Source organism: Peromyscus leucopus, chromosome 6 (genome assembly GCF_004664715.2).
Source record: "Peromyscus leucopus breed LL Stock chromosome 6, UCI_PerLeu_2.1, whole genome shotgun sequence".
Taxonomy (NCBI): Eukaryota; Metazoa; Chordata; class Mammalia; order Rodentia; family Cricetidae; genus Peromyscus; species Peromyscus leucopus.
In genome coordinates, this window is record NC_051068.1 from 67,852,668 (window position 1) to 67,921,161 (window position 68,494).

The 68,494-nt window shown below is 46.0% G+C and overlaps 5 protein-coding genes, 1 long non-coding RNA gene and 1 other non-coding gene across 42 annotated transcripts in view; 1 reads left to right on the forward strand and 6 right to left on the reverse strand.

Annotated features, from left to right (window-relative positions):
- Nucleotides 1-17,522, reverse strand: part of Atp8b2 (ATPase phospholipid transporting 8B2) — a 24,407-nt gene extending 6,885 nt beyond the window's left edge. Inside the window, exons 1-18 of one of the 2 annotated variants that reach the window (XM_028890778.2) lie at nt 17,345-17,522; nt 15,271-15,338; nt 13,107-13,165; nt 12,643-12,756; nt 12,403-12,501; nt 12,062-12,123; nt 11,890-11,962; nt 11,201-11,271; nt 10,687-10,766; nt 8,252-8,410; nt 8,024-8,112; nt 6,399-6,595; nt 3,404-3,612; nt 2,547-2,590; nt 1,931-2,096; nt 1,623-1,811; nt 1,364-1,479; nt 10-174 (exon numbers count right to left, since the gene is read on the reverse strand). In XM_028890778.2, coding sequence (XP_028746611.1) covers nt 10-174; nt 1,364-1,479; nt 1,623-1,811; nt 1,931-2,096; nt 2,547-2,590; nt 3,404-3,612; nt 6,399-6,595; nt 8,024-8,112; nt 8,252-8,410; nt 10,687-10,766; nt 11,201-11,271; nt 11,890-11,962; nt 12,062-12,123; nt 12,403-12,501; nt 12,643-12,756; nt 13,107-13,165; nt 15,271-15,301 — 1,923 coding nt within the window. In that variant the 5' untranslated portion in view covers nt 15,302-15,338; nt 17,345-17,522. Of the gene's footprint in view, nt 1-9; nt 175-1,363; nt 1,480-1,622; nt 1,812-1,930; nt 2,097-2,546; nt 2,591-3,403; nt 3,613-6,398; nt 6,596-8,023; nt 8,113-8,251; nt 8,411-10,686; nt 10,767-11,200; nt 11,272-11,889; nt 11,963-12,061; nt 12,124-12,402; nt 12,502-12,642; nt 12,757-13,106; nt 13,166-14,433; nt 14,729-15,270; nt 15,339-17,344 lie in introns of those variants that run through there. The other variant, XM_028890777.2, reaches the window with a different exon arrangement.
- Nucleotides 17,523-18,535: 1,013 nt separating this feature from the next.
- Nucleotides 18,536-31,523, reverse strand: Aqp10 (aquaporin 10). Its single transcript, XM_028890837.1, is given in 12 exon segments — nt 18,536-18,942; nt 18,944-19,061; nt 19,581-19,662; nt 19,665-19,730; nt 19,733-19,796; nt 20,031-20,437; nt 21,854-21,916; nt 21,919-21,979; nt 29,017-29,090; nt 30,681-30,872; nt 30,971-31,126; nt 31,460-31,523. Coding segments are annotated over 12 exon segments (1,419 nt in total). The 3' UTR covers nt 18,536-18,870.
- LOC114707961 lies at nt 28,416-28,577 on the reverse strand. Its single transcript, XR_003736726.1, has one exon. It is a non-coding gene; the product is annotated as a U1 spliceosomal RNA (small nuclear RNA).
- Nucleotides 31,524-45,135: 13,612 nt separating the features above from the next.
- LOC114707943 (casein kinase II subunit alpha-like) lies at nt 45,136-46,152 on the reverse strand. Its single transcript, XM_037206805.1, has one exon. The coding sequence runs from the start codon at nt 46,060-46,062 to the stop codon at nt 45,208-45,210; it is 855 nt and encodes a 284-aa protein (XP_037062700.1). The 5' UTR covers nt 46,063-46,152; the 3' UTR covers nt 45,136-45,207.
- Nucleotides 46,153-60,087: 13,935 nt separating this feature from the next.
- On the reverse strand, nt 60,088-64,120 carry Hax1 (HCLS1 associated protein X-1). Of its 3 annotated transcripts, XM_037206834.1 has the most exons (8): nt 63,661-63,752; nt 63,410-63,512; nt 62,872-63,128; nt 62,525-62,712; nt 60,897-60,948; nt 60,672-60,778; nt 60,459-60,549; nt 60,088-60,353 (listed from the first exon to the last, which is right to left on the reverse strand). In XM_037206834.1, exons 2-8 carry the CDS (start codon nt 63,439-63,441, stop codon nt 60,268-60,270), a joined length of 813 nt encoding a protein of 270 aa, XP_037062729.1. In that variant the 5' UTR covers nt 63,442-63,512; nt 63,661-63,752; the 3' UTR covers nt 60,088-60,267. The 3 variants fall into 3 exon arrangements, with proteins under 3 accessions (XP_037062729.1, XP_028746724.1, XP_037062728.1); XM_028890891.2 differs by lacking the exon at nt 63,410-63,512 and having other exon boundaries at nt 63,661-64,120; XM_037206833.1 differs by lacking the exons at nt 63,410-63,512; nt 63,661-63,752 and adding an exon at nt 63,925-64,110.
- Nucleotides 64,121-64,224: 104 nt separating this feature from the next.
- LOC119088187 overlaps nt 64,225-68,494 on the forward strand; it is a 7,529-nt gene continuing 3,259 nt past the window's right edge. The window contains exons 1-3 of one of the 3 annotated variants that reach the window (XR_005091788.1): nt 64,225-64,717; nt 65,335-65,447; nt 66,231-66,364. This is a non-coding gene — a long non-coding RNA (uncharacterized LOC119088187). Of the gene's footprint in view, nt 64,718-65,334; nt 65,448-65,980; nt 66,047-66,230; nt 66,365-68,494 lie in introns of those variants that run through there. The other 2 variants (XR_005091787.1, XR_005091786.1) reach the window with 2 other exon arrangements.
- Ubap2l (ubiquitin associated protein 2 like) overlaps nt 65,303-68,494 on the reverse strand; it is a 52,400-nt gene continuing 49,208 nt past the window's right edge. For 4 of the 31 annotated variants that reach the window (XM_037206824.1, XM_037206813.1, XM_037206810.1 and 1 more), the window contains 3 exons: nt 67,386-67,583; nt 66,921-66,971; nt 65,303-65,415 (listed from right to left, as the gene is read on the reverse strand). In XM_037206824.1, the coding sequence (XP_037062719.1) occupies nt 65,377-65,415; nt 66,921-66,971; nt 67,386-67,583 (288 nt within the window). In that variant the 3' untranslated portion in view covers nt 65,303-65,376. Of the gene's footprint in view, nt 65,416-65,574; nt 66,116-66,920; nt 66,972-67,385; nt 67,584-68,494 lie in introns of those variants that run through there. The other 27 variants (XM_028890870.2, XM_037206807.1, XM_028890869.2 and 24 more) reach the window with 11 other exon arrangements.

The following is a 68,494-nucleotide window of genomic DNA, read 5'->3' on the forward strand; positions in this document are numbered from 1 at the left end:
CTCTCATACCATCATGTCACTCTCAACCTCTTCATAGATGCTGGCCAGCCGGTCCTCTCGGCTGTCTTGGGCCAGGCTGGCCTGTAGACGCCTCCTGGCCCATTCCTCATAGTAGTCTTCCTCCAGGTCTTTGTAGGCCAGCACCAGGGTCCTCAGTCCGTCCCCTGCATATTCCTGGAGGAAGAGGTGGGAAAGTCAAATGAAAGGACTTCCAGAAAACACAATGAAAGGACTGCAGCTCAGACCTCACCAGATGGCTTAGGTCATCTTCAGTTGGATTTTTAAAATGTTTATCGTTGTTTTGTTATTTGTGATTGTATGGGTGTATGCACATACATATGTAGAGGTCGAAGGAAGTTGGCCATCTCTCCCACCACACAGGTTCTGGGGTCAAACTCAAGTCATTAGGATTGGCCTCAAGTGCCTTTGCCTGATGAGCCATTTATATGGTCTTCCCAGTTTGTTTGTTGAGACAAAGTCTCATGTAAGCCAGGCTAGCCTCAAACTCCTCATCCTCCTGATTCTATGTGCCAAACACTGCGATCATAGGCAGAATGCAGTATCAGGCCTTGGCTGATTTACGTATTCTCACCACAGAAAAAAAGAAACTAGAGACCTTAAATGTATTTAATGGCTACTAAGATCTTAAATATAAAACAACAACAAAAAAGAAAAAAAAAGAAAAGAAGGACATTGTGGGGCCAGGAGTGGTGGCCTCCTGCACTTGGGAAACAGAGGCAGGCAGATCTCTCTGAGTTCGAGACCAGTCTGGTCTACAAAGAGAGTTCCAGGACAGCCAGGGCTGTTATAAAGAGAAACCCTGTCTCAAACAAACAAACAAAACAAAAACAAAAAGAAAAACAAAAAAAGAAGAAAAAGAAGTATATCGTGGGCTGCTAAGATGGCTCAGAAAATAAAGGTGCTTGCTGTCCAGCTTGAAGATATGAGCTTAATCCCCAGGGCCCACATGGTAGAAAGACAGAGCCAATTCCTTCAAGTTGTTCTTTGTCATGTATCAACTACAGAATATATACACACATATGTACACATAAACACGTGTGTGTGTGTGTGTGTGTGTTGTGTGTGTGTGTGTGTGTCTGTATGTATATATTTATTTTTAAAAGGACAACATGGGGCTGGAGAGACAGTTTAGCAGTTAAGAGCACTGGCCGCTCTTTCAGAGGACCTGGGTTCAATTCTTAGCACCCAATGGCGGCTCACCACTGTCTGTAACTCCAGTTCTGGGGTCTCCGACACCCTCACACAGGTAGAAATACACGCAAATCCATAAATCATTTTAAGTAAATGAATAAAAAGGACAATGCTGAGGCCCGGAGAGGCCCCAGGCCGTCATCACACCTACATTCAGGTGGTCAGTGGTGCTGATGAGCAGCTCCTGCGTGGAAGGGTGGAGTCTCTCTAGCAGGATGGTGTCCGCCCCTTTGCAGTAGAGTCGGATCTTCCCCTCTGGATTCCGCACTGTGAACGGCACAAGGGAGGAGAGCCAGAACATTCAGACAGAATCCAAACTCAACGTATCAAGAGCAAGTCTCCCGCACACCTTCCCTACCCAGGCCTCTCTGCTGCCCCAAGTCTCCTCAGCTCCCTAGTACGGGCCTCACCTATGACCGACATCCGCTTGCGAATGTTGTTGAAGTCCAGGATGGCCAGCAGCTGGTAGGTGATGGCTGTGCCGAGCTCATGGACAGTGATTGTTTTAGGGGTACGAGAACGGAACACAAAACCAAAGTTCCTGGCTGCGGTGACCAGAGCCCCCTCATCCGGAGACTGAGCTTTGTAGTACAGCTCTCCTGGTGAGGAAAGGAGCATGTGCAGAAAACTGGCCACCATCCCAGCCGCCCGCCCCAGCACGGCAGCATGGCAGAGCAGCGGCGCCCAGGAGCGTGCACTGGGCAACTCCTCAGCTCACCTTCGTTCTTCTCTTCTGACATGACAGTGTGGCACAGGGAGAGGAGACGGAAGAACTCATGTGTATGTGGGTCCCCCATTTTGACAGCCTCCAAGAGGCTTGGATCCCAAAACAAGAATTTCTTGTCAGCCAGAGGATTAAAGGAGAAGTCAACAGGCGCTGGTCTCTGGAACAGGCAAGAAGACTCTGGAGCTGCCAGGCTATACCCCAGAAAACCGACTGTCCCACCCTCCCACCTCTTAGTACCAGAGGCCAAGATCCTGGCCACCTTGGGACTCCAAAGTCTAGCTGGGCTTTCTTTATTTTGATTTTTCCCCTTTTCTTTGAAACAGGGTCTTATTGTGGAGCCTGGGAGAATGGCCTGGAATTCTCTGCATAAGCCAGGCTTGCTTCAAAGCTGTGATCCTCCTACTTCTGCCTCCCCAGTGCTGAGCTGATTACAGGTGTGCCTCAATCGGCAACTCCCTCCCTCCTCCAGTTCTCTTTTAAAATCCTTCTCTGGGTCCTCCATTTCCTGCCCAGATAACACACTGTTCCCAACTATGCCAGCTACTGCTAGCCGGATGCCTAGACTCTATCTAACTGGCATAAAGAACAGTCGGAGACTGGCTCTTACCTCTCCCAGTTCAGCTTTGTGTCCCAAGACATCAAACACGTCACCTACACACACCCAACAGAAGGAAAGGCACATCATCACTGGGCCTCTCCAGAGCAGCATGGGAGAACCTCTAGTGTAGACCCTGTGGGACCCTCAGGCCAACTCACCCTGAAGAAGCCACCACACTCATCCCGCAGGTCCCCAGGACCCCAGAGTCCAGGAACCTGGCCACAAGGCTCCAGTGCCCACTGCTCGCCATGCCCACCCCAGCCACCTCCAGTAGCTCTCCCGCAAGGGCAGCTCCAACTCTCAACCTGCGCCTCCCAGCACTCCGGGTCTGCTGGGGTGCCAGCACCTTCCAGGCCCAGAAAGCAGATCAAGCTTTACACCCTGGCAGTGAGGTCTATGTTAATGCAAAAAAACAGCTACTGCAGGATCTCACACCTCCACACACACCCTGCCCCATACCATCCCAGCAGCTCAGCCTCAAAGCCGCTATGACAGGCCCACACTAGGAAGACTGGAGTTACATTCCAGAGATTCACAAGGGCCCTTGGCAGCAACAGGGGAGGCGTCTCTATTCCACTGGGCAGCCAAGGTAGGTCCACCCTGGCCAGATGCCCAGAGGCCAGTGTCTTGGGGCTCATGTCAAATAACTTGGTGCAAGACCTAAGATCAGTGAGAGGGCTCCAAAGGAAGGGCATGGAAAGGATTCTCAGTACAATTCCTGGCACAGGATACGGAGCACACCCTTTCAAGGCCCCTCCTACTGAACAGGAAAGAAGGAAAACCCAGTGTCAGGACAACTGAGGGGCCCCAGTCCCATCGTCCTTCCAGGCCAGTCGTAAGCCCAGCCCTGAGGAGTGCCACTTTACCATAGCTGTGGCCGTTGATGGAGCACTTGTTGAACACCATGATGTTCTGGGTGAGGGTGCCCGTCTTATCAGAGAAGATGTACTCCACCTGGCCCAGCTCTTCGTTCAGAGTGGTGGTACGGGCCTCTGCGGGCGTCCGCTTCTTCATGCAGAACATCTTCTTGTCCCAGTTGATGAAGTAGCTGTGGCCCAGACGGATGACTTCCACACTGCACAGAGGACAGGAGGAAAGGCCTGGGAAGCAGGCAGGGAAGGGAGCATCCCACCCGCACAGGCCTCGGCTGCAGGCGCTGGGCCTGGGGAGGAACAGGAATGGAGAAGACACCTGGGCAGGGAACCTGGACGGCAAGGGGCAGGGAAGCCTGCAGGTGGAGCTCCCCCACCCGACCCTCCTGATGCTCTCCACACAAAGGTGCAAAGGCTCTGGGCAGGCAGGATGGACGGACGGACGGACGGACGGCACAGGCAGAGAAGGAAGAGGACTGCACACAAGGCGCCGGGCCAGTTCTTACCTCAGAACTAAATACAGAAACCATGCAGAGAAAAAGAAGAGAAAACGCGGAGGGGAGGAAGGGAGAGAGAAGAGAGATAAAATGAGGGTGCGGTGCACGCTGCACCCAGCTCCAAGAGGTCCCGCTGGGGAGAAGCCCGCCAGGCTCCCAGCCCCACCACTCTCACGGCCCGGCGCAGGTGGGCGGGCTTCACTTCCTCACTGGAAAGCGGAGGCCTGGAGAATGTGGGGACCTTCCCCTCATCATGACTTTTAGGATCCGGGATGTTAACATTCCCAGCCAAGAGCCCTACGTTTGGGTCCAGGCTGGCCAAGCAGTGGGCCACACATCCGGAACCCTGTTTCCGAGTGACTGAGGCTCCTATCAGGATCTTGTTACTGGCTCAAGAAGGAGATACCTAGGAATGTTGTCACGGCCTTTCCCCGGGCAGCTAATCAGCCCTCCTCCCACCCTCCCCCAGACGTGAATGCCGATGCAACTCAGGGAAAAAAAAAAAAACTTCCTTAGGCAGCTACCAAGAGCTCCAGGTGAGCTCGGATAGAAAGCAGGCACAGCAAAGCACACAAGTGGGGAGACAGAATCAGGTCATAAGCAAAACACTCAAATAACGGCGGAGGAGCAAAGAGCTCAAGGCAGGGTTAGGTACGGCGCCCAGTACTTGCAAAGGGATTTGCTGATGCTGTTGTGGTTGGTTTTTGTCTTTGCCTTTTTTTTTTTTTTGGGGGTGGTGGTGGTGGTGGGAGGAACAGGGTCCTGTTTTGGAGCCAAGGCCGACCTCAAATTTGCGGCAACCCTCCTGCCTCAGCCTTCCCATGTGCCGTGAATGCAGGCATGAGGCACCAGGCCAGACTGACACGGGAACTTAACTTTGTATATGTATTTTCCAATTCAGTGTCTATCAAAACGCCTTTTCTTATGAAGAGAAGGACACAGGTTTCACGTGGGAAGAAGGGAAAAGAGACAGCATGTGAGGCCCGAAGTGACTGTGCGAGCCTGAGGTCACATGGCTAACAGTAGGTAGCAGTCAACCCTGACCCTCTGACGCCCTCCCACCTGCTCTAGAAAGGCCCACACCGGATACTCAGAAGCCCTTCATTTTTTCAGTCAGCATCACAAGGATTTGGCTGGTGAGGAGAGCTGAGCAGTTTGGGGCATTTTGTTAACTAAAATGAAAGCTAGGAAGAGTTCTGAGCAACTCTCTAAACTGCCGTCCTTAAAACTGCCACAGGTGACGGGCGGTGGTGGCGCAAGCCTGTAATCCCAGCACTCGGGAGGCAGAGCCAAGTGGAGCTCTGTGAGTTCGAGGCCAGCCTGGGCTACAGAGCGAGATTCAGGACAGGCACCAGAACTACACGGAGAAACCCTGTCTCGAAAAACAAAACAAAAAACTTGCCACAGGCTGAGCCTGGTATGACAATACAGACCTGCAAACCCAGCAATAGAGAGGCTGAGGCAGGAGGATCACCAGCTCTAAAATGGCATGGGATACATAGTAACGGATTCAACAACAAAAAGTCACAGGCTCCCTTATCGCCAATGCAGGCACTGTGTAGGAAAGACTCCTCTGGATTCTTTTTTCCTCCTCCTCCTCCTCCCCCTCCTTCCTTCGTCCTCACTGGCCTCTGCGTCACATTCTCCTTACTTTCCATGTCCCACACATGCTACACACCACAGCCAGCCAACGACTGCTCAAGCACTCCTCAAGACTCTTAGATCATAGCCTTCAGGTTTTCAAAAACCATTCCTGAAGGTCCACGGACAAAGATCGAAGACCCTTAACGATCTAGAGGAAGCTTGTGTCCAGACCTCTCCCCCAGAGCTCCTTGCTCATGGCTGAAGCTCCTAACTGCTCCTACACCACCCCAGCTTCTCATCTGCCTGTCCCTGTTCCCGGCCTCTTCCCCTCCTCCCCAGCCCTCCCCCAACATCGCCCAAGCTGCCTTCTCTGCCTCTGAGACGGATGCCTAACTGCTCGGAGCAACGGTCTTCCTGCCCTCAAGAAGAGTGTTCTTGGCGCCTATCACATGCTACCTCAGGGGCTGGCACTGGTTCTAGTCCCGGGTCAGCCAGTCTGCCACTCGGAGGGCAGGGATGACCTACAGAGCCCAGCAGCCCCAGCTTTCCACAGAAGACACTCACGGTAGACCAGCTTCTGTTCTGTGACATGATCAGGGTTTTCTTCTTCTATCAGACTTAAGCTTCACAGGGGAAGGAGATCAATTTTTTGTTTATCTCTGTCCTTCTTTCCCAGAATAGGCATGCAGTAGCATGTGGTGCTGAATAAATTAATAGTTTCTACCCCACTATAATCCAAATGTCAGGAAGCTCTGATCACAAATAAACAGGTAACATGAAATGGTCACAGTGTAGGGAGGACTCCATAGTCCTTGTCAAGGTTTCATGTTCCTGGAGAAGTCACCAAGAACCAGCGGGGCCCCCTGGAGAGCGAGCGAGTGAGCGCCAAGGGCAGAGAAAGCACATACCTGACATAGAGTGAAATGGGCACAACGGTGTTGAGAATGATGATATAGGACCAGAAGGAGAGGAAGCCAGAGAAGAAGGCACTGTCCACCGCCTCGTCCCAGGGCAGGTACACCTGGAAGCGCGTCCCAACCTCGTGTTCCCAGATGGCATTGCCAATGGCCAGGATCACTCCCATACAGACCAGGAATCCGAAAATCTAAGCAATGAAAAGCACAGAAGAGGCCAGGACTTAGCGAGCTCGCAAAGCCATGTGTGCCCTGAAGAGGCTCTTCTGACATGTGGGGCCCTTCAAAGCTCAAGCAACCTTCATGCTTTTCTACTGTAAGGGGCCATGATGGGTGCTCATCCGCCACGACAGGACACAGTCCTCTCTCTTCCGTATGACAGGGAAGCTGAAACGTTAAGTAGCTCCCAATCTGGAACTCCCAGGAGTTCTCAGAGGGTGAAGCTAGGGTAGCTACTTTTGATACAATTAAAAACCTATCTGCCTGTGCTAGCCCACACATAATGTGTTTATTGTATAGAATGCCTTTTTTTCCTTCTTGGGAATTGAACGCAGCTTTGTGCACACTAGGCAATCTACTACTGAGTTACATCCTAAGGTCTTTTCTCACTTTTTTTTGCTTTAAGACAAGTCTGGCTTCAAGCCTGGGACTTCAAGTCCTGCCTCAGCCCCCCAAATTCAGAGATTACAGGTGTAAGCCCCCAGGCCCGGTTTAGGAGGACCCTGAGTTCGAGACCAGTCTGAACTACAGATCAAGACTTTATCTGAGCGAGACAAAGGACAGGGAGGGGACAATGGCGATCACTGTCGTTTCCAACAACTGCTTCCAAAACTGTGCCTATGTTGTGGCTCCAAAAAGGTGTCGTCCTACTGAGTGGCCACCAGGGGGCAGGAAGATCCTTTGTCTGAGGAACTAACCCCACTTCAGCCTGGGTTTCTGTAAACCCTTTAGAGCCAAGGGAAACTCAACCCTGGCTGCCCTCAGGCTTCCCAAGCTGGCATATTGGGAGCAGGCAACCGACGGAAATCCAGTTCCAGACAAACAGAAGGACTCAGGAATTGTCAAAACAAGCACAGAAAACTTTTCCCTTAGAAGTTGGGGAAGGACCCTGCTAACCATCTTCCCCATGGAAATTTTTCTTTTAACTCCGACTGCATCCCCATGGAGACCTCCTTGTCCCTGGCAAAAGCTAACAGGTCACATGCACGTTCAGATGCCATCACGACCAAGCCCACAGAAGGGGTGGGTTATTCTAACTTTAAGTTGTTGATTCATGCACGGTCCTAAGGCTTTGAAAAATAACATCTTCCGGCCGGGCGGTGGTGGCGCACGCCTTTAATCCCAGCACTGGGGAGGCACAGGCAGGTGGATCTCTGTGAGTTCGAGGCCAGCCTGGTCTCCAAAGCCAGATCCAGGAAAGGCGCAAAGCTACACAGAGAAACCCTGTCTTGAAAAACCAAAAATAAATAAATAAATAAAAAAAAATAAAAATAACATCTTCCAAGTCTGAAAGGAATCTGAAATGAACGCTGCCCCTGAGCAGCCAAACCTGACTTCTGCCCAGAGAAGACCCGAGGAGGCCGAGGCCCCGTCCGGAGAACATCTGGAAGGCTGCTTACCCAGAGGACCAGTGTGTTCATCAGACGGTCAATACTCGTTCTCTTGAACTTCGTCCTGCCACTGTTCTGCATCAGCTTGGTGTCAGGACCTTGACAATAACGGGAAGCCAAATCAACAAACTGAGTGCCACTGGAACAGAAGCACGAGGCGGGGAAGAGGCTGTCGCCCGCATGGAGGACCAGCCCCATCGTTCCGTCCCACACCCCGAGGGACGCCGGGAGGCTCACCTGCAAAGATGACCAGCCCGAAGCACCACTCGGTGTTTCTCAGCACACAGCCGCGCAGCAGCATGTTCTGGTTGCTCAGGGGGAATTTGTTTTCCTTCCAGTACAGTGTTCCACTGAATTTGTCCAGCTTGTTGTTGGGAGGTTCACAGATTACTTCACCTGGATGAGAGGCAGAGGCGCCACTGCTCAGAGCTCAATCACATGACGCAGTTACAGGTCTGGGAGAGGTTCAGTGGTTAAGAGCACTTCCTGCTCTTCCAGAGACCAGAGTTTATTTCCCAGCATCCTTGGGTAGCTCAGAACCACCTACAACTGCAGATCCAGGGGATCTTCTGGCCTCTTCAGGCATCTGTACATGTGGTGTGTGCGCGTGCACAGACACAGACAGACACACACACACACACACACACAACACACACAAATCTTAACATAATACGACTTTTAAAAAATTTAAATATCCAGACTTAGTGGTGCACACACCTTTAATCCCAGCATGGGGAGGCAGAGGCAGGTGGATCTCTGTGAGTTTGAGGATAACCTGATCTACATAGAGTTCTAGGCCACAGAGCCCATACTAAGACCTTCTTGAGGGGGAAAAAAGTTTTTAGTAGAAAAAGTAGCTGTGTGTGTTGTGTGTGTGTGTGTGTGTGTGTGTGTGTGTGTGTCGGGGAAGGAGGGTGCTGTAAAGACACAAGCTATTGGCATCCTGCTGGCAGGACTTAAGGAAAAAGAACAGGGCACTGAAGCCCCAGATTCAATACCTAACACCACATAAACTGGGTATGGCAATGCCTGCCTGTAATCCAGAACTCTAGAGGTTGGGGAGAGGATGGTTAGGAGTTCAAGGTCATCCTCCACTACACAGGGAAACAAAGAAGGATGGCATGAACTAACAAAAGTACACACATTCATGTCAGGGATGAAGCTCAGCGGCAGAGCACTTGCCTAGGTCTATCCATCCCCAGCAGCACACAAAAAATGTACATACACTCAGACCCCAAAATACCGTGTGTGTGTGTGTGTGTGTGTGTGTGTGTGTGTGTGTGTGTGTGTGTAATATATGCATGTGCCTACCCACATGCACGTGGGGGCCAAAGTCAACAAGAGGTCTCTTCCGCTATCGCTCCCACTTTTTTCTATTACACTTATTTGTGTGTGCGCGTGCCTGTGCAAGCACAAGTATGTGTGGGCGCACACGTACCATGGTGCACATGTGGAGGACACTTGCAGGATCCAGTGCTTTCTTCCCAGAACTCACTCAAGCATTAGGTTTGGTGCAAATGCCCTTACCCACTGAGCCACCTCCCCAGCCTCTACCTTATGTTTTGGGACGTGTCTCTCTCTTACTGAACCTGGAGCTCACCGATTGGCCAGCCTAGATGTCCCTGAGAAGCCTCCTGTGTCTGATGATTGGGACTGCAGGGGTACTGCCACACCCGGCTTTTAATGCGGTGGTGGACATCTGAGCTGTACAGTAAGGACTTCGACATCTGATCATTTCCTCAGCTCCCCCAAAAATCACAAACTTGAGACTTACATACAGACCAGGCCGTGACACCTTTTATTCAAGCATCACTAGAACAAAAGACTACATGGCCAAGAGGCTGAGCAGAGCTGATCTCTGGAACACTCGGTCACCACAGAGGACAAGGCAAACTCCTTATGTGGTGCTAAGATACTTACGATGGCCAGGCGTGGTGGCGTACACCTGCAGTTCCAGCGCTCAGAGGGCAGAGGCAGGCAGATCTCTGTGAGTTCGAGGCCAGACCGAGCTACACCAGGAGGTTCAGACCAGCCAGGTCTTGACAAGACTAGTATATAACCAACACACGTATTTAACAGGCCAGAGGGCACGTTGTAGAGGTTTTACTAAGATCAGTTACTTGGGGTTACACATGTGTAAGTGAGCTGTCAGCTAATATGGCTATATAACAAGGACAGAACTGGGGCTAGAGAGATGGCTCAGAGGTTAAGAGCACTGACTGCTCTTCCAGAGGTCCTGAGTTCAATTCCCAGCACCCATATGGTGGCTCATAAGCATCTGTAATGAGATCTGGCACCCTCTTATGTGTACATAATAAATAAATAAATCTTTAAAAAAAAAAAAAAAAAAAAAAACAAGGACAGAACTGGAGAAGAGAGAAGACGGACTTCTCACACACATCTACACAGGTCGACTTGTTATAAGGAAGGTAACCACTGTTCTTAGCCGGTGAGCAAAAGGAAATTTCTCTCAGTACACCACCAGCCACGAAGCTCACTTGAAATAACCGTCAGTTCAAAAGCTAACAGCACCACCAAGCATTCCAGACCTGCCCCTCCTGAAAATGTCCAGAGACCTGCACAATCACAACCAGAAGCCAAAAGAAAAGATACAACATGGACTCAAATCACAGCCCACCTCCTGCACCCAAGGCTGCTCCAGGACTACTCACCATCAAACTTGGCCAGCTTACTGATGTCCCCCAGCTCAGAGGTGACTGGAATCGCCTGGCGTACTTTCATATTGGTCTCTCTGGAAGAACAATAAATACCCTTGAGTCCTGGCCTCTCCCAGCAGCTGGAATCAATCCTTGGGCACCTGACCCTCAACGGCTGGCTTAGCCTAGAAAAGTTTGACATATCCAGAGCCTTTCTTTTTCTTTTTTCTTTTTTTTTTTTTTTTTTTTTTTTTGGTTTTTCAAGACAGTTTCTCTGTGTAGCTTTGGAACCTGTCCTGAAACTCACTCTGTAGACCAGGCTGGCCTCAAACTCACAGAGATCCGCCTGCCTCTGCCTCCCAAGTGCTGGGATTAAAAAGGTGTGCGCCACCACTGCCCAGCCCCCAGAGCCTTTCTTACTCCCCAGTTTTCTAAAAAGAGCAGAACCCAGGCCTGGGATCCTCCTTCAAACCATCTTTTACCCCTAAGGGCACGAGGAGAAGGACCCTGATACAAGCATGCCACTCACCCATCCAGTTCCGCGGTCTCTATGTAGCACAGCCCATGGGGCTCGCTGCTGGAGAGGAGGAGGAGGTCCGCCTGCGCAGAGAGCCTGATGAGAACTCAGACCCAGCCTCTGCCCTCCGCGGGCTCAGTGGCAATCATCCTCCAGGAAGCAGAGGGGCTTGGTTTGGTTTTGGGCTGTTCTGAGATAGTGTCTCTCATTGTATAGAGCCCTGTCTGTAGGCCAGCCTGGTCTACAGAAATTCATTCTGTAGCCAGGCTGGCCTTATCTCTGCCTTTGCCTCTGTTCTGCATTAAAAGCCAAGCCATTGTGGCCGGCATAGAGATGTATTCTTTTTTTTTTGTTTTTTTTTTTTTTTTTTTTTTTTTTTTCCCCGAGACAGGGTTTCTCTGTGTAGCTTTGCGCCTTTCCTAGAACTCACTTTGGAGACCAGGCTGGCCTCGAACTCACAGAGATCCACCTGGCTCTGCCTCCCAAGTGCTGGGATTAAAGGCGTGCAGCACCACAGCCCGGCGAGATGTATTCTTTTTGTTTTAAATTCAAAAAGCATGTTAACATGACCCAGAAGCCCGCTGTCTGGGAAAACCTCTTTCCACAAGTGTTAAGAGGCAACAGAAAACCAGGAAGGAACTGTGCCCTTCTAACAAAGAGGACGATAACCCCGCAGACTGAAAAGGCACCTTGCCACTTACCGCCACAAACTGGTTGTTTTCTAGCTTGATAATATCGCCGACACAGACATTCATCCATTGCTCTTGTTGGAGGCTGTGGCAAAGAGAAGACAGCAGAGGCCATGAGTAACTATGACGGTTCCCATGGAAACCTCCCTCCTCCCCAGAGCCCTGGTCTCCAACAGTCACTCACACTCCATTGATCAGCACCTGAGAATGACGGTTATTCACCTGGTTATCACTCTTGTGGCGGAACTGAAAGAGAACCAGGGCAAGTGAGACTCCTCCTCTCTCTCCCTGCGCCCGGGACTAGATCAGTGCGACTCAGAGCATCCTGGTGTTCCAAACAGCGGTCCACAGGCCGGCTCTCTCCCTAAAGCCCCTGCCTAGCCCTCAGCCTAGGTACTGCAGATCTAGCTGCACCATAAGGGACACCAAGGTCACCAAGGAACTGTACCGAATAAAAGTGGGGGGGGGAGGGGAGGGAAGGATGAAGGGGAGGTGACGAGGAACAGCAGAAGGTCAACAACTCACATAGTCATCAGTGGCATCTTTAACAGCTGTGATGGTGAGGACAAGAACCAAAGGCACAATGGTGGTGAACCAGGACAGGGAGGAGATCTGGGGGATCAGCTGCAAAGAGCAGAGAGGCACGCAGCTGCAGAGAGGCATGCTGCCAAAGCCCCCTTCCAGGGGGTTCTCGCCCCGGCCCCTCCTCTTCTTTGCCTTTATTCAGCTTTGTGAGTTAGAGAAGATATAAGAGAGGTCACTTACCTGTAGGATGAGAAGGAATAGGAAGTAGGTGTTGGCAACTTCCTGGAACTGCTCGAAGAGGTTGACAGGCAGGAAGGTGAGAATATTGTACTTGGAGGTCTTGATGCAGTTACTCTATAGCAAGAGGAGGGAGATGCTGAGAGAGGCCCCCCCCCTTCACCCCAACCTAGAGCCAGGCTGGGGCTGCCTCTTCCTCCTTCCCGAACCTCCCGCACACACTGCCTCGCCAGCAACCCAGGTGTGGGACAGGGGGAGGAGGAGGGGGGAAGAAAGTCTCTCCAGGCCCATGTATTTTGCTTCAGTGATAGAAAGCCTGAAAAGTCAGCCCTGCAGCAGATGGAAATTGGGCCAAAGATGATGCTTCCCTGCCCCCCGCCCCCAAGCACCCTTCCCTCAGCCACCAGCCTCGGCCTCAGATCTTCCCATACTCTTCCTCCCCAGCTCTGGGAAGAGGGAACACTTACCGCATACTGGAATTTCTCATTGTATTCGCGGTCATTGGCCCGCGCCCTCCGCTCTTCTTCTGCAATAGAATGAGGCTGTAGTCAGAAGGAGCGAACTGCGTCCGGCCTACCCAGCCTTTGTGAGGGTTCCACAGGACTGCTGCTTTCCACAGAACACAGCTTCGGGGATGCTTTGCTCTAGCCCACAGTTTGCCAACGGCAAACACGGCCCTGTGTGCTACTGCCCCGCTTCCCCTTTGGAGACGAAGTCTCCCTGTGTGATGCAGGCCGGCCTCCGGCCTCCTCAGCCGTCCAAGTGCTGCGCCTCCACTCCTCAGGACAGTTCTCTGCTCCTAACTATCCACCGTCAAGACCCTCCACCCACCCGGGGCACTCAGTCCCTCCCCCTCCGCCCGCCTGCATCGCCCGCCGGCATCCCCAGGTCCCTTCGCTCGCTCCGTTAATAACACATCCCTCACTGCGATCAAGGGAGAGGGCTGCCCGCACAAAGCCCCCTTCCTCGTGGAGACCACTGCAAAGCTACTCAAGGCACTGTTCTCACCCTGATCTGCGGAGGGGCACGGTGGGTGGTGCCGAGGCAGAGAGGGTCACAGTGCCCTGGAACTGCTCTGCCGCAGCATCCCGGGCCCACGTGCAGTGTCTCTAAAGGAGCCTCTTGTCACATGTCACCATCAGCAGTTTCTGACTGGTGGACAATGACATCATCCTATTGCAAAGCTCATCTTCGAGTGTGGGGGTGTGTGTGCGTGTGTGTGTCAGAGATGTGGGTCATGCAGACGGAGCGGCAATGGAGAGAAGATGAGATACACTGCGATCTTTCTTCTACCACACACAGATATTTTCCTTAAACGGAAATGTCACTGTTAACGACCCTTATTTAAGCTGCACCTCACCTAAACCCTCGAGACCCCCAGGCTGCAAGTGCCAATTCCAGGGCCAAGAATAAGAGATGTCCTACGAAGGGGTCCCTCCTCGGACTTAAAAAGGAGCAGTAAATTAGTTATGCAGTAAGCCTGCCACCTTATATTTGACCAAGAATCCCAGGGGATAGTCTAGACCTCTTCCCCCAACAAGCACAATGCAGTAACAAACTCCACGCCACAGAGTCACCAGACAAATGAGCCATTTGACAACCAGAAACTTCCCTCAGAGGGTCCCCTTTCCTACTGAGACCCTAATCTCCAAGGACCATGCAAAAGGAGGAGGAGGATCCCAAAGGGCCTGCAAAGAGCGTGGGGAGGGAGACCGAGGACAGGGGAATGCTGCGGAGGTCAGAGGAGGCAAATCACAGAAGGGAGAGAGCTGCCAGACACTGCCTGCCCGTTACCTGTCCCCCAAGAGGGCTTCTTCTGGCTCCAAGATGGAGGCGCCCCGGCCCGGGCCCACTTCTCGGGCATCTCCTTGGGGACCGTCATGATCCCGTTTTAAGAAGGCGCACTGTGTCCTTGGCCTCAGCGGCGCCTATGGGGCGGCCCCCCGGGGAGGCGCAAGGGCTGCGGCCACGCAGAGGGGAGCCCCGGCCGCCGGGCGCGCGCGCCACCCGCAGCCCAAACCATCCTCGCGGCCACCTGCGCCTGGGACCACCAGCTCTGCAGGAGCTCCACTCCCGAATCCCACGACAGAGGCGGGGTGGGGGGTGGGGGGGTGGGGCTTTGAGTGTCCGGAACGCGGTGCCCACGCCCCACGCTCCGCCCCACCTGCTCCCACTGCAGAGCTCAAGTCTGCCAGTGCCGCGTAGGCGAAAGCCAGCGCGCGGCCCCGCCCCCTCCCCCAGCCAATGCCGGAGAGCCGCCCGCCCGCGTTGTCCTGGGCAACGGCTTTCATCCCACACCCCCCTCCTTCCGCGGGAAACCGAGGAGGACTCCGGTGGGTAGGCAAAACGAGGCCAGAGCCCAAAAGCCCAGGCCCAAGAGTAGGAGCTGCAGGTGCTTTGAGAAGGGGGCTGGTGATTAGTAGTCCCAGCTGAACATCAGCCCAAGGATGAAATGAGCAATTCGGTTTCTCAGGCTACCCCTTCACCCCCGCCGCCCCAAGACGCCTAGAGGGCTTAACCCCCCCCCTTTTCTCGGAACCATACTAGTTGTCCCTCTCCCCGTGGCTCGCTAAGTCATAATCACAGCCACTTTCATCACGGCCCCGGGGACCCGCTCCTTGCTGCTCTTACCTGGGGGGCGCTTTTTTGCACACAGTGCCATCTCACCCAACAAGGTTCCAGCAATCCCATGGGAGACCCTGCAAGAAAGCAACGGACGCACGTGGTCGGGAACTCTTTATTCCCCACATGATCTGAAGATCATCCCAGCTATGCCCCTGCCGAACCCCACAGCCTCCAACTCCATGCACACTCTCATCTTCCTGCTCTGATATGGATACCTGAGTGAAAGAGGAGGTCTTCCCTCTGTCCTGGATAACATGAGGGGACTGAGAATTTACAGAAGCCAAACCCTATAGAGAAGGGCCTAGAAGAGACCAGATACTGACAAGTGAGATGCTCTCAAGGCAGCTCCCTCAGGAACTAATGGATGTCCCTTGTGCCCTCCTGGTAGCAATGAATGCAGCCTGTACTAGAAAGCAGAATTTCCCCCTCACAGGTTGGGTGGAGATATCATGAGCCAGGAAACACCTGGCAGAGCATCAGGAAACCGGGTGGGCGCGTCCCACCCTTCTAGAAAGCTCATAATGTCCCCACCCCCACTTTCATTACTGGGACTTCCATTATCACCTTCTTCTCCCCGGAGGGGTTCTCATCAGAGACACGGCCACCACTTCCTGCAGACAGTCCCCAAACCACTTCCTCGCAGTCGGGGCCAAGCCCTCTCTGGGGCCATCGGAGAGGTCTCCGCAACCCTGCTGAAGTCACCTTTCTTTCCCACCCCCGGGGCTAGTCCAGTCAGTGCGACACTAGATACAGGCTCAGAGATCCTCTGCTTCCTCCCACCCTTCCGTGTTCTTTCTCCTAAAAAGGTGCAGTCCTGGCCAAGGGAAACTCTTCCTTTAGACGGAACCAACCCCTCCTCGGTTCCCCTGCTTCCAGCCTGTCAGCCCCAAGAGCTACTAATTGCCTGTCTGCCCAATCTCTATAATTACTGACTCTGGTCCCAGCCCAGTCACCCACACCAATTCTCCCTTCGCTAACACACGCTCCCTCCCTGACCTCAGAGCAGACAATCCTAAGGGGCATAAGTTCCTTTCACTCCTGACTCTCCGCAAGTGTGGCAAGCAACGGTGCTGCCCCCTTGGCTCAGGAAGAAAACCTCATGCACATTTTGGCGATGCCAAGCCCTCTTCCAGAGCCCCAGCCAGGGTCTCCACCCAATCTAGAGCATGAGTCATGGGAGGGTGGGGTGCGAAACCAGAGGTTAAAGGAGAGGATGCAGGGTGGGCATTATTGGCTCCTACCTAGCCCCACCCTGGTGGGAGGCTCTCAAGCATCGGTAGCCCTAAGATCTGCGTCTTCCTCCTTTGAGAGTTAACAGTGGACCTAGCTGACCACCAAGAGCCAAGTCTGGGCACGGATCAGGAAAGTTCTTTTACCTCTAAGACCCTGGGGAGACTCCACACAAGTTTGCCCCAATCCTCGAAGGGGGCACAGTAATAGAAATCACTGGCAACAGGGTCCCCCTCTCAGGATATCCTGCGTTTTCTAAACCGGTTAGGCCCATCAGCCACGTCGCCTTGCCCCGTCACCCTACCCCAGCCCCCTCTGCAGCCACATCTGGGATAAAAATAGCCAGCCCTGGGAAGGAGGCAACGCTCCACGGAGGAAAAGGACTCCTCCTCTGGGTCTGGCCTCCACTCCTTTCCAACCAAGAGTCTCCAGAGGAAGCGAGCAGGTCGGGGGAGGCAGGAGAAAACAATAACGCCAGGGGCCACCTTCCTTTCCGGGGCAAGGACACTATCCAGGACCCAGTGCACAGCTCCGAGCTCCCAAAGCTAACCCCCCTGGCACCCTCGGTTTTCCTGGGGCGCGGAGACCTCCACCTTCGCGGGACAAATCCTATCATCCCCAAACTCCCTCTCCGGGCACCTAAAGGCTGGGACCAGGGTAACTCCTCGCACCCCAACTCTCCGTGCGCCCCATCTTCCCAGCCTGCGCACAGCGACCGGTCGGCTCTCTCCATCCCGGGGAACCCTTCTCTCCAGTCTCCCACAGCCGCTCCCCACGGCCCCCGCAGCCCGGGCCTCCCGGAGCCGGTCCTCCCGGTCCACACCCCCGACCCGCCGCGGCGGCGCCTCACCTCAGCGCGCGGCGCCCGGCGCTCCGCCTGGCGGCCCCGTCCAGCCCATGCCGGGGGCTGGGGCGGGGGCGCTCGGCTCCGCTGCCCGCAGGCTCCCGCCCCCCAGCGGCAGCCCGGCTCTCCCCCACCCGGGCCCCGGCCCGCTACTTTGTGTCAGTTTCGGCCGCGGGGCGGAAGTGACGGCGGCGGCCGCGGGCGGGGGGCGGGAGGGGCTTTGGGGAGGTCAGGGGCGCGGCGTGCGCCATTTTGGTGCGGAGGGGAGGGTCCCACGCTCCAGCCCCGGACACGCAGGCGCTCGGCGAGGCTGGAGCACGCTGGGATGCTGTTTCTTTATTTTGGAAGCCCGAGACCGAGGGAAGGCTGCCTCCTCAGCCAGAGAACATCTGCCGGGAGGAGCCTGATGAGGGAGAGGCGGTGAAGAAGCTCCTTAGCGCGCTTCTCTCCAGCCCGGGTCTGCTCTGCATCCCTCCTCGCCCTGGCTCATCTCCTGGCCTTTCAACCTCCTTAAGTGGCACAGCCCAGCATTGCCTGGGTGTTGGTTTGTGCCTCAGTTTCTCTGCCTGGTTGTCAGAGGCTGCGAAGATGGCTCTGTCCCTTATCAAGCCCTTTGGATGGTACACGCGCGCGCGCGCGGACACACACACACACACACACACACACACACACACCCCTTTCGAAGAACCATCTGGGCGTCTCTGGAGTATAAGGGAGGCGCCCCTGTCAGGCCAAAGGTAGGAAGCGCTGAGATTGCGGGAGCTGGCAGCCAGAAAACAGAGATACCTCCCAGGCAGAGCACTTGCCCAGGCTCTGAATTCATTTCCTAGTACCGCAGATTTTAAGTGGTTTTGGTGTGTTTTGTGTTGTTGTTTTGTTACTTTGAGACGGGTACCACTATATATCTCTGACAGGCCTGGAAGTCTCAGAGATCCGAGTGCTAGGATTAAAGGCTTGCTCCACCACTCCGGACTCCAGCTTAAATTGGTCTTTTTGAGTTCGTTTGCTTGTTTGTTTGCTTTTTTAAAAGAATCATTCTTGTTGGGCGTTGTTGGGTCACACCCCGTACTCCCAGCAGTGGAGTCTGAAGTCAAGGCCAGTATGATCTACATAAAAAGTACCAGTCTTAAGGGGAAAAGGACAAGGGCGCGGAGGGCGGGGGGCGGGGGGGGGGGGGAGGCTGGGAGTCAGAGCAATGGAAACCAAGCTTCTCTCCAGAAGCCCCTGGTCCCTACCCCTCAAAGGATGGTAGTACCTCGCCACCCAACAGATTCTAGAAACCTTCCCAAAGCCAGCGGCCAGTGCGCACACCCCCTAGCGGCCACTTTAAGGAACTGTGTGCCTAAAGGCCCTCAGGGTGAAAAGACCAGTTTGGAAGAAGAGCCTGATCATGTCCTCTGGTTCTCCCCAGTTTAAGCAGGAGAGAGTAAACAGAAGCGTCCCGGGGTCTGGCATATTAACACAGAGAATATCTGTCTTGCAAGCTTGACAGGTCATGGTGCTTTTGCAGAGTGAGAGAAGGTTGGCAATCATCACAGCTTACACTCCAGCTGAGCTGGAGTTCCCACGTCTGAAGCCTCAAGCTGAGCTGCTACCCACCTTTGGAACTGGCTCTGGGTCCTCAGGGAGGTGCAGAGCCACCAGGAGCTGGGATGTGACTGTGCCGAGGGTGGACCCCAGCATAGGAGCCACCACAGGCACCCACCACCAGCCATTCCCTGTAATGGAAGGCAAAAGAGAGATGTCGGAGGTGATTCTCTCAGACACACCGCACCTGAAGAACTGAGAATAGAAAGGCAGGTCCCAAGCTAGTTCCTGTCGTGACAGATCCCTCAGTGAGCATGGGGTCACCTTCATTAATGGGAAGGTCCCCAGCACAGCTTAGTCCAGCCTCTAGTCTTGGGGAATTAGCTGACAGGGTCACTAAAGCCAAAGAAGCAATATGGCATGCCCAAGGACTCCTCTGAATCTACTATTTCCATGAAAGGGGTGGGGAACAGGAGAGCTATGAAGGAGGGGAGACTTTGCCAGTTGAAGAAGGAACACTAGTTCCAGAGAACTACTTAAATGAAGAGAACTTGGACTGGGCACGGTGGCACACACCTTAATCCCAGCACTTGCCAACCTGGTATGCAGTGAGCCCCTGTTTCCAATAAAAAAAAGGGGGGTGGGGGTAGAGAAGCAGGGACAAAGTTATTAATAGAGGAGACTGGAGGACTGTACCAAGGGAAACTGTCTCCTACTGAAGACCTCAGAGCCCCAGCCAGCAAAGTAGGTGAAGAGCCGTGGGCTCAGGTCCCGGACAGGGTGGAGCGGAAAACCACGTTAGCATCCATGGCTAGTCCGATGGCAAGCATCAGCAGTCCCACCACCACAGGCTCGAGCCCTGCAGCACTCCTTTCTTCCGTCTGTCTGGGATCACTGACAGCCCCACAATCAGCGTCCAGGTGCCCAGAACCTTGGGGTTGATGGTGCTAGAAGGAAACCCATCATCTGCCAGGTGGGTGCTTCATCCGTCCTCCCTCCCTCGAACACTTCCTGCCCCACCTCTGTGCCACCTGACCAGCAGAAAGCTAGGAATGCCGAGGTAGAACTGACTATATTCCACCCAAAATCTGCACAACGGGCTGAGGTCCTCTGTAAACAAGTCAAAGGTGGGACTCAATTTCCCATGCCTTCCCTTCACACTTACCTGATCCAAGAAGCCATTGATCAGGGACAGACAGGGGGAAGGGCAGGCGGCAAAAATGGAGGCCGTCTCTTTGGGACCAGTCACTGTCAGGTTCCCGCCTGTGTAGTGCTGGAGGGCATCTTCAGGAGAGAGACACTCAAGAGTTTCTTTGTTTATCCCAAACCCCTGCAAGGCACCCCTGCCCACAACAGCTGCCCCCAGTCCTGTCCCCTCTGCTACCACGGGATGCAGGGAGCTCCTGAGGCACAGAAGCACACAACAGTTACACAAAGCAGCAAATGGGGGGACCGTGGCCCAGGGGAGGGGGCGTGGCTCAGGGAGGGGGCGTGGCCCAGGGGAGGGGGCGTGGCCTAGGGAGGCGCCCCCCAAGCACATGGCCAGAGAGAAGGCTGGGTTTAGGTGGGCTCCTTCACAATGGGGGAAAGACAGTATTAGATACCACTGCCAAACACTATCACAACTCCGTGGCTCCTCCTACAATGCTTATTTCCATCACATCGTTTAAACAATTAAGCCGCAAAAAGATAATGATGTGGCGACTGGAGAGATGGCTCAGTGATTGAGAGCCCTGGCTGCTTTTGGAGAGGATCTTGGGCAGCTCAAAATAATCTGTCACTCCAGTCCCAGGAGATCCGATGCCCTCTTCAGGCACCCCATGCGCTTGCATAGACGTACATGCAGGCAAAACATTCAAACACATGGATTTTTCTAAGTGATTTATTTTTCAAAGTCACACGTGAAGCCAGGTTCTGAACCTGAGTAGATCTCCTGGTGTCCCTGCAGCACGCTGTGTCTCGAGGCTGAGGCCGGGCATGCTGACACAGCACGTATTGAGAGACAAGCTGATGAGGGCTTCAGGTATGAGGCAGCTTTTTGTAATAATGGTAATTACCCTCAATGCTCTGCTATAGATTTCTGCCTGAGTGAGCCAGGCGTCTGGTGTGAAGAATGGTGTCTTAGTCAGAGTTTCTATTGTTGCAACAAAACACCATGACCAAAGCAGCTTGGAGAGGAAAGGGTTCATTTGGCTCACACTTCCATATGGCTGTTCACTACCAAAGGCAGTCAGAACAGGAGCTCAAGCAGGGCAGGAACCTGGAGGCAGGAGCTGATGCAGAGGCCATGGAGGGGTGTTGCTTACTGGCTTGTTCCCCATGGCTTGCTCAGCCTGCTTTCTTTTTTCTTTTCTTTTCTTTTTTCTTTTTCTTTTTTTTTTTTTTTTTTTTTTTTTTTTGGTTTTCCAAGACAGGGTTTCTCTGTGTAGCTTTGCGCCTTTCCTGGAACTCACTTGGTAGCCCAGGCTGGCCACGAACTCACAGAGATCCGCCTGGCTCTGCCTAACGAGTGCTGGGATTAAAGGCGTGCGCCACCACCGCCTGGCTCAGCCTGCTTTCTTACAGAACCAGGACCACCAGCCCAGGGGTGGCCCCACCCACAATGGACTGGGCCCTCCTCCATCAATCACTAATTAAGAAAATGCCAGGGTTGGGGATTTAGCTCAGTGGTAGAGCGCTTGCCTAACAAGCACAAGGCCCTGGGTTTGGTCCTCAGCTCTGGGGAAAAAAAAATAATAAAGAAAATGCCTACAGCTGGGTCTTATGGAGGCATTTTCTCAATTGAGGTTCCCTCCTTTCAGATAACTCTAGGTGGGAACAGTTAACTAGAGGAAGGAGAGGGGCTGGATGAGGTCAAAGGCATAACTCAGTCGAGGGCACTGGTCGAGCTCAAGGAGGTAATGCCCGTGAGTCACCAAAAGGATCTGCCCTCCCCCATCACTCACATGCACACTGTATGGTCCCACTTTCAGACCCCACCCTACCCACCTGAGACATTGCCTGCCATGTAGATAGCTACTGTAACAGCCAGAGAGGTGGCCAGAAACATTGGAAGAAGTCACCTTTGTTTCCTTCTCTGGTGACAGCGTGGGCCACAGAACGCTGTATGGCGAGCTGGTGGGTAGAGAGGTGATGAGAGATGGAGAGCCCAGGAGACCAATGGGAGAGAGAGAGAACAGCTGTGGGGAACCACCAGGAAAAGTGAACAAATTTGAGAAACTCAAAAAGAAGGAAAACAAAGAGAAAGGAAATAGAAGTAGAGGCCAAGAAAGAAGAAAGGTGAGAGATGAGGAAAGGAAGAGATCTAAAGGGAAAAGTAGGAGCCAGGGGTTGTAGCTGAAGTTTTCCTGGTCCTGCCTGGCCCACAGTCAGGACAAATCTCTCTCACCCGCCAGTCCCACAGCCAAGTAAACACACAGAGACTTATATCACTTATAATCTGTATGGCCATGGCGGGCTTCTTGCTATCTAGTTCTTATATCTTAAATTAACCCATTTCTATAAATCTATACCCTGCCACATGGCTTGTGGCTTACCAGTATTTTACATCTGCTTTTCATCAAGGCAGTGGCTGGCATCGTCTTCCGCCTCCCATTATTCAAATGGCACCCAATGTGGGGCAAGAATTTCCACCTAAAACCTGAGAAAGAAGATTCTAAAATGGAGCTAAAAACAGCTTCCTAATTGTCTCTCTCAAGTTAGGCACAGCCTGCATGCATGAGCTACTATATGGTGGGTTCCTGGTGTGAGAACTTGACCTGCAGTATGGCAGGAATGAGATGTCTGCAAGATGCACATTATGGTGTATGGTGGATTTAGTTTTTGCTAGTACAGACTGAAAAAAAAAGAGGCTTCTGGGTAACACACTGCTTTGATAGAACTGCTTCTGATAGTTGATGGTGCACATGGCTCCAGACCCAGAGTGGTGGTAAATATACCATCAACATGTTGGGAAGCTGAGGTGGGCAGAGCCAGCAGCCAGAACTGCGTTTCAGTCTTAGAAATGCTGTAGTTTAAAGCAATAGGTTCACAATAAGACAGATTCAGATGGAACAAGACTTTAAATGGTTTACAATGTCTGTAAAATTGTACGTGGCTTACAAGAAAAAAAAGGAATATAGACAGTCATATTAAACAAATAGAAAGTTTTAAAAAATAAAGTCTTTAAAGACAAAGTAAGAGTACTATAAAAATATGCCATGTAAATATGGATATAACACAGAGAATCTGGATTGTGTTGTCTTTGGAGTTTTTAACTGCAGAGAGATATTTGATTGTAAAGGCAGATGAGTTAAACCAATATGTATATTTTAAAGGTACCTTGACTTCAAAATTTGGATCTCAAGATCTAAAAATATGTTGCTTTGGAAAGGAGGCTCTGCTTTTGTTTCTAAGGAAACAAGAGGCTATGGATTTGTTCCAGATTAAGATACATCAGGTTTGACCAGCCAAGACCCCCTGAAAGGTCTCCGATGACACCATGGCCCAGATGATCCAACATCCAGAATGGTTTAAGACAATACAGCCTCACGGACTACCCCATGAGCCTAAAATTTTCTTTGTGTCCCCATAAGATACAGCGCCCTCATCCAGCAGGAAGTAGTATGAGAAGCTACGCCCAAATTTCCAAATATACCAAGCTGGCTTTGGAGATGGAATTGGCTCACTCCTTCTCTAAAGCCAAGCATATTGCTAAAAAAAAAAAAAAACTGATTTTTCTGTCCCATATCAGAAGAGCTCTCTGGTGTGAGACAGAGTAAAACTAATATTTTTACTTAAAACAGGTTGATTATAAATACAATCTCTTTTTAAAAAAGAAAGCAGGAGCCGGGCGTTGGTGGCGCACGCCTTTAATCCCAGCACTCGGGAGGCAGAGCCAGGCGGATCTCTGTGAGTTCGAGGCCAGCCTGGGCTACCAAGTGAGCTCCAGGAAAGGCGCAAAGCTACACAGAGAAACCCTGTCTCGAAAAACCAAAAAAAAAAAAAAAAAAAAAAAAGAAAGCAGGATATGATATGGAAATATAGGATATAGATAAGAGAGAATAAAAAGGTGGATTATTGAACCTACTTTTACTTTTTTTTCATTTATTTATTTATTTATTTATTTATTTATTTATTTATTTTTCTATTATCAGCTTGATACAGTATAAATTCTTATCCTAATAGTGAAATGTTTCACTGAGGCTTGCCCAGTGATTGGGCAAAGCCAAAACTTATTATAAGCCACAGTCATTCTAGGGTCCCCCCTGCTATATAGCTTCTCTGGTTCTGTGGGTTGCAGGCTGATTGTTCTTTACTTTATATCTAGAATCCACTTATGAGTGAGTACATACCATGCTTGTCTTTCTGGGTTTGGGTTACCTCACTCAGGATGATTTTTTTCTAGTTCCGTCCATTTGCCTGCAAATTTCATGCTGTCATTGTTTTTCTCTGCTGAGTAGTACTCCATTGTGTATATGTACCACATTTTCTTAATCCATTCTTCAGTTGATGGGCATCTAGGTTGTTTCCAGGTTCTGGCTACTATGAATAGTGCTGCTATGAACATAGTTGAGCATGTATCTTTATGGTATGAATCAGCATTCCTTGGGTATATGCCCAAGAGTGGTATGGCTGGGTCTTGAGGTAGTTTGATTCCTATTTTTCTGAGAAACTGCATACTGATTTTCACAGTGTTTGTACAAGCTCGAATTCCCACCAACAGTGGAGGAGTGTTCCCTTTGCTCCACATCCTCTCCAACATTGACTATCGTTAGTGTTTTTTTTTTTTAAAGATTTATTTATTTATTATGTGTACAGTGTTCTGCCTGCATGCCAAAAGAGGGCACCAGATCCCATTACAGATGGTTGTGAGCCACCATGTGGTTGCTGGGAGTTGAACTCAGGACCTCTGGCAGAGCAGCCAGTGCTTTTAACCTCTGAGCCATCTCTCCAGCCCCTAGTGTTTTTGATCATAGCCATTCTGACAAGTGTAAGGTGGTATTTCAGAGTTGTTTTGATTTGCATTTCTCTGATTAAGGATATTGAGCATTTCTTTAAATGTCTTTCAGCCATTTGTAATTCTTCTTTTGAGAATTCTCTGTTTAGCTCTTTAGCCCATTTTTCAATTGGATTGTTCAGTATTTTGATGTCTAGTTTCTTGAGTTCTTTGTATACTTTGGAGATCAGTCCTCTGTCAGATGTGGGGTTGGTGAAGGTCTTTTCCCATTCTGTAGGCTGTCTTTTGTCTTATTGACCATGTCTTTTGCCCTACAAAGCTTCTCTCTTTCAAGAGGTCCCATTTATTAATTGTTGTGCTCAGTGTCTGTGCTGCTGGTGTTATATTTAGGAAATCATCTCCTGTGCCAGTGCGTTCAAGAGTACTTCCTACTTTCTCTTCTATTAAGTTTAGTGTAACTGGATTTATGTTGAGGTCTTTGATCCACTTGGACTTGAGTTTTGTGCATGATGATAGATATGGATCTATTTGTAATCTTTTACATATTGACATCCAGTTATGCCAGCACCATTTGTTGAAGATACTTTCTTTTTTCCATTGTATAGTTTTGGCTTCTTTGTCAAAAATCAGGTGTTCATATAATCATGGATTAATGTCAGGGTCTTCAATTCAATTCTATTGGTCTGTATGTTGGTTTTTATGCCAGTACCAAGCTGTTTTTATTACTATACCTCTATAGTAGATCTTGAGGTCAGGGATGGTGATGCCTCCAGAGGTTGCTTTATTATACAGGATTCCTTTAGCTATCCTGGGTCTTCTGTTTTTTCATATGAAGTTGAGTATTGTTCTTTCCAAGTCTGTGAAGAATTGTGTTGGGATTTTGATGGGGATTGCATTGAATCTGTAGTTTGCTTTGGTAAGATTGTCATTTTTACTATGTTAATCCTACCTATCCATGAGCATGGGAGATTCTTCCATTTTCTGATAACTTCTTCAATTTCTTTCTTTAGAGATTTAAAGTTCTTATCAAACAGGTCCTTTACTTGTTTAGTTAGTGTTATCCCAAGGTATTTTATATTATTTGTGGCTATTGTAAAGGGTGATGTTTCTCTGACTTCTTTCTCAGCCCTTTTATCATTTGTATATAAGATGGCTACTGACTTTTTTTTTTTTTTTTTTTTTTCGAGACAGGGTTTCTCTGTGTAGCTTTGCGCCTTTCCTGGAACTCGCTTTGGAGACCAGGCTGGCCTCGAACTCACAGAGATCCACCTGCCTCTGCCTCCCGAGTGCTGGGATTAAAGGCGTGCGCCACCACCGCCCGGCTCTGATTTTTTTTTAGTTGACCTTGTATCCTGCCACTTTACTGAAGGAGTTTATCAGCTGTAGAAGTTCCCTGGTAGAATTTTTGGGGTCATTTACGTATACTATCATATCATCTGCAAATAGTGAAAGGTTGACTTCTTCCTTTCTAATTTATATCCCTTTGATCTCCTTTTATTGTCTTATTGCTCTAGCTAGAACTTCAAGTACTATATTGAATAAATATGGGAAAAGTGGACAGCCTTGTCTTGTTCCTGATTTTAGTGGAACCGCTTTGAGTTTCTCTCCATTGAATTTGATGTTTGCTGTTGGCTTGCTATAAATTGCTTTTATTATGTAAATGTTCCTTGTATTCCTGATCTTTCTAAGACCTTTATCATGAAGGGGTGTTGGATTTTGTCAAAGGCTTTTTCAGCATCTAATGAGATGATCATGTGGTTTTTTTTTCTTTCAGTTTGTTTATATGGTGTATTACATTGACAGATTTTTGTATGTTGAACCATCCTTGCATCCCTGGGATGAAACCTACTTGGTAATGGTGGATAATTTTTTTTGATGTGTTCTTGGATTCGGTTTGCCAATATTTTGTTGAGTATTTTTGCATCAATGTTCATGAGGGAGATTGGTCTGTAGTTCTCTTTTCTTTGTTGCATCTTTGTGTGGTTTGGGTATCAGGGTAATTGTAGCCTCATAAAAAGAGTTTGGTAGGGTTCCTTCTGTTTCTATTGTGTGGAATAATTTGAAGAGTATTGGAATTATTTCTTCTTTGAAAATCTGGTAGAATTCTGCACTGAAACCATCTGGTCCTGGGCTTTTTTTTGGTTGTGAGACTTTTAACGACAGTTTCTATTTATTTAGGGGTTATTGGTCTATTTAAATAGTTTATCTGGTCTTAATTTAACTTTGGTATGTGGTGTCTATCTAGAAAATTGTCCATTTCTTCCAGATTTTCCAATTTTGTGGAATACAGGTTTTTGAAGTATGACCTGATGATTCTCTGGCTTTCCTCGTTGTCTGTTGTTATGGCTCCCTTTTCATTTCTGATTTTCTTAATTTGGGTGCTTTCTTTTTACCTTTTGGTTAATTTGGATAGGAGGTTGTCTATCTTGTTGATTTTTTCAAAGAACCAACTCTTTGTTTCATTGATTCTTTGTATTGTTCTCTTGGTTTCTATTTCATTGATTTCAGTCCTCAATTTGATTTATCTTCTTCTTGGGAAAAATAGCCATTTGGGCAAGAAACTGTTCTTGCATGGACTGCTTGATCAACTGGACATACAGGATGCATAAGAAGGTGACCACTGAACTTTGCTTGACAAAATGGTCCTTCACAGAGGAAACTGCCAGACATTCTTCAGGACACAGAGAGAAATGACTGAGAGACTCTAGGCCTGTGGGCTGAAGACAGATGCTCCAACTTTACAGAGGAACTTTGGATGACTGTCCAGGCTGCCAGCTGTCTCTGTCTACTCTCACAAGACTTCCAAAAGTTGCTTGCATCCTTCTCCTGTTTCTCAGGTAATATTATATCCTTCTGAGGTCTTTGATGTGGTTAAAGACTAGATAGTTATAATTTCCTTAGTCATGATAAAAGATAAGTTAGATTTGAAACGTTAGACTCACAAATATAGGATAGATAGAATATCTTCTTTAATTTTGACAAATACAAATAGACTAGATATTATAAATAGACTAGATATTGTAACTGTAATTCTTGCTTGATAATTGTTCTGTTATATGTAATTTTACTATGTTAAAGTTAAAACCTTCCCTTTTGAAAAAAGAAGAGGGGAAGTGCTGGGGATGCTGTGAATGTGTTGCTCTGATTGATTGATAAATAAAACACTGATTGGCCAGAAGCCAGGCAGGAAGTATAGAGTAGGCGGGATAAGGAGAGAGGAGAATTCTGGGAGGTGGAAGGCTGAGTGAGGAGACGCTGCCAGCCGCCACAGCGATGTAATGCACCAGTAAGCCACGAGCCACATGGCAAGGTATAGATTTATAGAAATGGGTTAATTTAAGATATATGAACTAGATAGCAAGAACCCTGGGCCATTAGGCCATGCAGCTTTAATTAATGTAAGTCTCTGTGTGTTCATTTGGGTCTGAGTGGCTGCGGGACTGGCGGGTGGGAGAGATTGGTCCTGACTGTGGGCCAGGCAGGACCAGGAGAACTTTAGCTACAAGGTGTGGTGGTGACTTTACTCTCAGTACTCAAGGGGAGTGTCTGTGAGCTCCAGGCCAGCCAAGCCTACATAGTAAGAAAATAAAGAAGAAAACAAATGCTTTCCTCAGGAGACAGCATGAACGCAGTCCCCACTACCACAAATTGTACAGCTGAGTTGCCCACATTTGGAGAAATCTTAGGGTTTAGCACATCTGGTGTGCGAGGGATGAGCCTTGCCCGGAGAAAACCACCTTCGTGATCATGGCTTATCCCCTGCCAGGTAAGACTAGAAATAAGAAAAAATTTTAAAAGAGTAACAGGGTCTGGAGAAATGGCTCAGAGGTTAAGAGGTCCTGAGTTCAATTCCCAGCAATCACATGGTGGCTCACAATCATCTGTAATGAGATCTGGTGCCCTCTTCTAGCCTTCAGGCAGAACACTGCATACATAATAAATAAATTTTTTTTTTTAAAAAAAAGAGTAACAATAGGCTAAGGTAGGAGGATCTTTGAGGTCTGTTGAGCCCAGCCTAGGACACAAAGCAAGACCTTAAACAAAACTCGAGATGAGGGAGTGAAGGAGGAAAGAGACTGAGAGAAGGAAAAGAAAAGAAATTGAGGTGAAAGGCAGTGGATTACAAGGGGAAAACGACACCAAGAAGAGCCAGAAACCCTGGCCGACCTCCCTTCTCAATTCATCCAACCTGCCCCTCAATTACCCCACCTACCACTAGCACAAATACACCCAGAAACTCTGCCAGGCACTGTCGGGCCATGAGGCTTCGGATTCGGGGGTGGGTCCCTATTTTACGTAGCGTACAAGCCGTGGTGGGGGACACCTGCCTCTGCTCACTGCTCCCCCACCCCCACCCCCGTCTGCTCAGACACACAGTTGCTACACACATAATTATTACCTGCCAGAGGAAAACATAAGGAAGAGTCTTTAAAACCAATTATCCCAGCTTTAAAATAATAGTTACATCGGTGACACGTGTAACTTAGAAAAGAAAATGGCTTTATCTGATATGTAGAACTAGAATGTAGGGAGGTTGGTCAGGCCCTTCATCCCCGCTCCTCACAGGACTGGCTTCCCCCTGTGCTGACGGGAGGGACCCTGCTTCACGGATAGTCCTCCTGGTCCTGAGGACAACACTGTGAAGCAGTACTGAGGTAGGCTAGAAAGGCAAGGTAAGAGGACACGAGAAGGAAAAGCAGCGCCCCCCCCCCCAGGATTCTAGAAAGCCTCTCAACAACTGAGGAGCAAGAACCCAACACAAGGAGCAATTGCTAAAGGCCTTTCTCTCTTCCCAGCTAAAAATCTGTCACTTTCCAGGACTCTAGCCAGAGACTATTGTGTAACCTTGGTGGCCAGCATTATCAGATTATAGTTCCATAATAAAATAGGATAACAAAATGTTCAGATTATAGTTCCATCCACCGCACCTCTGCAGCTCTAACTTTACTTACCAAGAGAAAGAAAGAGGTTGCTTTTAAGTTTCTATGGCAACCTTTTGAGATAGAACATGAGCACCACAAAAAAATGCATATACAGCTAATGCTAAGACAATTATGATTCTCCGTTGGGGAAGCCACACCCACACTTAAGCATATCTTACTTTCTGTGACTCTCTATTCAAGAAGCCCACACCCATGCTAAAATACCTACTAGCCAGGCATGGTGGCACATACCAGCCTTGGTGGTAATCCCAGCCCTTGGGAGGCAGGAGATATGGATTTCTACATTTAAGGTCAGCTTGATCTACATAGTGAAACAGGACAGCAAGAAAGAAGCTATACAGTGAGACTCTGTCTCGAAAAATAAAATGCATTAATTAATTTAAAAATATTTAATAAAATCTGCAACTCACTGAATATAGTGGTGCATTTCTTTAATCGCAGCAGGGACAGACAGACCTCTGTGAACTGGAGGCCAGCCTGGTCTGTATATTGAGTTCCTGGCCAGCCAGGGATATAGTGAGACTCTGTCTTTTTCTGGGGTGGAGTTTAAGACAGGGTTTCTCCGTATAGCTCTGGCTGTCCTGGAACTCACTGTGTAGATCAGGCTGGCCTTGAACTCAGAGATCTGCCTGCCTCTGCCTCCCTAGTGCTGGTATTAAAGGCATACTGAAATTCTTTTCTGCATCAAAACCATGAATCCTGGTTTCATCTCAGTCAGGGTCACTAAAAAATTAGAGAGAACTCCTTATGCTATTGAGAGCAACAGATCCTAGTCTACAGATGAAGATACTGAGCCCAAGCGTTCCTTCATGACCACACAGTGGCTAGGTGAACTCAAATCCAGGTCTCCTGTCTGTCTGGTATTCTCCAAAGCCTCTCATGTGGAATGTAATATCTCCCCGAGCTACTTGGATGTATGAAGAACTCAACAGACATCTAGAGACACTGAACTGAAGACCATAGGCTGTGGTAATGGACTGAAGACCGTAGGCCGTGGTAATGGATTGCCGACCGTAGGCTGTGGTAATGGACTGAAGACCGTAGGCTGTGGTGGTGGACTGAAGACCGTAGGCTGTGGTAATGGATTGCCGACCGTAGGCTGTGGTAATGGACTGAAGACCGTAGGCTGTGGTAGGATGCGACCGTAGGCTGTGGTAATGGACTGAAGACCGTAGGCTGTGGTGGTGGACTGAAGACCGTAGGCTGTGGTAATGGATTGCCGACCGTAGGCTGTGGTAATGGACTGAAGACCGTAGGCTGTGGTAATGGATTGCCGACCGTAGGCTGTGGTAATGGTGGACCGTAGCTGTGGTAATGGACCGTAGGCTGTGGTAATGGACTGAAGACCGTAGGCCGTGGTAATGGATGGCCGACCGTAGGCTGTGGTAATGATTGTTGAGTTGGGTACAGGAGTGAGACAGGGCCTTTCCAGGTAGCCCAGGCTGCCTCGGCCTCTTGAGTGTTAAGATCACAGGTTTGGGTGGGGGTGATGGCACACACCTTTAATCCCAGCACTAAGGAGGCAGAGGCAAGCAGATCTCTGTGGCCAGCCTTGTCTGATCTACAGAGTGAGCTCCAGGACAGCCAGGGCTGTTACACAGAGAAACCAGTCTAGTAAGCAAGGAGAAAAAAAAAAAAGAGCGCTTGCTTTTCTTGCAAAGGACCAGACTTTGTTTCCCAGCCTGGTCCTCACATCATCCCTAACTCTAGTACCAGGGGATCCAATGCCCTCTTCTGACTTCCAAGGGTGCCAGGTGTATTTGTGGTACATGTACATGGAGGCACAACACTCACACACATAAGATGAATAATTCTCTAAATTTTAAAAAATGTTTTGAAGGAAGAGAAATTCCTTGAGCTGTGTGACTTAAAGATTTTTGTGTGTGTTTAGTAAGAGTTTCAATATGCCAAGTCACATCCTCTAGACCTGTAGCGGGGGATAAGAATAGAAGCTCTATGGTCATACTAATAGTAAACGCTTTGGGTCCAGCGACACGTCTAATGAGGTCACAGGCATCAGATCCAGCGACCACTGGTTAATATGGTTAAGCCAGCACAGGGGGCATTCTGGAGTTCTTCTTACTTATCTTTCTCTGTCCTGCATCCAAAGAAACCCTAGAGTACATCTGCCAGTCCATCCTCTGGGGGTAGCCAGTGCTAGAGGTTGACTTAAGCAATAAAGGAGGCCATCTACAACAGAAAACTGGTGCAGATTCAGGTGAAGGAGGGGCCAAGTTCCTGCCCAGCAAGCCGCAGAACTCGGCAGCTTTGGTCGCGTGGTTCTGACTTTAGAGTCAAGGATAGAAGAAAGGGCTTATGGAATCTCCCTCCGTGGCTAGGGCCAGGTGTGTGTCAGGGGTGTCTATGGTGGTATTCTATTTGTACTGAAATGTGATTTTAATTGTATGTTAATAAATAAAGTTGCCCGGGGGTCAGAGCTATTAGAGCCATAGAAAGAGCATGGCAGTGGTGGAACACACCCATAGATCCCATAGATCTCTGTGTGTTCAGGGATATAGCCAGCATTGGAGACATATGCCTTTAAGACCTGGAGGGCTGTAGAGCTGTAACAGGGCAGAGATGGGAATGAAAGGGCAGTGTTAAAGAGGAGAAAAAAGAAAAAAAAAAAAAAAAAAAAAAAAAGACCTGGAGGGCTGTACTTACAGGCAGTGATGAGGCAGTCATGTGTTTGGGTTTACAACCAATGAGAAGGCAGAACAGAAAGACTATATTAAAGACAAACACATAGGAAGTAGCTCTCTTTTGGAGAGTTAGGAGCACCGCAGGAGGAAAGGTAAAATTATAGCTCTGAGCTCTGACCTCTTGGCTTTCTCTTTTACATTGGTTCTGTGTTTCTTATTTAATAAGATGGTTGGTTACATCTACAGGTGTCCCTGCATGGGGGCTCCGAGAGGCCATTGCATGAAGTTATGAAGGTAAAACCTGGATTGCATCCATGACCTCAAGATGGTGAAGATGCCAGAGTCCTAAGATACCTGCCTTGGAAAGTTCAGACTGGGTGTGGAACCAGCCTGAGAGAGAGAGAGAGAGAGAGGAGAGAGAGAGAGAAAGAGAGAGAGAGAGAGAGAGAGAGAGAGAGAGAGAGAGAGAGAGAGAGAGAGAGGTGTGTACTGCAGTCAACAAGGCTGAAAGGAGTTGGAGATCTGAAGAGAGCTTTGACATCAGACACGGAGAGGCAGAATTCAGAGTTTGCCCTGCTGGTTTTTGTTCTTGTTTTGGTCCAATATTCCCTCACTGTGTTCCATTTCCTCTCTTTTGGAATGGTAATGTTATTCTGTGTCATTGTATGTTGGAAGTAAATGATCTGCTTTTTGATTTTAATTTTACAGGGGGTTTCAGTTAGGAGATTGCCATGAGTCTCAGAAGAGACTTTGGACTTTAAACAGAGTTGAGACTGTGATAGACTATGGGAACTTTTGGAGTTGGACTGAATGCATTTTGCATTATGATATGGCTACAAGCTTATGGGGGTCAGGGAGTGGAATATGGTGGTCTGAATAATAATGACCCCCACAGGCTCTTATGTTTGAATGCTTAGTCATCAGGGAGTGGCACTATTTGAAAGGATTAGAACAACAGTGTAGTTGGTTGGTTTTTTGTATTGTTTGTTTTTTCACTTTTTTGGCTCTTTGCTCTTTTGGGGGCCCACCACCCAGCTCCCAAATAAATCACACACAGAGACTTATTCTTAATTCTAAATGCCCAGCCTTAGCTTGGCTTGTTTCTTGCCAGCTTTTAACTTAAATTATTCCATCTACCTTTTGCCTCTTGGGCTTTTTACCTTTTCTTACTTCTGTGTATCTTACTTTCATTCTTACTCCATGGCTGGCTGTATGGCTGGGTGACTTCTTTCATCTTTCCTTGATCTTCCTCCCAGATTTCTACTCATATTTATTCTCTCTGCCTGCCAGCCCCGCCTATCATTTCTCCTGCCTTGCTATTGGCTGGTCAGCTCTTTATTAGACCAATCAGATGTTTTAGACAGGCACAGTAACACAGCTTCACAGAGTCAAACAAATACAACATAAAAGAGTGCAACACATCTTTGCATCATTAAACAAATGTTCCACAGCATAAAAGAATGTAACACATCTTGAAATAATATTCTACAACACAGTAGTTCTCAACCTATGGGTTGAGACCCCTGTGGGGATCAAACAACCCTTTCACAGGGGTAACATCAGATACCCTGCATATATATTTACATAAATGAGATACTTACATTACAATTTGTAACAGTAGCAAAATTGCAGTTATGAAGTAGCAACGAAGTAATTTTATAGTTGGAGGCCACCACAACTATATTATGAGGAACTATATTAAAGGGTTCCAGGATTAAAAAGGTTGAGAACCACTGGATTCGAAGGATTAAGAGGTGTGGCCTTGTTGGAGGAAGTGTGTCACTGGGGGTGGGCTTTGAGGTTTCAAAAGCCCACACCTAGGCCCAGGCTTTCTCTCTCTCTCTCTCTCTCTCTCTCTCTCTCTCTCTCTCTCTCTCTCTCTCTCCAGCTCAGGATGTAGCTCTCAGCCACTGCTGCAGTGTGTATACCATTCTCCCAGACATAGTAACAGACTAACTCCGAAACGTTAAGCAAGCACCAAATGAAATGTTTTATAAGAGTTGCCTTGGTCTTGTCTCATCCCAGCAATGGAACACTGACTAAGACACTGTCCAATATATGTCTGGCCTCAAGACCTGATGTAGCAAACCATTGTTCCAATGCATGAACAACAATCAAATTTTGCCGTAAGTCAGGGGGTACCCATCCTAGGTATGGGTTACTTTGAACAAGTATGGTTTTGCCATTCCCCACATCAGGGGGCATCTGGCTTAAGTAGCCATATCCCAAATTTGAAAATACCCACCTTGATATCCATGATTGTTTTAGCTAATTGTGAGAACAGGACTACTGGAAAAAAAAGGGGGTTTATATCTCTTTATGATTTTATCAGTTTTTACTATATAGCACTGGCTTCTCTGGAACTTGCTATATAGATCAGTCTGGCCTCAAACTTGAGATCTACCTGCCTGCCTCTGTCTTCTGAGTGCTGGGACTAAAGGTGTGTGCCACTGGGCCAAGCCCCTGTCCCTTTGACTCAAGTTGAATTAACAGGCTGTTGAGAAACATCTCATCTAGCACTAATTCTGGCCTAGTTAATGTGGTGTTGTAATTAATTCCAAATCCTCCCCTTCAAGATGAGACACTAGACTCAGAAGTCTAAAGTGCTGGAAGTGGGTAGGAGTCCGGAGACCCAGCAATTGCCTTTATTATCTAATGCATTTTCATCTTTGGGAGAGGCAGGCAGAAACAAAAAGTTGGCCAGCCTTAAGAACAGAAAATGAGGTATATCTTATGATGGAGGAGTAAACTGACTTTTCTGTGTGTGTTTGAAAGAAAATGGCCCCCATAGACCCATAGGGAGTGGCACTATTAGGAGGTGTGGCATTGTTGGAGTGGGTGTGGCCTTGTTGGAGGAAGTGTGTCACTGTAGGGACAGGCTTTTCAGTCTCGTTTTCAGTCAGGGTCTATGGGGGCCATTTTCAATCAGGTTTTCAGTCTTGCTTTGGTCCAGTATTTCCTCACTATGTCCCCTTATCTACGTTTTGGAACAGTAATGTATGTCTTGTGCCATCATATGTTGGAAGTATGTGATCTGTTTTTTGATTTTGATTTTACAGGGCATTACAGTTAAAAGACTGAAGGAGTCTCAGAAGACTTTGGACTTTTAAACAAGTTTGAGACTGTGATAGACTATGGGAACTTTTGATGTTGGACTGAACGCATTTTGCATGCATGATGATATTGTTACAAGCTTCCGGGGACCAGGGGGTGGAATGTGGTGGTTTGAAAGAAAATGGCCCCCATAGGCCCATAGGGAGTGGTACTATTAGGAGGTGTGGCCTTGTTGGAGGAAGTGTGCCACCGTAGGGGCAGGCTTTGAGGTCTCAGATGCTCAAGCTAGGCTTAGTGTGGCATTCACTTCTGCTGCTTGTGGATCAAGATGTTGAACTCTCAGCTCCTTCTCCAGCACCATGTCTGCCTGCAAGCCACCATGCTTTCTACTGTGACAACAATGGAATAAACCTCTGAACCTGTAAGCCAGAGCCCATTAAATGTTTTCCTTTTTTTTTTTTTTTTTTTCCGTTTTTTGAGACAGGGTTTCTTTGTGTAGCTTTGCGCCTTTCCTGGAACTCACTTGGTAGCCCAGGCTGGCCTCGAACTCACAGAGATCTGCCTGGCTCTGCCTCCTGAGTGCTGGGATTAAATATTTTCCTTTATAAGAGTTGCTGTGGTCATAGTGTCTCTTCACAATGATAGAAACCCTCCTCTCACTGAGTCATCTTGCCGACTTTTGGGTATGGGTGTGGTTCTGTGTATGTAAACAGGAGTGCAGGGGCCTGCAAAGAATGGAGGCGTCAGAGCCCCTGGAAGTTGTGTTACACGGGTTCAAAGAAGCAACTCCAGTACTTTCCAAGAATGGTATATGTGGGCTCTATTCCAGCTCTTCCAGAGGTCCTGAGTTCAATTCCCAGCAAACACATGGTGGCTCACAGCCATCTATAATGAGATTTGGTGCCCTCTTCTGGCCTGCAGGTGTACATGCAGACAGACTACACATAATAAATAATTTAAAAAAAAAAAAAAAAAAAAAGAATGGTATGTGCTCTTAACCACTGAATCACATCTCCAGCCTCCAAAGGGGACTTCAGCTCCTGAACAGACCACAACAGTATCTGCCCTGTCTGGGTTATTGGGCTCTTAGAGTTTCTCCTCTTTTGGCTTCCAAAGCTTGACTGGAATGATGAAGTCAGGACTCCATTCCAGGCATTACAATAGCCGTTGGTAGAGTTGGTATCACAAGTGTGAGGTCCCTCCAGGTAGGTTCTAGGGAAGGGGTAATATTTGACCAGCACTTGATCTCTGAAATGGGACAATGGTGGGCATGTCTGTGGACTACAGTGTAGGCACTGGAGAGTCTGTTGTATATCTAGGTAGTAGCTTCCTTATCAAGAAGAAAATCATGGGTGAGAAATGGCCACTCCCGTGGCTCCTCGTGGGGACCTAAGCCTAGTGCCTGAGGCAGGCATTCCTGACCCACAGCAGAGCTGCGGACGGCAAAGCAGTCCACAGAAGGAAGTTTCCTTTTCTCAGATGTCCCTCAAGGACCTCACTAGCGTTTCTACACTCCCACTAAGAGGACTGTGGTGTCCAGGTAGTGGACTATATTTTATCCTTGAGTAATGGTCACCTTACAGGAAGGGCCACTGACACTCTTGAGGAGTCCAAATCTGGGAATTATAGATGTAACCAATTGTCTTATTAAAATAAGAAACACAGAGCCAATGTAAAAGAGAAAGCTGAGAGGTCAGAGCTCAGAGATAAAATCTTAACTCCTGCAGTGCTCCTAACTTCCCCGAGAGAGAGCTTCTTCCTGTTTGTCTGTCTTTAAATAGTCTTTCTGTTCTGCCTTCTCATTGGTGGTAAACCCAACCACATGACTGCCTCGTCACTGCCTGTAAGTACCGCCCTCCAGGTCTTAAAGGCATATGTCTCCAATACTGGCTGTATCCCTGAACACACAGAAATTTACCTAGCTCTTCTAACCACCACGCTCTTGCTATGGCTCTAATAGCTCTGACCCCAGGGCAACTTATTTATTAACATAAAATTAAAATCACATTTCAGTACAAATAAAATATCACCGTAGGGAATAATTTCAGGCACTAATACCTTTGCAACCTCTGAGTCCTTTTCTGTTCTTCAGGGGAACACTTGAAACAGCAAGTGTCTACCAATACTAAGAGGTGTCATATGTCCCTGTGCTTGGGCATGTGGATGAAGTCTATACGCCAGTTTTCCCTTGGTACCTCCCAGTGCACTGACAATTATTCATGGAGTTATTTCTCTGGCTGTAGTCAAAGTTTTCCTGTGTCCCACCGGGTCCTCCACGGTCTAGACAAATCTCTCTCACCCTGCTGCTCAGACCCACCCAAGTAAACATACAGAGGCTTATATTATTTACAAACTGTATGGCCATGGCCTATGGTTCAAGCTTCTTGCTAGCAAGCTCTTATATATTAATTTAACCCATTTCTATTCATCTATGTTTTGTCGTGGCTTACCGGTCTGCTGGCATGTTGCTCCCTGGGCGGCAGGCTGGCATCTTCCTGCCTCTCCTTTCTCTTCCTGTCTACCCTCAATTTCCCCCCTAGTTATAATCTGACTTTGCCATAGGCCAAATGGCATTATTTATCAACCAATCAGAGCAACACATATTCACAGCATACAGAAAGACATCCCACAGCACCTGACAAACTGTTTAATGATTTTTGAAAGATGTATTTTCCTTCGATTATAAAGAGTGTTGTGCCACCTGATGGGTCTGTCCCCAGTAGAAGGGTTTGTGAAGAGTTTTAGGAATTTTCCATTGATTACCTTCAGGGAAGAGTAATTTTCTTTTCTCTCTATGAAGTCACCCTGTGTATTGCAAGGCACGTTCCTGTGAATGGTCCCAGTCCTTTTCCTCATGGTAATATTGGAGATCTATTCCCTCTGGAGCATGTTCCCAACTTAGGCATGCGTCTGTTGGCTCTGAAGGGAGAGTGCTCCTAGCGGTAACTCTGACTGCCTGCTCATCCAGTCTGCTCCCCTCTGACACCCTCTTCCATCCCCTTCGGGGGCCCTTTGCAGAGCATTGCTGCAACCTTGGAAGAACGGAGGATGTCGCCCAAAAGTGAATCAGTCTCCTGGTGATACGCACCAGGAGGTGCAGAGGCTGTTGGACGCTGTCTCTCCTTCCACATAGAGCATGGGCACGGAGAACCAGGAGGGCACACTCCAGATCTGTACAGATAGCAACACTCTGACCTTGGCTGAGCTCCAGTCCTGCCAGGTGAGGCCGAGCTTGGCGGGAAAGGCGCCCACTGAATGGTCTCATTGAGAGTAACGACAGCACAGCCAGCCCCGTGGCTCTGTTCCATAAAGGAACTAACTTCCGTAAATACGTGCCTACAAGTATCTCTGTAATATCTTCTCAGACCACATACGCCAAGAGATTGTTTTCTCAAAGCTATGTTCTGGGCCTATAGCCTCTTCTGGGAGGAATTTTTTTAAAATTAAAAATAAATTATGTGGGCAGGTGATGGTGGTGCAACCCTTAATCCTAGCACTCAGAAAGCAGATGCAGGCAGATCTCTGTAATTCTGAGGCCAGCCTAGTCTACAGAGTGAGTTCTAAGACAGCCAGAACTACACAAAGAAACCTTGTCTTGAAAAACCAAAAAAAGAAAAAAAAATTATGTGTAGCTAGCACATGCCTTTAATCCTAGCACTCAAGAGGCAGAGTCAGGCTGATCTCTGTTGAAGGAGGATTATTCATCCAGCCATTTCACTATTGCCAATAAAGGTATTGAATCAATAATCAATGATTGGCTGACCAGGACTAGCCATAGAGTTTGTGGAGGACTGAGCAAGTCTGCTAGAGAGGAATTGGCTGGCTGGGATTAGCCGTAGAGTTCTTGGAGGCCTGAAGATGTCTGCTAGAGGGGACAGGAAGAGAAAAGAGGAAGTGTGTGGTGATATTGTGTTCCCCAAAACATTGTGCACCCTAGTAAACTTATCTGGAGTCAGAGAACAGAACAGCCACTAGATACAGAGGCCAGAAAATGGTGGCACACGCCTTTAATCCTAGCCTTCTGAAGGCAGAGATCCATTCAGATCTCTGTGAGTTTAAAGCCACACTGGAAACAGCCAGGCATGGTGACTCTTGCCTTTAATCCCAGGAAGTGATGGCAGAAAGCAAAAAGGTATATAAAGCATGAAAACCAGAAACTAGAAGCTTTTGGCTGGTTAAGCTTCAGGCTTTCGACAAGCAGTTCGGCTGAGATCCATTTGGATGAGGACTCAGAAGCATCCAGTCCGAGGAAACAGGATCAGCTGAGGAATTGGTGAGGTGAGGAAGCTGTGGCTTGTTCTGCTTCTCTGATCTTTCAGCATTCACCCCAATACCTGGCTCAGGTTTGATTTTATTAATAAGACCTTCTAAGATTCATGTTACACAAGTGGTTCATGAAAAACACGGAAAGAGGGTTAGCCAATTGATTGTCTGTTATCCTTGGACTATCAGGTCTTTATCTCAATTCCTGACTCCCAAGTTTTTATTATACTGGGACCATTTAGATATTCGTTACATCTGGCACCCAATGTGGGGCATTATTAAACCACACCACTGCTGCCACTGGCAGGTCTCCCTCCTCACAGGCCCTCCACACCTGTTTTTCCACATTTGGGGTTTTTCCCATGGCAGTCTTTCTATAGCAGCCTTCAGCTGCTGCCCACCCCAGCTCCAAAACACCACTGGGGTTAGACACCCCACCACCGGGTGTGCCCACACTTCCTGCCACGCAGGCCTCCCTTGATTTCCCTCCCTGGACCGCCAACCCAGGTCAGCTCAGCCACCTTGAGACCATGCAAGGCTCAGGCTTTTACTGATGTTGCCACCACCCCACGCTGCCAAGGGGCCTGGCCTTGCACTGTTCTACCCAGCCATGCTGAGCAGTGACAGCTAGCTGCTGCTAGTGACAGGCATGGTGGTCTTACCCCATGCTGCATCCCAGCCCCACAGATCGCTCCCCCAGGTTTCCTTATGCTAGTTCCCCCTCCCCCAGTGCATGCACAGCCACCATGGCCCCTCCTGCACCCAGCCTCCGACATCGTCACTGTAGCTGATTACCCTGCACATCGCTGCCTGTGTCAACAGAACTGGTAAGACACCTGGGAATTTTTAAACATGGATTTAGGTCAAAAAAAAGAAGAAGAAAATCTTTCCCATGCTTGTTTGTTTGTTTGTTTTGGTTTTTCGAGACAGGGTTTCTCTATGTAGCCTTGGAGCCTGTCCTGGACTAGCTCTGTAGACCAGGCTGGCCTCAAACTCACAGAGATCCACCTGCCTCTGCCTCCCATTGCTGGGATTACAGGCGTGCGCCACCGCCGCCCGGCCATCTTTCCCATGTTAAGAATCAGAAATATCACAATGCAGGGAATTAGGACCCTATTTAATGTTACTATGATTGGCTTGAAAATGGAAAAAAATAAATGAGGAGATAAACAACTTAGCTGGCCATGGCATAATGTTGATCATAATTATTATCAGTTTGATAATTCATATTTACCTTAAAAATGGTTGGATGACTGGGCCAAATATGAAAATTTGATTGACAAGATATAGACCTTAGAAAGACTTACTATTGATAAAATACAAGCTTTAAAAGACTTACTACTGATAAAATATAAGCCTTAGAAAGACTTACTAATGAAAATAAGAAAAATTTGATTGATAAGATACAAAGTTTAGAAAGACTTCCTATTGACTAGATACAAACCTTAGAAAGACTTACTAATGAAAATAAAATTTGACTGATAAGATATGTCTTAGAAGGATTTACTATTGATAAGATACAAGCTTTAGAAAGACCTACTAATAAAAATAAGAAAAATACTCAGACATAGATAGAAGAATTTAAAGCAGAAGCTACCATACTGTTGCACCATGAAACTAAAGAGGATCAGCCTTAGGTTCTTAAAAAACAACCTTAATTTATCCAGGTACCATACAAGAACAACCACCAGATGACAGGCACCCCCAAGGCTATGCAGAAGTTAATTGGAATTCTGTAGAAATGTTAGATTTGAGAATATTTAAGGAAGCAGTCATTTCATATGGTGTGCACTCACCCTATGTGAAGCAGATGTTAAATTCATGGGCAACTAGGAACAGAATTATTCCACAAGACTGAAAAGATTAACTAACAGCAATATTGGAAGCTGGTCCTCAGTTACAATGTTGTTGGTATTTTGGCTCTTTTGGTGAGCCCTCCACCTAGCTCCCAAATAAATCACACACACAGGCTATTCTTAATTATGTCTAATCAAAAAGGAAGTTTTAACTTTAACATTGTAAAATTATATATAACAAAGCAGTTATCAAATAAGAATTATAGTTACAATATCTTATCTATTTATATTTGGCAAAATTAAAAAAAATATTCTATCATCTATCCTATTTTGTGAGTCTAAAGTTTTATGTCTAATTTATCTTTTATCATGACCAAGGAAAGCTATAATTATAACTATCTAGTCTATCAAAGACCCAGAAGGATATAATATTACCTAAGTAAACAGGAAGTACATTGTAAGCAATTTCCAAAAATCTAGAATGACAGAGACATCTGGCTGCCTAGACAGTCACCAAAAGTTCCTCTGGCTATGTGGTTATGTGGCTGGTCCCTGGCTTCCCCCTCTTCTCTCTACTCTTATTTATTCTCTCTGCCTGCCAGCCCCACCTATTTCTCTCTCCTGCCTAGCTATTGGATGTTCAGCTCTTTATTAGACCAATCAGGTGTTTAGACAGGCCAAGTAACACAGATTTACAAAGTTAAACAAATGCAACATAAAAGAATGAAACACTGTTTGCATCATTAAACAAATATTCCACAGCATAAACAAATGTAACACATCTTAAACTAATATTCCACAACACTTCCTTGTTTTTGTCTAAATAAAAATGATAGGTTTGAACTTTAACATAGTAAAACTATTACAGAACAAAAACCATTATCAAGTAAGAATTTTACATTTACAATATTCAGTCCATTTGTATTTAGCAAATTCAGAGAAAATACTCCATTATCTTATCTTAGTAATTCCAAAGTTTTATATCTAATTTACTTTCTATATTAACTAAGGAAAACTATAACTATTTAGACTTCAACTCCACCAAATACCCAGAAGGATGTAATATTATTTAACAACAGAGACATCTGGCTGCCTGGACAGTCACCCAAAGTTCCTCTGCAACTGTGGGGCATCAATCTTCAGCCTAAAGGCCTAGAATATCTGGCAGACTCTTCTATGAAGCAGAAATCTTGAAAGACTGTCCTGCCTTGTCTTGGCAAAGCTTGAAATTCTTTTTCCTTTGTGTCTTGATTGTCCAGTCTGTACAGCATACTGTCAGGAGTCAGGGCAAGAGCAGTTTCATGCCCAAATGGCTAGTCTTGTCACATTGAAAGCAAACTCCATATGGAGTTTCTTTGATGCCCCTTATCCTTTTATAAAGTAGTTTTGTTTCACTGTTAATGAAGGGCCCTATGTTAACAAAACATTTCAAATGCCATATTCTATAGGTCTTTTAAGTATTTGAAGAGCATTTATCTATCTAAAATATATCTCTGTATGATCTTGAAAACATGTCTAACATCTACAAATTTGATTGTTATAGCTGACTAACTACTAACCTGTGTTTCTTGATTATCCTAAATAGTTTATAAGAATAGATTTCAAAAACTAGAACATTACCTTACATTTTTAAATAAACTGCATAGGTATAGTATCTTAAACAAGAGTAGAAACATACAATATGTTGTACCAAAAATAACCTTAAGTATGTAAGAATATACAAAAATCCTTTTAAACAAGAGTAGAAACATATAAACAGTATAACATAAATTACTTTAAATTTGTATCAATATACAAAAGTCCATACCAATACAAAATATTTGAGATTAATAGTTGTTTTTTTAGTTTAAAGTAGATTCAGTAATCTAACCTTTTATCTTATTCCAATACCCCCCCCTTTTTTTGGTGAAATCCTCCTAGCTCACAGAGGCTGAACAGCAAATAGCTAGCCCTCTGTCCTTGCTCAAATCTCCTGAAAAAGGGGCCATCCTTCTGCTCAGCCCCCACTAAAGAACCCTTGCTACACTTAGTTCCTTCCTACTACTTCCTGTCAGCTAGTTGCTGACTCAGCCTCCTGACCCCAGGTTAATTTTGTTTAATCAAATGTAACACATCTTTGCATCATTAACAAAAGAGTAGATTATTAAATCTACTTTCAAACTAAAAAGATAACTACTAGTCTCAAATATTTTACATTGGTATGGAGTTTTGTATACTGATACAAATTTAAGGGTTTTTTTTTGTTATACTGTAGTTTTTTTTTTTTTTTTTTATTTTTTTTTTTGTTATACTGTAGATATGTTTCTACTCTTGTTTAAGACATTTTTCTATATTGACACAAATTTAAGGTTAATTTTGTTATACTGTAGATGTGTTTCTACTCTTGTTTAAGACATTTTTGTATATTGACACAAATTTAAGGTTAATTTTGTTATACTGTAGATGTGTTTCTACTCTTGCTTAACACATTTTTGTATATTGATACAAATTTAAGGTTAATTTTGTTATACTGAATCATGTATTTCTATTTCTTGTTTAAGGTATTGTGCCCATATAGTCCATTTAAAAATGTGATATAAAGTTCTAGTCCTTGACAGCTGTTTAGGATAATAAAAAAAAAAAAGGTTAGTAGTTATTCATTGATAACAATCAAACTTATAGTTATGTTAGGTATATTTTCAAGGTCAATCAGAAACATAGTTTGAATAGGTAAATGGTCTCCAAACACTTCAGAGACCTACAGAATATGACATTTTAATGTTTGAATAACATAGTGCTTTTCATGACAATATGTCTGTTCCTGGCAGCATCAGTTTACTCCAAAAGAGGATGATGGGCATCAGAAAAGCTCTACATGGAGTTTGCTTTTATTTGTGACAAAGTTAGCTACTTGGGGGGGGACACACGGGGACGGGGACAGGGACAGGGACAGACACCCTGCCCCTAACTCAACTGCTGACAGTATGCTTGACAGTATGCTGTTCAAATTGGACAAACAAGACACACATTTAAAAAAAAAAACCTGCTGAACTTTGCCAGGACAAGGTAGGGCAGTCCTTCAAAACAACTGCTTCACAGAAAAGTCTGTCAGATGTTTTTAGGCCTGTAGGCCAAAGATGGATGCCCCAACATTGCAGAGGGACCTCGGGTGACTGTCCAGACAGCCAGATGTCTCTGTTGTTTCTTAGTATTGGAAGTTGCTTGCTCTGCACTTCCTGTTTACTCAGGTAATATTGTATCCTTCTTGGGTCTCTGATGAGGTTGACGATTACATAGTTATACAGTTTTCCTTAGTTACAATAGAAAGTAAACTAGGTACAAAACTTTGGACTTACCAAGATAAAATAGATAATAGAATATTTTCTTGCCGAGTGCGGGGATTAAAGGCGGTGGTGGCATACTGAATTTGGAAGGGGAAAAAAATTTTGTCCATGAAATATTCCACCTGCAGGTAATTTTTCAGGGAATCCCCTGAGTTATGAAAAGTCCAAGTTTTTTTTTTTAAAAAAGAAGAAAAAAAAAAAAAGAAAATCAGCCTATTATAATTTTTTTTTTTTTTTATGACTCAACTACTAAATCCACAAGCAACGGTTCAGACACGGTGCTTCTGAAGAGTTCTCACCACTCCCAACCAGGCGCAAGCTGCATCAAGGAGAGGGTGGACTTCCCCACCTCTGCTCAGGCATCAGGAGATAGATGGGGGTCATTACTGCTGAGCGCCAGCGGCAGCTGGAACAGGCATCCCAAGGGAGTTGGCAGCAGCAATCACTGGTGAGCCTGCCAGAGGTCCAAGGGGTGAAGGGGTTGGCACTGAAGAGATCCCTGACATCATATTGGCGCTGCTGACAGGTGTGCTGCCCCCTGGCATGCTAGATGAACTCATTCGAGCCTGGTCCTTCACAACAGTGTAGAAGTAAGGATGCTCCATGGCCTCTCTTGCAGTGAGCCGTGACTGGTGGTCATATCGTAGGAGCTTGTCCAGAAAATCCAAGGCCTCAGGGCTAACAAGGTGCTGGTTTTCACTGTGGACAAAGCGTTTCCATCGCTTACGAGAGTGTCTGCCCAAGACATCGTTGAAACGTGGATCTAATTCAGTGTTGTACTTGTCAATACAGTCATATAAATCTTCTGTTCCCAGAACCTTGGCTATCCTCACCAACTGATCATAATTGTCGTGTCCATGGAAAAATGGCTCCTTCTGGAAGATCATACTTGCCCGCATACAACCCAAACTCCACATGTCCAAGCTATAATCATACATCTGATAATCTACAAGTAGCTCTGGACCTTTGAAGTATCGGGAAGCAACTCGGACATTATATTCTCGGCCAGGATGATAAAATTCAGCTAAGCCCCAGTCTATTAGCCTTAGCTTTCTGTGCTCATGATCAATCATGACATTATGGGGTTTCACATCTCTGTGCATAATCCCCATGCTGTGACAATAATCCAGGGCTTTTAGAATTTCATACATGTAAAATCGAATGTCATAGTCTGTTAATGTCTGGTACAATTGCTTGAAGTCTGTGTTGTTTACATGTTCAAAAACCAAGGCGGGCATTCGTGACACAGGGTCTTTTACAATGTCTGCAAGTGTGATAATGTTGGGACCGCCTCTCAAATTCTCCAAAATCTTTATTTCACGCTTAATTTTCTTCTTTTTTACTGGCTTGAGAATTTTAACAACAACTTTTTCATTATTTGTGATGTTGATGGCTTCAAACACTTCACTGTATTTGCCCCTGCCTAATTTTCGAACAAGCTGGTAGTCATCTTGATTTCTTTAGCCCAGGCTGGATCAAACCCTTGACAATTCTTTTTTTTTGGGGGGTGGGTGGGTTTCAGACAGAGTTTCTCTGTGAAACCAAGATTTCCTTTCTAAACTTTGTCTTTATGCAACTTGATTAATAAGTGACTGGGTTCTTGGTTTGTTCAGATTCTTTGATCTGAAATATTTTTCGTCAAATTTGAGAAGTTTTGAGCTATTTTTTTCTGTTTGTTTTAGGGGTTTTTTTTGTTTCTTTTTCTTTCTTTTTGTTTATTTTTTTGGTTTTTCTGTATGTCTTAGTTAGAGCTTCTGTTGCTGTGAAGAGACACCATGACCATGGCAACTGTAGTGGGTACATGTTTCACTTACGCCCTTGAAGTACTAACCCCTAGGGCATGGCTTTGGGGCTATCTTAAGCTGAGGGGCACATATGCCTGGCCCCTTCTCTCCCTCACGGGCTTGAATGGTGCGGACTGACTCAGGTGACAGGAGCATCACAGGACACAACCTCAGCCTTTCAGGACCCTGCAACGATTTGCTTATTTTGTTTAGTTTTCTCCAATTTATGTCCTAATAAACTCCCTATACCCCTTAAGCAGACTCCCTTGTATTTCTCACTATAGTCAACTCTTATAAAAAATAAACATTTAGGCCAGGCAGTGGTGGCATATGCCTTTAATCCCAGCACTTGGGAGGCAGAGTCAGGTGGATCTCTGTGAGTTCGAGGCTAACCTGGTCTACAGAGCAAGATCCAGGACAGACCACCAAAACTACACAGAGAAACCCTGTCTCAGAAAAACAAACAAACAACAACAAAAACTTTAATTGAGTGGCTTACTTGTCAGATGCTGCAGGAGAGGCAAATGACAGGCAGCAGTGGTGACTTGCAGAGTGCAGCAGAGACTTTGGACCCCAGTGTTGGAGCAGTCTGGCACCCGGAGCCAGAGTCCCCAGCAGCCAGAGCTGAGTGAGGGACTTCCCAGGAGAGCATGGGTGGAGAGCCAAGCAGGCAGCTGGAGGGCAATGTGCAAGGTGCCTTGGCTGCTATACAAGAGACAAAGTCTCCAGAGAACCCTGCCCTGAGGCTAGCCTTCAGCCATGCAAATAAGGCAGCACACAGAAGACCCAAGGCCACTGGCAGAGCAGGTAAAGGAGCCGGGGTGCAGCAGTGCACTGGTCAAGGCTGGGTATCCTCCCCAGGGTGCTGAGTGAGAGCTGTAGCTCATGCCAGTGGGCAGCACCTTGAGCTCCTTGTGTGCCAAGCAGTTAAGAGCCCTTGGGCCTCAGGACACTGGGGTCTCTGGGTGGACAGGCCAGAGATGGGAGGTGCAGACAGACCAGGACTGTAAAAAAGCCGAAATGGGACAGAGCCAGCAGCCAAAGCCTCGCAACTTCCATTTGCTAGCAGTGGCCAAATGCATGGCTCCTTTACGAGCTGGCTGCCTGGTTCATGCTGGCTGTATGGAGAGCTCTTTTGAAGAGGTCTGCACTGCTCAGCTAAGGTAACACCACCTTCACCCTAAGGCAGATTGCCTAGGGGAAGTCTACTGGTGTAAAGTTCCTCTGTAGCTGAGAGTGGGTTTTCAAAGACTCTTGTTTGAAGTGAGTTGCTGCATGCAAGGGAACTGCAACAAGCTTTGATACTGAGACATTTTATATTTGGAGCTTTTGCTTTGGACTCATTATGACTTGGACAGCTATACAAAGATGTCAGGGCAGCTCATGAGCCAGGCCCTGATCTTGAGCTTTCAGTGGAACATCAAGACTGGTCAGAACTGACTTTTTGAACTTCTCAGACTTCAGAAATGGGATGGACAGGAGTGGGGAGTGGTTTAATTGCAATGGAACTGTTTTGTGTATGCATATAAACTTTTATTAACTGTGGTGACTCATGAACTGTTTTATGTAGGAATAGAGAAGGTTTTTTTTTTTCTACCCAGGCTCAAGATGGAGCTTCAAAAATATAAAGTAAGGGGGAGTTGTTATATTCTATTTAATTTAAAACTCTATTTAATTTTAAAAGGTACTGATAAATAGGAGTTGATAAAGTTTTTGCTGTGGGACTGTAGCATCTCAAACACAAAAACATTTTCTTGTCCCTTGAGTAGACTAATGTTAGCCTGTGTTAATGTACCCTATGTTTTGTTAGCAAAAAATGCAAAAAGTTCTATTAAGAAATTGCTTTTGGATGTTTTCTAAAGTTTATGAAGTATAAATAGTTCTATTAAGAGTTTGCTTTTGGATGTAAGTTTATGAAAGTTGTAATTGTGTATAGTAATATTCATACTAGAATTGTGATGTTAACTTGTTAATATTAATAAACCACGGTATGGTGATGCTAAGGAGTAATTAGATTTGATGAGGTTGCATCAGGAGTTTATTGATTTAAAAAAGGGGCTGGATCCAGCTATAACTGCTATAGTCATCTTAGACCCATTTAAAAATTCTATCTTGATCATCCTCTACTCCTTTATCAGGAGGTATAGCAGCTATAACAAGCAGGGGCATTGCTATGATTATTCTAGCTACTTGCAAGCTCTTTGTGGAAAGCTGATTCAGTGCTGATTAGAGTTAAGCTCTGTACCATCACTTAAAAAATTTTTATTATTAAGAAGGGGGAATTGTGGAGGCCCACAAAGGATTACTAATAAGACCTTACTCAAGGTCAGAAATCTGAGCTTGCATTACCTAGCAGGGCTGCACAATGGGATGATTTGGTCACAGGCATGGTTACCAGGTGTCTTGAAGGGTCTACACTTGGCTGTACATTGTGCTTTAATCTTGAAAGGGGGAGGTCTTTTGGCATTGTATAAAAAGCCCTTTGGAATAAACCTCGAGGCAACTCTGCCTATTTTGTTTAGTGAGTTGTTTTCTCCAATTGATGTCCTAATAAACTCCCTATATTCCTTACAGGTCCCTTGGATTTCTCACTATATCTGGCACCCAATGCTGTTTAGTGAGTTGTTTACTCCAGTTTATGTCCTAATAAACTCCCTATACCCCTTAAGCAGACTCCCAGACTCCTGTATTGACTCAGGGCCCTCCTGAAGCTATCCTGTGTCTCTGTCTTTCTTATCATTTCCTTCTATCTTTCTATCTAATACTTCCTCATTCCTCTTTCCTCCCCTCAAGAACCCTTTGACAGGTCGGAGCTGGACTCTGACAGACTCCCACGTTTTGTTGTGGTTTTTTGTTTTGTTTTTGAGGCATGACCTCATGTTGCCCAGGCTGAACTTTGTGTGTGTGTGTGTGTGTGTGTGTGTGTGTGTGTGTGTGTGTGTGGTTTTTTGAGATAGGGTTTCTCTGTGTATCTTTTGGAGCCTATCCTGGAACTCTCTCTGTAGACCAGGCTGGCCTTGGACTCAGAGATCCACCTGCCTCTACCTCCCCAGTGCTGGGATTAAAGGTGTGCACCACTACCACCTGGGTTCTCAGGCTGATCTTGAACTCACAGAGATCAACTTACTTCTGCCTCCTGAGTGCTGGGATTAAAGGCTTACACAATGACTGACCAAAATATTTTTATTTTATTTTTTAATTTAGATTTTATGTGTATAGGTGTTTTACCTTAAAGTATGTGGATGCACTACATGTGTGTGGGCCTGGCACTATCAGAGTCCAGAGAAAACACCAGATCTCTTGGGACTGTAGTTACAGACATTATGAGCTGCCATGTGAGGGCCAGGAATTGAACCAGGGTCCTCTAGAAGAGGAGCCAATGCTCTTAACTCAGGAGGCATCTCTCCAGGCCCAAGTCAGTTTCTATTGAATGTTAAATTCTTGGGCCAGCAATGACTTAGTGGGTACATTTGCTAAGATACAAGAAAAAAGGACTCTCAATAGAGAATTAAGATCTGTAAAAATGAATCATAAGGTTTAGCAACTGAAATGATAACATTTGTTGACTACATAAAATCAACAGCAGATCAAACTAGCAAAAGAAAAATTTAAGCTTAAATAAAGAGCAGCAGAAATGATCAAATGTGAATAAGAGAAGGTAAACAGAGCCTTAGATACCAGTATATTTTAACTATACCAGTATGCATATAAAAGGAGTTCCAACAGAAAGCAAACAAAGGTTCAGATTAAAAACCCTTGAAGTCCAGGCAGTGATGGTGCACACACACCTTTAATCCTAGCACCCTCAAGGCAGAGACAGGCAGATCTCTGTGAGCTCAAGGCCAACCTGGTCTACAAAGTGAGTTCCAAGACATCCAGGGCTATACAGAGAAACCCTGTCTTGAAAAACCAAATGAAATAAAATAAAAATAAAATAAATAAATAAGTAAAAAGCTGAAGAGGAGGTCAGTGAGATAGGTCAGCATGTAAAGTCCTTTTTTTTTTTTTTTTTTTGGAGAACCAGTTCTTACAGGTTGTTCTGACCTTCATATGTGTTCCATGGCACATGTACCCCCTTCAATAAACAAGCAAAAGTTTAAAAAATAGTTAAAAGAGGCTTGGTGATGTATCTCTTAGTGGTGGAGTACTTGGCTAGCCTGTACAAGGCCCTGGGCTCTATCTGATCTATAGTGTGGTGGTCTGAAACACAATGGCCCTCAAAGGGAGCATTATTCGGTGTGGCTTTTTTGGAGTGGGTGTAGCCTTGTTGGAGGAAGTGTGTCACCTTGGGGTTGGGCTTTGAGGTATCCTATGCTCAAGCTACTCCAGCGAGACAGACCACTTCCTGTTGCCTGTGAGTCAAGATGAAGGACTCCTAGCTCCTTCTCCAGCACCATGTCTACTTGCATGCCACCATGTTGCTGCATGATGATAATGGACTGAACCTCTGAAAAAGTAAACCACTCAATTAAATGTTTTCTTTTTGTGTGTGGGGGGGTTCGAGGCAGGGTTTCTCTGTGTACTTTTGGTGCAGCCTCTAACCATGTCAGTCCTGCTCTTACAAGCACTCTGGCTGACTGTACTCTCCTTGCCACAGCTCTGCCGTGGCAGAAAGCACAGACCCTGGCTGCTCGCGCTGGCTCTCTCGGTGCCTGCTGCCTGTTATTCGAAGATACCCCACGGGTCTCAGTGATGCTGAGGCTGGGTCAGCCGCTGCTGCCTCCACTGCTGCTGCTTGTGGTGGGGGCTTCTGAAGCAGCTCTCAGACTGCCAAGTCCACAGTAGCTTCTCAGTCCCGAAAGTTGCTTTCTACATCCCAGGTCCCACACTGGAGTAAAACCTACTCTACTCTTAAGTTAAACCTTCTATTAAGCCTAAATCTTCACCATATCCCTATACCTAAAGCCTATATTTCTCAAAATTCACCAAAACTTGTATGACTTTTATTAGTAGAGAGAGAGAAACAGACAGAAAGGGATACTTGCTGCAACCTAACTTAAATTACTCTGCTTTATATTTACAATTTTACTCCCAAAGAAAAGAATATCACCACCTCAATTATCTGAGCATTCCCACTTAACCCATGGTGTTCCTTCTCTTTATCCTCTGTACCCAAGTTCCATGTCCAGGCACCATATGTGGGAGTCTGTCCGAATCCAGCTCCAACCTGTCAAAGGGTTCTTGGGGGAGGACATGGGTCTAATAAGGGCAGCCAGTCATCCTAGATGCTGAGTCATCTCTCCATCCATGGCTCTCTAATTTTTTGGTTACATTTCTGGCTTGTCTACCACTTTTTTCAACTAAGTCTTGTAAGGAGCTTGCCCTTCTGTTGTTATTGTTGAGGCAGGGTCTCATGTATCCCTGGGTCACCTGGAACTTGCTATGTAGACCAGGCTGGCCTAGACCTTGCTGCAGTCCTCCAGACTCGACTCCCCCTAGTGCTGGGCTCACAGGTGTGCACAACCATCTCCAGCTTCATAACTCCTGTTTGTTTGTGGTTTGTTTTGGAGAGTCTCATTCTGTAGCCTAGGCTGGCACCCTCAGTCAGGATCCTCCTGCCTCCGCCTCCCAAGTTCTAGGATTATAGGCATGTGCTACCACATTTGTCTGTGCTCTAAAAACGTTAAACCACTCAGCTGACAAAGTTGTAGGCTTTTGGCCACTTTCACCTAGTTCCCAATTTTGTCCACCCAACAATAGCCACAAAATACTGATTTTTGTTTTTTGAGACAGGGTTTCTCTGTGTAGCTTTGGTGACTGTCCTGGAAAAACTGATTTTTTTTTTTTTTTTTTTTTTTTTGGTTTTTCGAGACAGGGTTTCTCTGTGTAGCTTTGCGCCTTTCCTGGAACTCACTTTGGAGACCAGGCTGGCCTCAAACTCAGAGATCTGCCTGCCTCTGCCTCCCAAGTGCTGGGATTAAAGGCGTGTGCCACCACCGCCCGGCCGGAAAAACTGATTTTTATAGCCAATTCCACAGTGATAAAACTTCCCAAAGAAGAGGCTGGAAAGATGGCTCTTCAGTTAAGAGCACTGACTGCTCTTGCAGAGTTTCCAAGTTCAATCCTATCCTCTCCACCCCTTATATGGAGGCTAACAATTATCTGTAACTAGAGTTCTAGGGAATCCAACGCCCTCCTCTGGCCTCCACAGGCATCAGGAATGCACATAGTACATAAATATACAGGCAAACACTGAATACACATATAGTAAAATAAAATTAAAAAAAAAACTTAAAAAAAAAAAAAGAGAGTTGGGCAGTGGTGGCGCACACCTTTGATCCCAGCACTTGGGAGGCAGAGGCAGGCAGATCTTTCTGAGTTCAATGCCAGGCTGGTCTACATGATGAGTTCCAAAACAGTTACATAGTAAGAACTTGTCTCAAAAACAAAAAACAAAACCAAAAAAACAGGGAGCTGGACAGATGGCTCAGTGGTTAAGAGCACTGGCTGCTCTTCCAAATGTTCTGAATTCAATCCCCAGCAACCATATGGTGGATCACAACCATCTTAATGAGATCTGGTGCCCTCTTCTGGCCTATAGGCATATATGTGGGCAGAACATTGTATATATAATAAATAAATAAATCTTAAAAAAAACACTCAACAAAACAAAACAAAAAACCAACAACAAACAATCAAAAAGTTCCCATTGAAGCTCTGTGAGCAGTCTTAGGCAAAAAGGAAGTAGAACAGTGTAGACAGATTTTTCTTTGGGCCACCAGCTCTCTTCCATCTTGCACTTCCTGTTTCATTCCCTCTCCATGTCCTTAGGCATCACTCTCATGCCTAGATTCATCTCCTTTCTTTTCCTTTCTGCCCAGAAGTCCCACCTAACATTGTCCTGCATAGCTATTGGTCATTCAGCTATTTATGAAACCAATCACAAGGCACCTTGGCAAAAACACATCTTTACAGTATACAAAAAGATTATTCCACAACATTTCCCCCTTTTTGTCTAAATAAAAGGGAAAGGCTTACTCTACCACAGTAAAACTACATATAATAAGAACAATTTTCAGATAGTCTCCAAATAAAAAGGGAAGGTTTAAACTTTAACAAACTATATACAATAGGAACAATTTTCAAATAAGAATTACATTTACAATGTCCAGTCCATATGTATTGGCAAATTTGGAGAAAGTTGCTGTATTATCTATCCTATTTTAGTGAGTCAGAAGTTTTTGCCTAAATCATTTTTTATCATACTTTGTATTGCCAACCTAAAAATATCTTTTTAGACCTTAAAACATTTTCTTGGATAAACAAACTTAAGCTTTTATGTCTCTCAACCTTATACATTTTACATCTCTTTTGTAAGTTTTGTAAGTGATTATAACTATCTCATCTTCAACTCCATCAGAGACCTGAGAAGGATAAACTATTACTTGAGTAAACAGGAAGTACAGAGCAAACAACTTCTAAAACTAAGAAACGAGAGACATCTGGCTGCCTGGAAAGTCACCCAAAGTTCCTGTGCAACATTGGGGCAACCATCTTTGGCCTATGGGCCTAAATATCTGACAGACTTTTCTGTGAAGCAGGAATTTTAAAGGACTGTCCCACTTTGTCTTGGCAAAGTTTGGCAATTGTCTTCTTTTGTGTCCTGCTTGTCCAATTTGGACAGCATTCTGTCAGCAGTTGAGGCAAGGGCAGTTTCTTGCCCAAATGGCTAACTGTGCCACATTGAAAGCAAACTCCATATGGGGTTCTTCAGTGCCCATCATCCTTTGTGAGGAAAATTGGTGCTGCCAGAAACATATGTGTCTCACTGTCATGAAAAGCCCCATGATATTAAAACATTAAATTGCCATATTCTATAGGTCTCTGAAGTGTTAGAAGATCATCTATCTGTTTCAAATATATCTGTTTGACTTTGAAAATATACCTAACATGGTTATAAGTTTGATTGTTGTAGATGACTAACTACTAACCTGTATTTCTTTATTATCCTAAATAGCTTTCAAGGACTAGAACTTTACATTACATTGTTAAATAAGCTGCATAGGTACAATACCCTAAACAAGAGTAGAAACATATACACGGTATAACAAAATAACCTTAAATTTGTATCAATATATAAAAACCCATACCAATGTAAAATATTTGAGACTAGTGGTTATTCAAAAGTAAACTCATCAAACCACCCTTTTATCTCATCATTTCTATACTATATCCCCCTTTTCCTTTCAGAAAGAGATCCCTGAATATAATCTCCTTTGTTCAGCTTTTGCCTGGAGAACTCTAATTTATTTAAATGCCATATTCTCTAGGTCTATGAAGTGTTTGAAGATTACCTGTCCATCTGACCTATGTATCTGTAAATCTGGACAATGTAACTAACATAACTATAGAAATGACAAGCATGGGTGACTATAAATCTGTAAGTCTTATTTACCTAAATAAACCAATGACTAAGGCTTCATAAAAATAAGGTAAACATTCTGTAAGCAAATGTATGGTAAAAGGACAATGACCTCAAAATTGTGATAATATAAAAAATATCTTAAACAGAGGTAGAAATGTATATATAGTGTAATATGCAATATGATACCAATTCTAAATATGTATCAATATATAAAATATCCTAAACAGAAGTAGAACATACATACAGTATGACAAATATAATTTTACATTTGTATCAGTATATAAAGTATTTCAAATAAGAATGCAAATATACATACATTATAACAAATATAGTTTTGTATTTTCATCAATATACAAATTATCTTAAATAGGAATATAAAAATAATTTATATTTGTATCAATATACAAGAAACCATAACAGTGCAAATTATCCAAGGCTAACATTTCACTAAATTAGTTTACTAGTATATACTATAATCTACCTTAATATCCCATACCCATCCATTCCCCTTTTTTAAGCTCTGCCTTGATCTGCACCAGCATCCAAGACCACAAGGTAGTAAGTTGAAGAAAGAGCATCCCAGGTCTTAAGGGGTTCCTGTCTGGGCCACGCCCCAGCGGGGCAGGTACCTAGCAGCTACCTGCTGCCTCACTAGGGGAGATGCTTCAGGGTAATAAGTCACAGACAATCACTCCTACACTACAGTTCCAGGGGACCTGATGCTTTCTCCTTTCTGGTTTCTGGGGGCACTACACCATGAAAGTGTAGAGACGTACACACAGACAAAACACTCATACACTTAAGATAACTTTTAAAAAATTCAATGATTTCCACTGAGGATTTAAATTTTTAAAAATTATATTTATGTACTGGAGTGTTTTCTGTTTTCGTTTGTTTGAGACAGGGTTTCTCTCTCTGCAGCCCTGGATGTCCTGGAACTTGCTCTGAAGAAACTCAGAGATCTGCCTGCCTCTACCTCTGGGATTACAGGTGTGTGCCGTCACTGCTGAGCTCCTATAGGAGTCTTTTGTTGGCATGTATCTCTATGCACCACATTTGTGACTGGTGCCTGCAGAAGTCAGAGGAGGGCCTTAGATTGCCTGGAACTAGAATTGCACATAGTTAAGAACCACTATGTGGGTGCAGAAAACCAAAGCCAGGTTCTCTGCAAAAGCAATAAATGCTCTTAACTGCTGAGCCATCTCTCCAGCCCCCTGTAGTAAGTCTTAAAAATATCTACTTTGGGGAGATTTCCACATCTTTGTCTTCAAAATCTTTTTTCTTCTTTCATTGTTTTTGGGGGCGGAGCATGTGTCACAGTACCCACACAGAGGTTATAGGACACCTTGCAGAAGTCAGTTTGCTCCTTAAACTCTCTAGGTCATGGGGATTGAACTCAGGTTGCCAGGCTTGGTGACCAGCAGCCTTACCTGCTGAGCCATGTCACTAGCCCTTCAAAATCTTACAGTTGGCTTGTTTCTGCTCACTTTTTTTTCCCCCGACACAGAGTCTCACTATGTAGCCCTGACTGTGCTGTACTCTCTTTGTAGACCAGGCTGGCCTGGAACTAAGGAATCCACCTGCCTCTGCCTCCTGAGTGCTAGGTTGAAGGTGTGCTCTTCCATGCCCAGCCAACGCCCAGTTTTATGTAGTGCTGAGGTTTAAACCCAGGGCTTTGGCTTCATGAATGCTAGGCAAGAACTACTAACTGAGCTACATCCCAGTCTCTTGCTGTTTGTTTTCCTGGTGTGAGCATGTGAGTGACTCTATTTCAAGATAATAACAGAACCATCGAGGAAGACATTCAAGGTCATATTCTGGCTTCCAGATGTATTTATATGTGTCTGCATCCTCTGGAACTGTAGTTACAGGTGGCTTGTAAGCTGTGTGACATGGGTGTTGAGGACTGAACCTGAACTTAGCCTTCTACAAGAGCAGCACTGTTTTTTATTTAAAAATGTTTTTGAGGAGGGCTGGAGAGATGGCTCAGTGGTTAAGAGCACGAACTCCTCTTCCAGAGGACCCAGGTTCAATTCCCAGCACCCACATAGCAGCTCACAGATGTCTGTAACTCCAGTCCCTGGGGACCCAGCACCCATGGCAAATAATGAAAATCATTAAAAAGAATCTTTTTGAGTGAGTGGTAAGAAGTATGCATGCATGTGTATGGAGGCCAGAGGTCGACAATGGGCATTTTCCTCAATCACTTTTGCCCTTTTCCTCACTTTTTCACACAGAATAAAGTGAACCTGGAGCTAATTCTACTAGACTGGCTGGCAAGCCAGCCCACGGATCTTCCCTCGTGCTTCCCTAGCCGTGGGTTACAAGTGTGTACCATCATGACCAGCTTTCCGTGTGGGTGAACCACCCTCATGTTTGCACAAGCACTTAACCTACTGAAACAGCCCGCCCAGCTGTCTGTTGGTCTTGTGAACTTTTTTAAGTGAACAGTTAGTTTCATGAATTGTATATGGTATGTATGCCATAGTGCCTGTGTCGAGGCCATAAGGTAACTTGTGAGAGTTGGTTCTCCTCTACCATGTGAGTCCTGGAGATTAAATTCAGGCTGTCAGCCTCAATGGCAAGTGTTTTTATTTTCTGAACCATCTTGTTGGATCATTATATTATATTTATTATATTATGTGTGTGTGTGTGTAGGCATGTGCTATTGTGAAAAGTCGTTCTTTTCTGGGTCCTGAAGATGGAACCAAGGTGGTCAGGTGTGGCATCAAGTGCCTTTACCTACTGAGACAATTTGGCAGCTCACTTGTGACATTTTCATACATTATTATCTCATATTTCTAAAACCATAAGAGACTTGTTTACTTGTCAAGTCTCTCTGTATAGCAAGTTTATTCCAAGTCACTTTTGTTTGTATGAATCTCTATTACTCGTGTGAGATTTCCTCACATATCTGGTGATCTTTGGCCTAATATTTATGATTAAACACTGAAAAGCTCATTGAAAAAAATCAACTGTATCCTTATATAAATTTATGAGTATAATAAGAAAATGGGAAGAATCATCTACTAAAAATAAGGATAGCATATATATATATATATATGCTATCCTTGTTTTTGTTTTTCAAGACAGGGTTTCTCTGCGTAGCTTTGGTGCCTTTCCTGGAACTCACTCTGTAGACCAGGCTGGCCTCGAACTCACAGAGATCCGCCTGGCTCTGCCTCACAAGTGCTGGGATTAAAGGCGTGCTCGACCACTGCCCAGCAGCATTTCTATTTTTGAGACAGGGTCTCAGTATGTAGGCTATGCTGGTCTCAAACTTGCAATAATACTCTTCTCTTTGCCTGGGGTAACAGGTGGCACTACTACACCTGGCCCTATCATACTTAAAAGTGTGATAAAGGAGGGCTGGAGAGATGGCTCATCAGCTTAGATTACTGGCTGCTCTTTCAGAGGACCTGGGTTCAAATCCCAGCACCCAAATGGTAGCTCACAACTGTCTGTAATTCCAGTTCCAGGGGATCCCATGCCCCCTTCTGACCTCCACAGGTACCAGATATGCACATGGTGCACAGACATACATGTAGGCAAAAAAACTGTATACAGAAAATAAAAATGAATCTTTTTCTGGATTTATGCCATATATAAAGATCAAATCCAGAATTTAAAAAACTAAAAAGTACAAGTATGAAAACTCTATCAGGTCTAGAAATACGGTCCAGGCTCAAGGTTCATGCCTCACAGGCCTATGGCAGCACTGCCCAGCTCAGGAGACACATTCAAAACAACAAAACCGATCAGCTAACACAGAAGAGCACCATTTCAATCTCGGTCAGAAGAGATTTCAAACAAAACAAAACAAAAACAATGCACACTAACCAAAGAGTTTACTATCCAAAGATAACTTTGGCTATAGTGAGAAAAACAAAGAGCAGCTGGGTGGTGGTGGCACACGCCTTTAATCCCACCACTCAGGAGGCAGCCTGGTCTACAGAGAGAGTTCCAGGACAGACAGGGCTGTTACTCAGAGAAACCCTGTCTTGAAAAACAAACAAACAAAAAGAAAAACAAAAAGGTTCACCAACCAAAAAATGTAAGAGAACAAAGTAACAGATTTAATTATTTGTGCCAGGGTTTCTCTGTATAGCCCAGGCAGTCCTGGAACTCAGAGACCAGGCTGGCTTCAGAGATCTGCCTACCCAGTGCCAGGATTACAGGTGAGCACCACATCTCTCCCAACCCTCAGTAGATTTTTTTTTTTTAACTACTATCTCTTGTGCTTGATTGTTACACTTTTTGTTTTGTTATGTTTTTTTTTGAGACAGGGTTTCTCTATGTAGCCCTGGCTGTCCTGGAATGCCATAACAAGTTCTAGGACAGCTGGGCATAGTCTATAGTCAGCCCTTGTTTCAAAAAAATACTTAAAAAGAAAAACTTCAGTTTAGCTAAAAAGATTTAATTTAAAAAAATCTATTTTTTTTGCTAATTATATTTTTCTAACATTAATTAAAACCAATAAATAAATAATTACTCAGAAAATGAGTAAAAATAAAAAAATAGCAAATTAAAAAGGCACACACCTTTGATCCCAGAACTCAGAGGCAGAAGATCTCTGAGTTCAAAGCCAAACTGGTCTACACAGTGAACTCCAGGCCAACCACAAACAACATAGCCAGACACCATCTTACAAAAAGTCTATTTGCCCACGGAGTGCACTAGCTCATGAATTACTCAGTTAGTGATCTTGTACTTAGGGAAACAGTTATCTTACTTTCATTCAAATATCTTCTGGCAATGTGAGACATTCTTTTCTAGAAATATTACTGGAATTATCTCTAGTTATTTCCTTAATAACAAAATCTTTTTCTTCTTGTGCCTAACTCTCATTTATTAAATCTTGTTTTGGAAATGGAAAAAAAATTATTTAAAAAATAATAATAATGAAGGGCTGGAGAGACACCTCAGTGGGTAAAAATACCTGTTCAAGCCTGAAATTTTGAGTTGGAACTCACAACGTGGAAAGAACTGACATCCACATGTGCATACCACTCCTGGTGTACACATACAATATAAAGTTGTAGGCCAAGATAATTTTGGAAACCCTGGATGGGTCTGAAAAGCAAAAGAACCTTGACAAAACCAAGACCCAGACCTTTAGCATAAATAAAGGCTTTATTGGTCAGTTTGGATGAATGACAGACTGGCATAAGCTCAATGAATTGTTTCACACACTCAAGACCCTGCGGATGACACAAGAAGCTAAGCTTATTGGCAATGGGCAATGGGAAGGGAGCGGAAAGGACCTGACGGCTTCTGAAGGTTAGTTAACAAAGCTACCGGGACCGAAACCAACGTCCTAGGAGCAAATCCAGGAGGGAAAAGGGATCCTCCAGAGCTGACGATCCTTCGGAGACTGGATCTAGGAACAAAGTCGTACATGCTGGCATACTAAACAAGACAGAGGAAGAGTATCGATCGGTAGGCACATCCTTCCCCCAGGTGTTAAGAGTCACCCTTAACTCACCACTTGTGGAACTGTCGTGTGCTTGTTGGTGGGTCACTGTGGTCTCCCTCCGTCCCTCACTGTCCACCACAGTGCGGTGCTCCTCCACTACCTGCAAGGAGAAGTTCCAACATATTTCTAATACCACTATGTGGAGTTTAGGGTTTTCTCATACAGTTCCCTCTTTCTAGAGCATTCTCTGGCCAGTTTTTTAATTCTTCCCCCTCAACTCACCCCATCTGGCTTGGTGATCTTGGTCACAGAGATGCTCTTGAAATAGGATTTGGGCTGGGGTTGAAGAAGTGGACCGAGACCTTCCTGGGAAACCTGGGAGTCAAGATCTGGAAGGGCAGAGAGACAAAAGCCAGGAGAGAGTGGAAAAAAGAAAGCAGGACAAGTGTGTGAGGAAGAAACTTCTAAGACAACGCCATGGAAAACGTGTCCTCCCTCTAAACTCACCATTGTCCTCTCTGGCTCTAGAATGGGGAGTCACAGGCCAAATGTCATCCAACTGTAGAAGAAGCCACACAGAGTTGGTGAAAAGATACCTTCCATCCGAAGCTTGAAGGGGCAGAGACCCCAGACTCCTCCTAAGTCCCCACGCCCCAGAAATACTTCCATCTGGGCAGCTTATGTCCACATACCTTCTTCCGTAGTTGTATATGAACTTCTACCAAACAGACTTCCTGAAATACTTTCCTGCATCTTCAAGATCTTTTTTTTGTTGTTGTTGTTGTTTTGGTTTTTCAAGATAGGGTTTCTTGTCCTGGAACTCACTCTATAGACCAGGCTAGCCCTGAACTGACAGAGATCTGCCTGCCTCTACCTCCCTAGCGCTGGGATCAAAGGAGTGCATCAACATACCCGACTCAAGATCCTTTCTTTCCTTCCTTCCTTCCTTCCTTCCTTCCTTCCTTCCTTCCTTCCTTCCTTCTTTCTTTCTTTCCTTTCTCTCCCTCCCTCTCTCTCTTTCTTATTTTAGTGTGTGTGTTTTTGAGGCAGGGATTTTCTGTGTAGACCAGACTGGCCTTGAACTCACAGCCCAGCCTCAAAACTCTTTCTTAAACAAAAACTGAAACTAGTGATTAAAAAAAGAAATTTCTGGCCGGGTGGTAGTGGCACACGCCTTTAATCCCAGCACTCAGGAGGCAGAGCCAGGCGGAGCTCTGTGAGTTCGAGGCCAGCCTGGTCTACAAAGCGAGTTCCAGGAAAGGCGCAAAGCTACACAGAGAAACCCTGTCTCGAAAAAACAAAACAAAACAAAACAAAACAAAACAAAACAAAATTTTCACTTCCCCTTTGTATTCTATTCTCCTGTACTGCAAAAAGAAAACAGAAGCAACAGGTCTTGAAAGATGACCCACACCTGCTGCTCTTCCAGGATATCAGGCAGCTCTGAGCTCCAGGGGATTCAACACCACCTCATCACTACAGGCATCTGCACACACATGGTACACAAAAACTCACACAGGCACACACACACACAAATAAATAAATAAATAAATAAATAAATAAATAAATAAATAATAAATCTTAACAGCAACAAAAAGCCAAAGTAACAAATTCAGATTCAAAGTCAGGCAGATCCCTGAGTTTGAGGCCAGCATGGTCTACATAGCAAGTTCCTGGACACCTAAGGATACAGAGTCCCTGTCTCAAAATACATAATAAAATAAAATAGAGAGAGGGTAGAGGCCACTCTTGCAGAAAACTGTAGTTTATAGTTCCTAGTCCTAGCACGGTGGCTCACAAGCACGTAACTCAAGTTCCAGGGTATTCAGTGCCCTATTCTGACTTCTGTGAGCACCAGGCATATGTGGTACAGAGACACACAAGCTGGCAAAACACCCACACACATACAACAAAATCAATAAACCTCAAGGTAGGCATGCTGCACACACTTTAACCCAGGGCAGGCCAATCTCCACATCTGAGGCCAGTCTGGTCTACACAGTTGAGTTCCAAGTCTCAAAACAAAAAGCCCAACAAAGAAAATCCAGGTAAATGCACTAATTAGAGGTGCTAGACTTCCCAGAGACCCCAGGAAGCTCTACTCCCTGCTCCTCAGGTGCAGACAGAGTACTCACCCTATGAAAAGGCCCCTGAGACCCCCAATCTGGAGCTGGTTTGGGGGATTCAGGTCTAGCATGACTCTCCAAGACCCCCTCAAAGATCTTGGGTTGGTGACTATCTGGGTACTTAAGCATTGAGTCCCGCAGCGTCTGCCCTTCCCGCAGTCTCTCACCGGGTGGTTCTGACTCAGGACCTGGAAGCTCTGTAGAAAGTTGGTAGGTGACACTGGGATAGGAAAGGACTTAGGACACATGAAAGTTTTTTGAAATCAGCTTTTGCAAACTATCCATCCCCAACTACTCTGCAAGGCCCATATTTCACCCAGTATCCCATAAGTTCTCCCTCGGGGAAATCTACACACCAGGGGAGTGGGAAGGCAAGGTCCAGGCCCCCATCTCGCTGAAGATGCTATTGAAATCTCGTACTAGATCATCAAAGCCAAAGTTGTCGTGGAATCGCATGCCTCCTCCAGGGCTGAAGCTGAAACCGAATTCCTCCGGAGGCTGAGAACCATCAAACCTATAGCTCCCTCGACCCCACGTGCCTCTGTCTTCCTCTTCTTCGTCATCATCATCGTCATCATCTCGAGTCATCCCTCCAAAAAAGGGATCTCTGTGGCTGAGAGTGGAGGCAGATAAGCCACGAAGGTTTAAGCACTGTCTAAGCAATAAAATCAACCCAAGGCCAGCAAAATGGGACAAGGGCAGGACGCCGGGCAGCTGAAGAAAACACTGGAGAGCTGGCTTCCAAGTCAAAACAACTCTGAAAGGTCTATTAAGGTTTTATATTGTTTCTAAATAGAGCCTATCCCAACCTCCCCACATCTCCCAAACGCCTCCCGTCTGTTGTTTTCCCCAGTGTCTCACTGCCCACTCCTATTTGCCCAAGGTCCTGCTCACTTGCTCATTGTCCTCTTCCCCCAGACCCCCATTGTCTTCTACGCCCAGGTCGCTGTTGCATCACCCCACTCTGTTTCTCTCCTCTTCACGACCGCTTTGGTTACTGTGGCGGGGTGAGTACTCAAGGTTGAGATTTCTATCTCTCAGCAGTTGAAGGGGGCGGGGAAGGAAGCTTTCCAAAAATACGGTGAAGGGGTCAAGCGTCCCCAAAGAACACCCCTGCCTCATGTCCAGCCCAGAACTACGCTCACCTCCGAGGTCCACGAAAGCCGAAAAAGCCCCGGAAAAGGTCAAAGAAGTTCATTCCCGTCGGGGCACTACAAACTTTAAACTTCTGCAGGACATGAGCGCCAGCGGACCGCCAGCTTGCGCTACCCTGTCAGAGTTAGCCAGGGCTCAGCATTCGCTGCCGGAAACCAAGTCAGCGACGCGGCATTGTCGTAAAAAGACTGTAACCCGGAGGAGGAAGAGGCGGGGTTGACGGTGCTCCTCAGACGCGAAGCTTATTACACTACCTTTCAGAGTTGAGTGAGGGTGGGCATGCGGAATTCCCACCGTCCAAGATCACATTCCCTTCTAGATGGTTCTCCTTCCTGCCCATCCGCCAGGCCCCAAGTGGTGTTTCCGTTACTCTCTGGATGGTTCCAAGTAAGCCGTCAGAGGGAGTGGCCTGTCCCGAGCCCTGCCTCGCCCCAGGCTCAGAAAACACTCCCACTTTGTGTTTGTTTCTAGACTGATGTAAGTGACGTCCAACAGTATGGGTTGGGCAGTGTTTTGCCAAGCTCCTTCCAGAGCTATTTCCCTACTGCTGAATAAAGACATGGGGATGCTAGGAATCGCTTCACCTAGTAGGGAGTTAGTTCTGGCCATAATGAATTCTTTTAAACATGTGTTTGTTTATTTGACACATGGTTTCTCTGGGTAGACCAGGCTGGCCTCTAACTCAGAGATCTGCCTGCCTCCGCCTCCCAAATGCTGGGATTAAGGACAGTTGCCACCACTGCCTGGTTGCTCTTTTAAACTTTTAAAACAGACTGCAACCAACAAGGTAAGATTTACACTAGGCAGGGAAGAGAAACTACTGAAGCATCCTGGAAAGTAACAAAGAGTCAAAGAATTATGACATTTGGTGGTGCACGCTTTTAATCCCAGCACTGCAGAGGAAGAGACAGGAGGATCTCTGTATGAGGCCAGCCTGAACTACATAGCAAGATCCTGACTCAAACACACATCCTTCCCACCCAAGCCAGAAGGATACTTGCAGTTTGGGAAGTCAGAAGCAGAATCTCTTGAATCTTTGGCAATATGGTGAGTCTCGGGCTCTTACAAACAAAACTCCCCTTTTCCCATGTAATGAAGACCAAAATCTTTTAGCATACCATGCCCCCACCCCATGTCTTGCTCTACATCATCTACCCTTGCCCAGAAATTGGGCATTTCTAAGCGACATAAAATAGGCAAGGCAGGGTGTGGTGTTGAGAATCTTTAACTTCATCACCCAAGAGGCAGAGCAGGCCTCTGACTTTGAGATCAGCCTGGTCTTCATACCAAGTTATAGGCCAGTCAGGGTTACACAGTAAGACTATCTCAAAAACAAAACTCAGACAAGAACTACTGTAGTCTACTTCTATAAAGCGAAATGGACCCTAAGCTTTGGTTCTGCCAGCCAATAGCTAATGTTGGCTTCAGACTTCAGAGTCCTTTAAGATCATGCTTAAGTTCCCACAGTCCCTTTCTTTTAAATGTTCTTCCTTCCCCCTTCAGTTCCTAAAACTTGCTATAGATGAGGCAGTTTCTAGAAGAAATGAAGACTTGTAGTGGTTCTTTCCAGTCACAGGGTATGAATGGGAATCCCCTTAAGGGCAAAATATTAGCACATTAAGGTGAGAGTTCTTAAAGGGCAAAGATTTCACTTTATTCCACAGCCTTCGAGCCTGCTAGAAGAGGCCCAGTTGGTACGGTAATACTTATTCACCAAGCTGGTCATCGACGAGAGTGAGGATATCCTAGACGGAGCAAGAATGGGCAGAGGCTGAAGGTAGAGGTTTGGTTTTTTTTCTCCTTTTTTTTTTTTTTTTATATATATATGTATATATATACAAGACACATTAATCCATTAAGTTTGAGGACACAGTACAAAAAAAAAAAACACTTCAACTAATTCATATGACAATGCTGTTCATATTTATGACGCCATTTTTTTTTTTGTTTGTGTGTGTGTGTGTTGTTTGGTTTTCCTAATAATAAAGGAGGAGACTTAGGGCTGTTGGGCTGATATATATTTGGGGGGGTTCACCTCCCCACCTCACCTATACACCACCAGGGTGAACAGGAAGAAGTGAAGGAAAGGCGGGGCCCACAGCAAAGTTTCATAATCTTGAATGCAAAGAGGAAGGAGGAAGGGGGAGGGAGAAAATACAAATCCTATAATACATACAACAGAGTGGGATGGTATAGGAATGGGACAGACATGAAGCTGAGGTGTGGGATGGGCCGCTGGGGGTGTGGAGCAGCGGAATCGCCCCACATTCTTTTCTCTTTGATGCTGTTTCCATAGTTTCCAGGCTGAGAGCCCTCTCAGAAGATGGGGCCGGGAGAAGAGGCCGGGCCTCAGTTGGCCCCCCAGCTGTAGCTGTTGTAGGCAGACTTGTTGGTCTGGGGCTTCTGCGGGATGGAGCTGGTCTGGCTACGTTGCCCGCTGCCCGTCTGCAGGGGAATGGGAGGGTTATGGGGGAGGAAAAAGGTGTCTAGTTAGTGGGACCAATCTGTAACATCTTCAAGTGGAAATGTGTCAAATAGTTATACTCTCTCATTTCCTTAGATCCTACTATGAAGTTGACTTTTCAAGCATAGAAAATTCGGTCTACATAGCCTCTTTTACAAGGCAACATTTTTTTTAACCTTAAAAACAGAGGAAAAATGAAAAGTGGACAAGCAAACTTTGGAGATAAGATGGTGAGTTGGTTCTATTCCTGCTCAGTTGTCTTCCCCACTATCCGCTGCTCTGGTCTAAAAAAGGCAACTTTGAGAATTCTGGCCTTTTTGAAGTGATTGATTACAAGATGATTCAATTCTCACTCATCTCTGTGAATGACTCAATATGGAAAGCTATCTTTGAGAGCAAGGAAGTTGCCCAGCCACCTACGTTGGAGCTCTTAAGTGGTCTCTTTTCCCACCCTTCAGATCCACCCACCACCATACATTAATTAATGTGACACCAATTCAAACAAAGCAGGAAAGACTTGAGGCATCAGGCTCCAGATGCTGCCCCAAGAATCTTTTCCATTTTGGTAACCAAGTGTTTCCAGAGTTGGGGAAGGGTAGAAAGATAAAGAGGGTGTTGAAGGGGGAAGGAAGAGAGGACGGGGAGGCCAGAGAGCTTAGCATAGTGTTTCTGTTTGTGTATCCCGATTTGTGATTGGGTAGGCTTTTCAAGTTATCTGAGGCTGTGGAGGTGAAATGGGGACTAAAAAGAAGTTGGTTCAAGCATATTATCATTCAGTTTCATTACCTGCTCCTCCTGCTGGCGCTGGCAACAGAGAATCATCTGCAAATATGGTAGCTGAGGCAGAACCAGGATATATGGAAAATAAAGGGACAAACTTTTGACAATAGAACTCCACCGTTAGAAGGGAAATCTATAATGTCAGGGAAGGGAGAAGGCTGGGAGAGGTTAAGAGGGAAGGTGTGACCCAGGTCTGACAGGATGAGGAGAACTGTGCCACGGGAGGTGGAGGAGAAAGGTACCAAAGGAACTGGGCAAAAGGGTTTCAATCTGGCCCCTTCTCTCATGTTTCCTTTGCCAACTGCTCATGTTATGTGCGCTTGTGTCTGTATGTGCTGTGTGCCCCTGGCTGGCACTGGTGAGGACTGGGTGAAGGTGGTGGTAAGGAAGGTTAAGAAAAGGAAAAGGGAGGCAGTTTTAAGGGATAGGAAGGAAGAGGAAGGGAAAGGAGAGAGGGGGAAGGGCTATTACCTGGCCATCCTGCTGCAGGTGATGATGAAGGATCTGAGAATGTGGCTGCTGATGGGGGGTCAGAATATGCATAAAGGGGGCAGGTGGGTAGGCAGCAGCCGTGGCTGGATTGATGGGTCCTCCACTTCCTAGGGCTGAAGGCAAGTTGAAGGAGGCAGCAGGAGTCCCGGAATGAAAGCCTTGTTTCTCAAAGGACTGCTATTCCGGGAGAACAGGAGGAGAAAGAGTAAAAGAGAACATCAGAAGAATCCTAGGACTTTCTGAGCCCAAATACCCCTATCCTCAGAAAGCAGCAAGGTCAGAAACAATAGCACACCTCAAGTCATTCAAAAGTCTTAGTCCTAACTCTGCCTTTTCATAGCTCCATGATCCTAGGCAAATGAACCACTTGGCCTCAGTTTCCTTATAAATAAAAGTTAGGTGGTGGTGGCCTTTAACCCCAGCACTCAGGAGGCAGAGGCAGAGGCAGGTGATCTCCATGGGTTCAAGGCCAGCCTGGTCTACAAAGGGAGTTCCAGGATAGTCAAGAACAACTAAAGCTACCTTAGAGAAGTCCTGTCTCAAAAACAAAGATATTGCTGATCATTTGTCATAAGGATCAAGCATAAAGATGACTATCAAAGCACTCCATGAAATCTTTCATTGGTCAGGCATGATGGTGCACACCATTAATCCCAATCACTTGGGAAGCAGGTGGATCTCCGGAGTTCAAGACTAGCCTGGTCTACACAGTGAGTTCCAGGTCAGCCAGGACTACCGAATTAAACCCTTCCTCAAAATAAATAAAATTGTACATTTCATGTGAATACAGGGAAATTTGCTCACTAGTCTGGGCATTCCTGCCTCTGTGGTTTAGCATAAATTAAAACTCCTTAGATATTTCTGAAGAAATGACTAAACACTGAGATATCTTGAGTATGGAAGGTGCTGGGACATAAAAATAACAAGACATACCTATAGATAACAACAAATACCTCACTTTATTCCCACTCTTGTTTATGGACTTAAAAAGAATGAAATTAACTAGTTTCCCCTCATTTCCATATTTTTTTGGCCGAGTTATGAAAATGATCGTAAGTGGGTAGGTCAAGGGACCAAGACCATTGCAC

Excerpts from the sequence above, each read along its gene's own strand:
- Hax1 (XM_037206833.1), bottom strand. The coding sequence starts at position 64,010 with ATGGGCAGGAAGGAGAACCATCTAGAAGGGAATGTGATCTTGGACGGT. Across the intron at positions 63,129-63,924 it reads CCCTCACTCAACTCTGAAAG|CCACAGAGATCCCTTTTTTG; the intron begins GTAGTGTAATAA and ends CTCCACTCTCAG. Across the intron at positions 60,949-62,524 it reads CTCAGGGGCCTTTTCATAGG|TTGGATGACATTTGGCCTGT; the intron begins GTGAGTACTCTG and ends CTTCTTCTACAG.
- LOC114707943 (XM_037206805.1), bottom strand. The coding sequence starts at position 46,062 with ATGCCCGCCTTGGTTTTTGAACATGTAAACAACACAGACTTCAAGCAA.